Below are 71,857 nucleotides of genomic sequence, written 5' to 3'. Positions count from 1 at the left end.
CCAACAAATTTGTAACAATTCAAGTATATGCCAACCATTATTTCATAATTGTTAAAAGATAGTAGTACTATATAATATCCCAGTACTATATAGCAGCCCACAGTTTTCCTGTTGTATTTATTCTCTAACATCAAAATCTTATAACAGAAGTGCAAGATTCTTGGTTCCAAATGAATAATAAAGTTGGGGGGAGTTTTATACTCCTGCTGCATTCTTAGTTACCCATTTTTAGGAAGGGAAATATAATTAATGTTACCGTACCTAGTTGGCACTTAAAATCTTTAGATTTTGATTATGGGTATTATGCACAATTATTTTATATAGATTTGAAGTGATAGGAGAGATGAAGTATGCATAACAACGCTGGTTTTTGTATAATTATTGTCATGAAATTATATAGTTGTTGAATTCACATCTTAATAGTAATTTATAGTTTTAATATATCCGCTAACAAAAAATTATTATGTACTTTATGTTTTGAAATATCAAGATCCGTTATATTCTGATTGAAAAAGAGGAAAGTTAGACTAATATGCGAAAATTTTCATTATCTATATTGGTCATTGTTGAAGATAACATTCTTTTAAATATTTAATCATATAAATAAATTGTTGAGAAGTAATTTAATCAACAATCCGACAGGTTAAGGACTAATCCGTCGCAATACTAAGCTCCATTTAAGGGTTTGCCATTGGTCAATGGGTTGCTGCATGCATAAGGCGGAATTCGAACCCCTGACACTTACTAAAGCGGACTAGTGAGCTAACCACTAGACCAACCCAACTTGGTTGGTTGTATTGATAATTTAATTAGTGAATTTGTTACTTAAAATGTTGCAATTTATCAAGAAAAACATAGTGTTCCTTTTTGCAAATATATTTCTTTTTCTTTTTTTTTTTTCATGATTTCTTTTCCTCTTGAAATAATTACAATTCAAGCCTTGTAGGCCCAAATAGGCCAACCAAACACGTTTTTCTTCTAGTTTTCTTTTAATCCACATACCACGAAAGTTGGCTTAAATCCACCATCTCGAAAACTATTATAGCTGCCCCTACCTGGTTCTCAATCCAAAAGAAACAGGAGCCCAATAAAATTGGAATATAGCCCAAAAAAAGTCACATACTAATATCGAAAAATTTAGCCAAACATAAAAAATAACGGAAAATTTAGGCAAATACTCAATCAATAACTGGGTTGTAATTTGAAAATATAAGTAAATATAGATAGTATCAATTTGTATATAATTTAGAAGAATTTCTGTTGTTTAGTTTATAATTAATCTCAATATTTCAAAAAAGTTTTGCTGCTGTGTGAGAATATCAGTTGTATACTTGTATATATGTGTGGTTTATGAAATGAAAAAAGTAGATTAGACAGAACAATTTCTATTATGATATCAGAGTGCGTGCTCTGATATCCGAAAAAAAAAAAGAACAAAGGGCAGCGTAAAACCATGGCATCAATTGCAGAACCAGAGAAGAACATTGGAGAAAAATAAAAAATTCTCAGAAGGAGGGACCAAGAAGACTTACTCGTCATATGATCTCAGTGCGAGCGACAACCCCAGCCGAACTAGAGGATTGGTGGACAGTGCAGTCCATGATCGTATCTTGGATCTTGAATACAATCAAACCAAGCTTGCGATCGATTGTGGCATATGCAGAAACCGCACATGAGTTGTGGGAAGACATCAAGGAACGGTTTTCTGTGGTGAATGGCCTGTGGATCCAGCAACTAAAGGCTGATTTGTCAAGATGCAAGCAGGAGGGTATGAACATGACAATCTATTTTGGAAAATTAAAAGTTCTATGGGATGAACTAGTAAATTGTGAACAAATGTTCACTTGTACCTGTGACGGTTGCAAGTGCGGAATTAGGAGTGAACTTGAGAAACGAAAAGAGGAAGAGAAGGTTCATCATCTGCTGATGGGATTGGATGATACAAGCTATGACACGGTAAGGTAAAATATTTGGGCAGCAGATCCCTTGCCCTCATTGAGCCATGTCTACACGATGCTGATCCAGGAGGAGAGAGTGAGAACAATCACGAAGTCAACAGAAGAATGAGGGATGGTTGTGGGCCTTGTAATACAAATAGGAAGCAAGGCGAGATGACGTGGATACTATGGAAAAAAGACGGTGACTTGCTTGAAATGTGAAAGAATGACTATGATGTAAAAGAATGCTTTCAAATTGCGGGATATCCGGAATGGTGGAGCAACCGATCCAAATATGAAGGAAAGAGCAATGGCAAAAGTTCATGGCATCAAGGGGCTCAAAACTGTGGAGATCAAGCACGGGTAAATGTGATGCATGTTAATGGAAGTCAGGCCAATGATATAGACGCGAATAAACTTGAGAAAGTAGGTTTATTAATGAACAACGGAAAGTGATACTAGATATGATTGGCAAGCAAAAACCTGATGATTCTGAAAAAATGACCGGTAAGAGAATGTTTAATTTGTAGATCATTGATAGTGATGCATCCAACCACATGACTAGAACTTTGAAAAATTTATGGGAAAGAAAAATTATACGCGAGTGCCTAGTGGGGTTATCTGATGGTGAACATGTGGGTAGCATGCAAGCCAAGAACAGTGATCCTTGACGGAGGGCGTGGGTTGAAAAATGTTATTTATGTGCCCGAATTAAAATGCAATATGATCTCAATCTCTCAATTAATAGATGAAAAAAATTGTGTTGTGAATTTCACTGACAAAGTTTGTGTTATGCAAGACCGCACTTTCAGGATGCTGATTGGAGTAGGTGAACGAAAAGATGGGTTTTATTAATATCGTGACACATACAAGACTCAAGCTTGTCACATCAAAACAGAGAATCAATTCGATATTTGGCATAAGATATTAGGACATCCAACTTTTAAAATTGTGCAAATACTTCCTGTTTTAAATGAGAAATGTACCAGTAATGAGGTGAACAAAATTTGTGAAGTTTGTGAAAAATCCAAGCAAACAAGAAACAAATTTCCTTTGAGTAAGTATCATGCATCAAATATTTTTTATTTAATTCATTGTGACTTTTGGGGACTTTATAGAACCCCTTCTTCATGTAGAGTATCATATTTCTTAACTATTGTGGATGATTGTTCACGTACAGTCTAGATATATTTGTTAAAAGAAAAGACAGAAGTTTCAATTACTTTGAAAAAAAAATCTTAGTTGATCAACAGTACAACAAGCCTGTTTAAAACAATATTTTCTTCAACAAGGAATTGTTCACCAAATTTCTTGCATTGGCACCCACAACAAAATGGAAGAGTGGAACATAAATATCGGTATATCCTGAATATTGCCCAATCTTTACGTTTTTAAGCCCATCCTCCTACTCAATTTTGGGGAGAATGTGTGTTGATAGCCGGGTACTTAATTAATCGAACTCCATAAAAAATATTGCAGGGAAAAACTCCCTATAAAGTATTTCATGGAAAAGCTCCAAGCTATGTGATGCGGGAGCAAGTAGAGTTAGTAGGTTATTTATATTAGTTAATTATAATAAGGAAATACAAGTCTCATATTGTTTAGAATAGTGAACTTTGTGTTATGTATTAGTCCCACATCGTCCAAGTTATGAAGACTTTTCCTTCTCCCACTAGTATAAATAACTCATGTACCTTTTATTTATGAAAAAGAGTTGAAGTTAATTTGAATATGAAATAAGCTGTGTGCTTATTTTCCTATAGGCTCTTTGAGAGTAAGAGGTGCATCTTTGGCTTGGCCAACCAAGGTGGGTTTATGGCTATTTTCACCATAGTGGCGTTGCTAACCTCACCAAGATTGGTGAATCTAAACTATGTCACCATAGTGGGGTTGTTAACCTCGTCAAGATTGGTGACCCAAGCGACGTCTCGGCGAGTATTTGAAAATCTTTGGCTCCCTTTGCTATGTTCACAATCAAAACTGACAAAAGGAAAAATTTAAAGGTCAAAGTCGAAAAGGTATCCATTTGGACAAAAAGAATGGAAATTGTTTGACTTGGAAAATAAATTATTTTTCGTGTCATGTGATGTTTGTTTCGTTAAGCATATATTTCCTTCAAACAAGCCCAAACCAATGCTCTTGGAACAGCACTTACGCGGGCCCCTATGATTGAAGAAATATTTGAAGAAGAATTTTTCATAGGACACGGTCAATTTCAATACCTGCGCCCCAATCATCTAACCAAAATGAATGTATGGGGGAGTCTCACACAGTTGCAAACTCTACCAACAATAGGGGGGTCATGCACTCGAGGCTGAAACTGACGACCATGCTGCCACTGCCTTGGACCCAAGACTGGATAACTCAGATGACTCAGCGCCATTCACTGAACCACCATCTGTGGATGCGCCCGTCCACTGATTTGCCACCAACAATGGAAGCTTCACTCGGTTGCGGCCATCGTGTGAAGGCGTCCTCTATTCGTCTTTGCAATTTCGTCACCGCTACCACAATCCAAATGAGCCCATCCGTCCAGTCTTCCTCTCCATCAGAATCCTCAGGTGTGTCCTACTGTCCTATCCTGTACAAAATTTTGTCAATTGCAATTCTTTTTTACCACAACACCGTGTTTTCCTTGCTGCTCTCCAAACAGAATAGGAGCCTCTGTTTTTCTTTCAAGTAGTGAGAGATGAGGAATGGCGAAAAGCTATGTCTCGCAAAATTCATGCTCTTGAGATCAATAATACGTGGACGCTCACTACTCTCTCTCCAAGAAAGAAGACACTTGGCTGTAAGTGGATATACAAAATAAAATATAATGCTAATGGGACAATCGAACGGTTCAAAGCAAGACTAGTCATTTTGGGAAATAATTAGGTGGAAGAATTGGATTACAATGAAACTTTCTCTCGGTTGAGAAAATCGTCACCATTCGAACGACTCTTACAGTAGCAGCAACAGCTTAGAACTGAAAACTACACCAGATGGATGTCCACAATGCTTTTCTACATGGAGACCTTGATATTGTTGTTTATATGAAGCTTTCTCCTGGTTTATTTTTAAGTGTCTCAACAAGGTGTCGTCTGTAAGCTCCAAAAATATTAGTATGGGCTAAAGCAAGCTCCTCACTGTTAGTTTACGAAACTGTCTTCTACTCTTATTCGATATAGTTTTCATCAATCTCAAAAGGATTATTCCCTATTTAGTCTTTGTCGCTCTGGTGTACAACTGGTTGTGCTTGTGTATGTTGCATGAAATAAGGGTGCTGCAATTAATAATTTTAAACAATATTTGCACCAGTACTTTCACATGAAAAATCTCGACTGGGTAAAGTATTTCTTGGGGGTTGAGGTTACTCGGTCTCTCATTCATATTTTCTTGTGTCAGAGAAAATATGCTTTGGACATCATCACTGAAGCGGGGATGTTAGGTGCTAAGCCGGCCACTACACCGTGTGATGAAAATCATCAGTTGGCATCAGCTACTGGTCCTATCATTTATGATCCTAGTACCTATCACCGAATTGTTGGAAGGTTGATTTATTTATGTTTTACTAGACTTGATTTAGCTTACAGTGTGAATATTTTGTCTCAATTTATGCAAACTCCTCGCATATAACACTAGTAAGCTGCTTTGAGAGTTGTTCGTTATTCAAAGAGCCATCCTGGCCAAGGTATTCTGCTCCCACGGAACAATGATTTATACTTGTATGGATGGTTTGACTCCAATTGGGTGAGTTGTTTTCTAACTCGCAAGTCTCTCACAGGGTGGTTTGCTCAACTTGGCAACTCTCCCATTTCATGAAAAACTCAGAAACAACAGACAATCTATGCCTCCTCTGCTGAAGCCTGAAGCTGAGTATCGTTCAATGGCTATGATGACACGCGAACTGAAGTAAATTAAGGATCTTCTTTCTGATTTATTCGTACCTTATCCTGCCCCCATTTGCCTATACTGTGATAGTCAAGCAACCCTGTACATCGCTAAAAATTTGGTCTTTCACGAACGCACGAAGTACATTGAGGTCCACCTTATTCGGGATGAAATTGTGCAGTAGCGTCTTCTTCCATCATATGTCCCAACACAAATTTACAACAATCTTGGTCAAGTTGGACATTCATGACTTACATGCTCCAACTTGAGGTGAGGTAATAACGAAAAACTTAGCTAAATATAGAAAATAACATAAAGCTTACCAAATATAGAAAATATCAATCAATAGCTAAGTTGTAATTTGGAAATATAAGTAAATATAGATAGTATCAATTTGTATATAATTTAGGAAGATTTCTATTGTTTAGTTTATAATTAGTCTCCATATTTTAGAAAAATTTTGCTGTTGTATGAGAATATTAGATGTATATATGTGTGGTTTATGAAATGAAGAAAGTAGATTGGAAAAAACAATTTCTATTACATACACAATGTAAGTCTATGTCTAAAAAAATTATAAACACTTAACTATATGTCTAAAAAAATTATAAATACTTAACTAACTTTGATTGATCGAGTAATTAGCTCACTTGTTTACTTAAATAGGTATTTGGAGGTTCAAATTTTATTTTGTACATGTAGCAATACATTAACCAAACTCTCATATAGAGCTCATATCCTAGATGGGTATACACTCAAACTCACACATATTGACTCACTACACCAACTTTGTATCGACCTCAAATACAACATATTAAAAATTAGCAAAAATTTCACTCTCCTTTGTTGAGAAATGTTAAAATGACACTCTCCTCCTCTCTATTTATAAAATGTACACTCCCCTCCCTTATAACTTTTAAAAATATCCCCTCTTTAATCCATTTTAAATTTGTTGTACTAAGTAACGTTAAGTCGTTAACTTTATCCATTTTTTGAGAAAAAATAAATTATTTTTTACAAAAATACCTTTTAGTAAAAATTTTATTTTTTTGTGATGAAATTTTATTTACTAAAATACCCTTTAATAATTTTTTTTCTATTGATTAAATTGTATTTTTACCAGAATATTGTTTTAAATTTTTTTAATGATTAAATTATTTTTTTCCAAGATACTCTTCAATAATTTTTTAATAAAAATTATTAAATTGTGATTTTACCAAAATTTTTGTTAACAATTATTTTTATACTTTACTATTAATTTTTCGATATCAATATATATTATTTTAATATTAAATTAAAAAAATCTTACCTTTGTTATAACAATTAATATTAATAAATAATTTATTTCATAGAACTATTAAAAATTATTAACAACTTTATCAAAACTTAAAAATAAATTGAGATAGATAAATCCTAAATTTAAAATATTAACATCTCATTCCTTCACATCTTTACAAAATAAGTTCCTTAATAATTAAAAAATTATTGAAGGGTATCTTAGGTTATTAATTTTTTTAAAAAAAATATTTTAAAAAAAATACAATTTAATCAATAAAAAAATAATTTATTAAAGGTATTTTGATAAATAAAATTTAATCACAAAAAATAAATTTTTTACTAAAGATTATTTTTTCTTAAAAAATAGATAAAGTTAATGTTAGTTAACAGAAAAATTTAAAATAGATTAAAAAGAAAATTTTTTTTAAAATTATAAAGGAAAGAAGTATATATTTTACAAATAAAAAAATAGAATGTTATTTAACATTTTTCTAAAAAAAAAAGTGAAATTTTCTCTAAAAATTATTTTAATTTGTCACTTCAATTAAAGTCTCAAACTAAAAAGATATACTTTAAAAATTAAATTTTATAGCATGTTTGACAAGAAAGAGAGAGTTGGGGTGGTTTGTTTGGTTCAAAGTTGTTACGGCCTGGCCCAAACCCCCCGCTGACTTGGGTCGACCCGAGCTCCACCCGACCCGAATGGTCAGGAGTAGGGCGCTCCATCGCCGACCCGGACACGCGTCCGTGACAGCTCACCCATAACTGTGAAGGAAACGTCTCAGGAATAGTGGGCCTGCCTTCACAGGGCCCACCTCTGGCAATATATAAGGGGAAGATTTACTCTTTCCCTGAGGTACGTCAGATATCACATCACCCTTTCCGCAGGCACATTTACTGACAAGGGCGTCGGAGTGTCTTTGCAGGTGGTACCCCCCTTTCACACGAAGTACTCGGGACCTCGCACACCCTTGACCGGCAGTCCACGACCTGACGAGCCCCTACCATCTCCCAGGATCTTCACCCGAACCGACCGGTAACCGACTTACCGAACACTGGCACCGTCTGTGGGGACTCGTCCATGGACTTCGTGCTACTCGAAACGGAGACAGGCCGCGAGGCCGTACCCGGAGGCGACGCCGCCGGGACGGAAACCCGACAACATCCAAGGTCACCCCCGAGGGACGCAACCCAATCACATGAGAGACGCCCCTTTGGGGGGACCGGAGACAACCACGCCAGAATAATGCAAGAGCTATGCCACAGGATGCAAGACTTGGAGCGCCGGCTAGCAGATAGGGAATGCGATCAACACACCCCAGAGCAGAGTCACTCCCGCTCTCGCTCCAGGAGTCGCTCCAGACGCACGCCTAGCCCCCAAGCTGAATCCGAAAGCACCGGGGGGAGAGGGCGCGCGAGAAGACGTCGTGACCCCGTCATTTATGCCAGACGTGAGGGAAGGCGTACCAGGAACCGCGGAGACGAGGACACTCGTCGGGAAAGCGACGAGGGAAGAACGACGGAAACACGGGGACCCGTAATAATGGGAGCGACCCCATTCCACCGTTCCATACTCGAAGTCCGGCTGCCAAAACACTTTGACAAGCCAACGGACATGAGGTACGATGGAACGCAAGACCCGCTGGAACACCTCACGGCCTTTGAGGCCAGGATGAACCTAGAAGGAGTGGGAGACGAGGTAAGGTGCCGCGCTTTCCCGGTCACCCTAGTGGGACCTGCAATACGGTGATTCAATAACCTCCCGCAGGGCTCGGTGACCCAATTCTCCGACATCAGCCACGCCTTCCTGCCCCAGTTCACGACCAGGATCGCCAAAGCTAAGCATCCGATCAATTTGTTGGGAGTGACCCAGAGAGCCGGGAAGCCGACCAGGAAATACCTAGATCGTTTCAACGACGAATGCTTGGAAATTGACGGGCTGACGGACTCGGTGGCGAGTTTGTGCTTAACGAATGGGCTCCTGAATGAAGACTTCAGAAAGCACCTTACCACAAGGCCGGTATGGACCATGCAGGAGATCCAGTGCGTGGCTAAGGAGTACATTAACGACGAAGAAGTCAGCAGGGTCGTGGCTGCCAATAAACGGCAACCCCCCTACAACCAAGCCCGACACTACGAGGGTGGAGAAAAACAGAAGGAACACGCCAGGGACGGCGGTCCGAGCAAGACGCCAAAGCCATTTCCCCAAGTCGGGAAATTCACCAACTATACCCCGCTCACGGCACCGATCACGGAAGTTTACTAACAGATAGCCGAGAAAGGGATACTATCGAGACCCCGACCTCTGAAGGACAGGACGGGGGAAACAAAAGCCTTTACTGCGAATATCACAAGGGATACGGGCACAAAACCCAAGACTGCTTCGATCTAAAGGATGCCCTGGAGCAGGCAATCAGGGATGGAAAGCTTGCCGACTTCTCCCACCTCATAAGGGAACCGAGGAGACAGAATCGGGATCACGATGGCGAGGATAGGTCCCAGGCGACAAGATGACGTCAAGAGCCCGAGGGGGACGACCACGGTCTCACGGTGGTGAACGTAGTAACAGCGAGGAATTCCGCCCCGAGGTCAAAATTGGCGCAGAAAAAAGACGCCAAGGTCCTGGCGGTCTCCTCCTCATCCGCTAGAAGTTCCCGAGGACTCCCATCCATCTCTTTTGGCCCCGAGGACCAATGGTTCGACGACGTACCGGAAAGTCCCCCCATGGTTATCACGGCCAGAGTCGGAACCGGACTCGTCAAACGGATCCTAGTAGACACGGGAGCGGACTCGAACATCATGTTTCGTAACGTTTTTGATGCCTTGGGACTGCATGATGCCGATCTGGTGACCCAACAGCACGGCGTGGTAGGGCTGGGAGACCACTTCATCAAGCCAGATGGGATCATCTCACTCCCGACCTCCCTGGGACAAGGACAAAGGCGAAGGATGGTAATGGCCGATTTTGTTGTCTTACGAGACTCCACAGCTTACAATATCATCCTGGGGAGAAAAACCATCAACGACCTTGGGGCAGCGATTAGTACGAAACTGCTCGTAATGAAGTTTGTTACTGATGACGGATCCGTAAGATCCATCAGAGGAGACTTGGAAACGGCAGTCGCTTGCGACCACGCCAACCTCACTCTTAGGAAAAAGTCCAAAGAAGCATCTGGGGTTTTCCTTGCCGACCTGGATGCCAGAATAGATGACAAGCCCAGACCTGAGCCAGAAGGGGACTTGGAAAAATTTAGGGTCGGTGATGGGGAGGAGAAGTTCACGTTCATAAACAGAAACATCCCCCATGAATTAAAGGAACCCTTGATGGAGATGATCAGAGCCAATGCCGACCTCTTCGCATGGATGCCAGCCGACATGCCAGGGATAGATCCCCAACTCATGTCATACCATCTGGCCATCAAGCCGGAGGCTAAGCCAGTAGCCCAGAGAAGGCGGAAGATGTCACAGGAAAGGGCAGAGGAGGTGGCCAGGCAGACGGCCAGCTTCCTTGAGGCAGGGTTCATCCGAGAACTTGACTACTCGACTTGACTGTCGAACGTGGTCTTGGTAAAAAAGCACAATGGGAGGTGGAGAATGTGTGTAGACTATTCCGACCTCAACAAAGCATGTCCCAAGGACTGCTATCCCCTCCCCAACATTGACGCACTCGTCGACGCGGCGGCGGGGTACCGGTATCTGAGCTTCATGGACGCCTACTCTGGGTACAACCAGATACCGATGCACTGTCCCGACAAGGACAAAACAGCGTTCATAACGCCATGAGGGACCTATTGTTACAAGGTGATGCCATTTGGTCTGAAAAACGCTGGCGCCACGTACCAAAGACTGATGAACAAGATATTTGGTGAGCTCATAGGCAAGACAGTAGAAGTCTACGTGGACGACATCCTTGCGAAGACCACACGTCCCGACGACCTCCTAAGTGACCTGGGGGGCGTATTCGCATCCCTCCGACAACACGGCATGAGGCTCAACCCGCTCAAATGTGCCTTTGCCATGGAGGCTGGAAAGTTATTGGGATTCATGATCACCCAAAGAGGAGTAGAGGCCAACCCCGAGAAGTGTCAAGCGATTCTCCAGATGAAGAGCCCGGGTTGTATCAAAGACGTCCAACGGTTGGCAGGAAGGTTGACGGCATTATCCCGCTTTCTCGGCGCATCAGTAGCAAAAGCCCTGCCCTTCTTCTGTCTGATGAAGAAAGGGATAGCATTTGAATGGACCCCAGCGTGTGAGGAAGCATTCAACCACTTCAAGCAGATTCTAGCAAAGCCTCCGGTGCTCGGGAAGCCCAAGGCCGGAGAGCCACTCTACCTCTACCTAGCAGTAACAGAAGAAGCGCTCGCAACAGTGCTCGTAAGAGAAGAAGGGAAAGCTCAGCAACCGATTTACTTCGTAAGCAGGGCTCTATAAGGAGTAGAGCTGAGATACAGCAAACTGGAAAAACTGGCGCTGACACTCCTAACCTCCTCCCGAAGGTTGAGGCATTACTTCCAGGGTTACCGTGTAGTCGTCAGAACGGATCAAGCAATTCATCAAGTACTCCAAAAACCTGATTTGGCTGGAAGGATGATGACCTGGGCCATCGAACTTTCCCAATATGATTTGCAATATGAGCCCCGGCACGCGATCAAGGCACAGGCAATGGCAGATTTTTTGGTAGAGGTAACGGGGGATCCCCTGAGAAAACGGGCACACGGTGGAGGCTCCACGTAGACGGGGCCTCCAACCAAACATCCAGGGGAGCCGGGGTCATCTTGGAAAGCCCGGCAGGAGTCATTTACGAGCAATCAACCAAGTTCGAGTTCCCTGTGTCGAACAATCAAGCGGAATATGAAGCCCTCTTAGGGGGACTAACATTAGCCCGGGAAGTCGGGGCAATAAGACTGGAAGTATGTAGCGACTCAAAGTGGTCACCTCGCAAGTAAACGGAAGCTATCAAGCCAGAGACCCCCTCCTGCAAAAATATTTGGAAAAGGTTAGAGAATTAACAAGGCAGTTTCAAGAGGTCACGGTCCAACACGTTCCAAGAGAAAGGAACACACGGGCAGACCTCCTGTCTAAACTAGCGAGCACGAAGCCGGGAGCGGGTAACCGGTCTCTCATCCAGGGCATGGTGAAGGAACCAACAGTCGCCCTCCATTTGACGGAGTCAAGCCCCTCTTGGTTGGACCCCATCACAAACTTCTTGGAACTCGGCAGGTTACCTGACGACGAGAAGGCAGCTAAAACATTGAGAAGGGAGGTAGCCAGATACGCAATCATACAGGGACAACTGTTCAGAAAGGGGCTGAGCCAACCCCTATTGAAGTGCTTGCACCCCGACCAGACGGACTATGTACTTAGAGAAGTCCACGAGGGATGTTGCGGCCATCACATCGGGGGCAAGGCCCTAGCGAGGAAGCTCATTCGAGCTGGATATTACTGGCCATCAATGATGAAAGACTCCAGGGAGTTTGTCAGAAAGTGCGTAAAGTGTCAACAAAATGCCAACTTCCACAAAGCGCCGGCTTCCGAGCTGAGTCTGCTGACGTCTACACGACCTTTCGCTCAATAGGGAGTTGACCTTTTAGGACCTTTCCTGGTTGGCCCAGGACAAGTCAAACATCTCATAGTCGCCATCGACTACTACACCAAATGGATAGAGGCTGAGCCATTAGCCAGCATATCTTCCTCCAATTGCAGGAAGTTCATGTGGAGACAGGTGATAACCCGTTTCGGTATCCCGGAGGTCGTCATTTTGGACAATGGGACGCAATTCACTGACAAGAAGTTCACGGAGTTCCTCACCGGCCTAGGGATAAAATAGAAGTTTTCCTCGGTGGAACATCCCCAGACAAACGGGCAAGTGGAGTCCGCGAACAAAGTCATCCTACTCGGCCTCAAGAAGCGCTTAGACAACAAAAAAGGTGCATGGGCCGACGAACTCGCGTCGGTCCTCTGGTCCTACCGAACAACCAAACAAAGCTCTACGGGGGAAACCCCTTTTCGCCTAACATACGGGGTCGACGCAGTGATACCCGTCGAAATCGGCGAACCAAGCCCACGGCTACTACTTGCAGGTGTAGACGAAGCGGTGGAAAAGGACCTGGTGGAAGAGACTAGAGAGATGACCCACTTATCAGAAACAGCATTAAAACAAAGAATAGCTCTGCGCTACAACACTAAATTCCTCAAGAAGGATTTTGAGGAAAGAGACCTCGTCCTACGACGCAACGACGTCGGTTTACCGACCCCAGGAGAAGGAAAACTGGCGGCAAATTGGGAAGGCCCCTACAGAATCAAAGAAGTGCTCGGGAAAGGTGCCTACAAGCTGGAAAGACTCGATGGCAGGGAGATCCCGAGAACTTGGAACGCAGGTAACCTGAGGAGATTCTACTCGTAGCTTGGGCTTACCGGCCAAGCGGCCTGATAAGTTGGGTAGAGTTTTGCCTTTATCAAATGTTAATTCCCAATTATTCACTTTTATCAAATGCCTAATATGTTCACAAACTTTTCTAGCTAGCGACTAATTCTTACTTGTCCAAATTCTTCCATCTTTATCTTCCAATGCGTACCTCACAAAATCATACTCGTAAACGGCAACCCGGGACTGATCACCCCGGGAAGCCAATGGAACCATAGCCATACCAAGCGGCTTCATAAATAAAACCACAATGGTTCTAATCGGGCTACCAACGCAAACGGCAAAACGGGCACAAGCAATAAGCCCGCCCCAAAAGACGGTAACGAAAATAAAACGCCAAACAAGATAAACAACAATAACGACAAGTCAACCAAGCGACCAACTAAGTATAAAAGTAATAAGTTCACAACGAAATTTTCAACAAATCCACACCAACCCAAAGTTACAAGAAATCACTTTCTAGGCATATCGACAATCTTACCGTCCTGGATCATCTTGAAGATCCCAATAGCCGATGTGTCGAAGTCAGGAGCCACGATCTTCACCTGGGCCTTCAGAGCATCCTCAGTCATGGAGATCGCGTTCTTCCCTTGCTCCTTGGTCACTTTAAGCTTCTTCCTGAGCTCCTCAACCTCGGCTTTAGCGGCTCTAGCCGACGAAACGGCTTGGTCACGCTCCTTCTCCAAGGCTGCCACCCGACCCTGAGTGGCATTCAGCTGGCTCTCCAAGGTCATCTCCCGCTCGGCTAAACGGGCCACCGTCTCATTGGAAGCCTTCAATTTCTCCACGGCAGATGTCGTTTTCTCCTCAGAAGCCTTGAGCTTCTCTCCCATCTCGGACAGCTGACTCTGGAGCAGATCGACTTGCACCTTGAAATCATTGTTTGCCTTGCCTGAAGATTCGAGTTTCCTCCGGAGAGCCTGCATTCCCGACAACTCGAACTCAGCCTTTCGGGCTATCACGGCCCCCCGGAGCAGAGTCCGGTACATCCACCTCGCCTGTCCGGCCAGGTCGGTTCCAAGAAAATGCTCCTCCGTCCCAGGGATCAGTTGGGAGTCAATAAACTTTGTAGCATCAAAATTTCTTTCCATAATGGTGAGAGTCCCTTCCGGGCTGGCAGACGCCCTCCGCTTCTTAGGGGTATGGATAAGTTCCACATCATCATCTTTCTGATGGGCAGAGGGCGAATGCCCACCAACGACCACCTTGTCGGGAATGGGGGAAGCTTGCACCCCGGCCGAGTTCTTCTCCGACATAGCGGTGTCCTGGGGAGAGGGCACAGCCAGATCATCCTTCTCCCCGGAAGGGCCCCCCGACTTCCCGGCATCTTTCTCTTCAGTTTTCTCTTCATTACTGTCCTCGAAGAAGGTCTTCATCAAATTTTTAAGCCCCGTTACTGAGGCAGACATCTCCACTGCAGCAAACAAACAAACACATCAGTCGTTAGATCAAGTAAAACAAGCAATGATAAACAAAACAAAGACAAAACAAAACGACTCACGGATATAGCTCCTGGCGGCCTCCCGTTCACCCATAAGGAGATGGGGATTCACGGGGTTCTTCCCAAAGATAGCAAACAACACATCACTATTTTCTTATTTACAGGTGACATCCCTTTGTACGTCACCTTAATAAAAGAATTAGATCCTGCCCCAAAACTCCAGTAAGTTGGGATGAGGCGCTCCCCCTCTAACGATAACCAAAAGGGATGGCGACCTTTAACGGGGCGGACCTTGAAAAATTTGTCTTTGAATCCGTGATAGGAGTCCTCAAACAAACCAAACACCCTCCGACCTTGCGCAGATCGGAAGGACAGGAACCCTTTTCTCGCCTTCCCTTGCTTGGAGGGGTTGGTAAGGTTGAAGAAGAAGAGGAAGACGTTCACCGACACCGGCAGCTCGAGGTATTCGCAAACCATCTCGAAACAGCGGATAGAAGCCCAGCTGTTCGGATGGAGCTGTGACGGCGACACTGATATCCGATTAAGAAGCGCCATCTGGAAATCAGAAAACGGTATCCAGACGCCTACCTGGGTGAACATGGCTTTGTAGAACCAAACCCAATCGGCAACCCGGGGAGCGTGGAAGTTGATCTCATACAATCGCTCACTGGGGGCAGGAACGAAGGTCTCGTAATTGAGCTCCTCGTCTGTCCCACCACAGAGGTACCTGGCTTGCCGAAACTCCGTCAGTTCCTCCAGATCCATTTGATTCGGGGAATCTTTCACATCGGAGGTCACCCATGCATAAGGGTCGTAATTCGCCGCAGAAGTAGAAGTCCGAGCAACGACGCGAGGCATACCTACAGTGGGGTACCACTCCGTTAGACTATGAGATCGGGAGCCCAAAAAACGCCCAGAAACTATGTTCATCCTACTGAGCAGTTAAAATCAAGCATGACCGAAGTTACACCTATCAAGCAAGCCACCTAAAAACCTACCCTGGAATGGTATCCCTCCCCTAACACATCTACCTAAGCACTGGAAGGTCACCCAGTGACAAAAACTAAACGAGACAGCAGGGAACACGAAAGCAAATGCAAGCAACAAACATTCAACAACAAGGTAAAGAAGAGAGAGGCCCAAGGGTTACCTAAATTTGTTGCGAGAGATCAAGAAGGACGAAGGGAAGATGCACGAGGATATTGCGACAATGCTCTGAAATCTTCGAAAGGAGAAGGAGGAGATAGCAAGGAAATAGAAGAAGCAAGAGTGTAAAGAAGAGAGATAAAGCGAAAACAAACCATTTAAAACTGCCTCCCAAGAAGCGCGAAAGACTGGGGGCAGAATAGTCTTTGCGTACGGGATTTCCCAACTCATTATGAGCATTCAATGCTCAGCATGGAGAACGAAGCGATGAACGGTTACCTCAGTAACCAAAAGACACGCGCGCAGGGGGCACGTCCACCCCACGAGCGGCCGATCTGACGACGACGCGTGAAGAAAGAAAAAACGCACCACCAATAGTCCTCACGGCTACCACCGGCGCGTGGGGGCACTGTTACGGCCTGGCCCAAACCCCCCGCTGGCTTGGGCCGACCCGAGCTCCACCCGACCCAAACGGTCAGAAGTAGGGCGCTCCATCGCCGATCCGGACACGCGTCCGTGACAGCTCACCCATAGCTGTGAAGGAAACGTCTCGGGAATAGTGAGCCTGCCTTCATAGGGCCCACCTTTGGCAATATATAAGGGGAAGATTTACTCTTCCCCCGAGGTACGTCAGATATCACATCACCCTTTCTGCAGGCACATTTACTGATAAGGGCGTCGAAGTGTCTTTGCAAGTGGCACCCCCTTTCACACGAAGTACTCGAGACCTCGCACACCCCTGACCGGCAGTCCACGACCTGACGAGCCCCTACCATCTCCCAGGATCTTCACCCGAACCGACCGGTAACCGACTTACCGAACAAAAGTATTTTTCTATGATTTTTTAATTTCTACGTTAATTTATGAAAAATTATGTTTCATTTTGTCATTTTAACTCGTCAAATCTATACTATTGCATATCTTAGATAATTTTCTAAAATTATGTTAATTAATAGGCAAAGGCTCACGTGTGGTTGCATTTATGTAAAGTTAATAATTGAGAATCGTTAAATAATAATTTAGTCAAACTTATCAAATTATTTAACGATGTTCAAATATCAACTTTACATAAAAGTAATTGTATACAATATACACATTTTCTCCAAATTAATATATTTTTCTTCTCATATTTTAGTATAATATTCATTTGGTTTTTTTTCTCATTATACTAAAATAAAACATAAACATACCAACAAGAACACCAAAATTCTTAATAATATTTAAAAAATTATATAAATAGACCAAATTAACTTTATATAAAATGATAAATTTTAATGAGTATTAATATTATTAATAATTTAATTTTAATATAAAATATAAAAAAATTTGTACATACATTCAATTATATATTAATAATAATTATATTTTAAATATTTATATAAATAATTATCTAAAAAAACTGACGTAATTAAATAATTTGGTAAAAGATTTTATATTAACAATATATCAAAAATTAAACTCTTAAAACTATATTTATCTTATTTTCTTCTTAAAATTATATTATATTACAATTATTAAAGATCATGAAGACGACCAAAACATTACAAACGAGATAAAAATTTTAAGAAAATCAACAAAAAGGAAATACAAATAACTGAATAAGTTAGATGTCATGTAAAAAAAAAATCCAAAGGATAAATAAAAGCCGAATCTAGTACTAGGTTATTTATTGTCGTAGGAATCCAACAATGTTGTTAAACATAGCTTCATTACGCAACAGAGTTGTGTCCCTTCTAAACACACACCAAACCTTACAACAATCGAAGCAGATTCAATCCATCATCCTCACTTCTTCTCTCTCACAAGACACAATCTTCCTCTGCAACCTCTTTCATCTCCAATGTCAAAATTCCCATCTTGCCCTTCCCTTCAACACTATCCTCCATGCTCCCACCACTCGCCTCCTCAACAAAATGATCGCAACCTTCTCCCACCTCCCTCAAACCACCTTTCTCTGCTACTCCTCATTGCGATCAAACGGCGTCGTTCCGGACAAACACACCTTCCCTTTGCTCCTCAAGGTTTTCTCTAGCCCCAATATTTTTCGTCAAGACCCATCTATGCTTTTTGCTCAAGTTATCAAATTTGGCTTCAACCTTGATCAATTCGTTTGTAACGGTCTTGTTTCGGCGTTTGCGAATTCTGGGTTTCTTGAGAGTGCACGCAAGGTGTTTGATGAAAGTTCCAGTAGGGACGTTGTTGCTTGGACTGCGTTAATCAATGGGTATGTGAAGAATGAGTATCCTCGGGAGGCACTAGAGTGTTTTGTGAAGATGAGATCTTTGGGGATTGGAGTTGATGGGGTCACTGTTGTTGCCATTCTTCGCGCTGCGTCGTTTGCTGGTGATGCTTCGTTTGGAAAGTGGGTTCATGGATTCTATGTTGTAGCAGGGAGAGTGTGTTTAGATGCTCATGTTTGCAGCGCCCTTGTGGATATGTATTTCAAGTGCGGTCTTTGTGGTGATGCATGCAAAGTATTTGATGAATATCCTTATAGAAATGTAGTATCTTGGACTGTGCTTATAGCTGGTTATGTGCATTGTAAGAGGTTCAAAGACGCGATTCGAGTATTTTGGGACAAGGTTTGGGATGATATTGTGCCTAATGAATTCACGCTAACGAGTGTTCTTAGTGCTTGTGCTCACATAGGAGCATTGGATCACGGAAAGTTGGTTCATCAGTACATAGAGAGTAGTAATAAGGCAAATTTGAATTCAGCAATTGGGACGGCATTGGTGGATATGTATGCAAAATGTGGATGCATAGATGAGGCTTTGAGGATATTCGAAAACTTGCAAGTCAAGAATGTCTTCACTTGGACAGCAATGATTAATGGGATGGCTGTTAACGGGGAAGCCTCAAAAGCGTTGGAGCTCTTCTCGCGCATGTTGACGAGTGGCATTCATCCTAATGAAGTTACCTTCATTGGTGTCCTTGCTGCATGTTCTCATGGCGGTTTTGTAGAGGAAGGGAAAAAGTTATTTGAGTTGATGATCAAAGTGTATCATTTGAAGCCGAAAATGGACCACTATGGTTGCATGGTTGATCTGCTTGGTCGCGCAGGGTACTTAGAAGATGCAAAGCACATAATTGATAACATGCCAATGAAGCCTGGTCCTGGTGTTTTGGGAGCTTTATTTGGTGCCTGCATGATCCACAAGGATTATGAGATGGGTGAAATTATAGGTAAGTCTTTGATAAATTTGCAGCCGAACCATAGTGGAAGATATGCACTTCTGGCAAACTTGTATTCAATGTGTCAAAACTGGGAAGGAGCTGCACTTATGAGGAAGCTCATGAAAGGAACAAAGGTAGAGAAAACTCCAGGGTGCAGTTGGATAGAAGTGAATGGTTTGATTCATGAGTTTAAAGCGTTTGATCATTCACATAACGAATCATCTGATGTATATTCGATGTTGGATAACTTAGTGTTGCAACTGAAACTGGTTCGAGTGTGTGAAGATTTTAGCCTACTTGAATCTTAAAGACATGGTTGGTTAGAGCAACGGATTTTTTTTGGGCTGTGCTAAGTAAAAATGGGAGAAGTGGCTAGTGTTGGTTTAAATGTAAAGCAAAAACAAAGAAAAAGTGTTGACTGCGTAATATTTCTAATTGTTTTCTCATAATCTGTCAGTTGAAGTATAGTTATCAAATTCGAATCCCATTGATCGATTCGATCGAAATATCGGTGAGTTATATCTTAAATCGGTTCGGTCCAAGACCATAACTATTTCAAGTTAAGAACCAAAAAGAACCGGTCAAATTTAGTAAATATCGACCTAACCGAAGTATTCGGGTCGCATATGCGGGTGAACCTACGGCTCTCCAGTGCTTTGCAATAATAATAATTTTTTAATAAATATTTATAATATATAATAATATAATAAATATAAACTAATTAATAAATTATTAAAATTTAAAAATAATAAATATTTTTATAAAAAACAATAAAAATATTTATATAAATTTTTTTTATATAATTATTTAATTATACTGGGTTAACCAATTTAGTTAGTAATTTAACAAATAAATTAGTAATTCAATAATTTATATTTTGGTTGGGTTAATTATCGGTTCGGTTTTGATAATTATGGGTTGAAGAAAAGATATTACCATATTGGATTATATGATCTCCAATGCATATACTTGTTTTGACTTTTGAACAAAAATGATTTATGATTGAGTTAAATATTTGATTAAACTGATATATAATTTGATGATAGTTTCAACAAAAATCCTTAATGAAAGGTGGAATGAGAAGTTTTAACCAATGAAACACAGTTAATGGCCAAATTACAAACCATACTTAGTTAAATATAGTCAGTATCATAGACTTATATTTGATTTATTTTCAGAAGATAGGATTAGAAAACGGAAATATCACTATTACAAAGATAGCTGTGATATGAGGCAATCAATGTTGGTCCCGGATTTGGTTGGAAAAAAACAGATTATTCATTTGCTTTCATGCTTTTTCATAAATTAGTTAAATAATTCAAGTGCGCTGTCATTCTTGGCTTGTTAAATTAAGCGCTAAGCTTTTAGCTTTAATGTCATTATTATGTCACCTATCTCTACCCGTTATAAAATAGAGATTTTCTTATAGGGAGTGCGAGGTAAACAATGATCATTTTAAAGAATATAAATAACCACTAATTAAATAAAAATACATTACATCCTAATTTATTGTTATTAATTAAATTTAAAATTAATTTATTCTTTTAACTCTATTAATTCACATTATTCATACATTATTTAAAAATATTGTTGATTACCTATACTTTTCTTTTTCTTATTAGGCTCAGGCCAAGAGGAGATGCGTATCACATAACGTCATAACCAATGAAAATGACGGATTTAACTCATACTAAGTATATATGCTCATTGTATCAGAAAATGTAATCATACCTACAATGAGTAGTAGTGAAAGCTTAGTTCATGTATTCATGATACGGGTTGAAAAAGAAAAATGCAATCATATACCACGAGAAATGGTAGTTACACTTATATAATTAGCCATTATTATCTATTTAGAGAACATTTTTCTTTTTGTTGATTTATATACTAATATTATAGTATAGTATAATTAAAATTTATAACTATAACTATAACACACATTTTTTTCATAATAAAATCATTAAATATAAAAGTATAATTAAATTTATTACAGCTCTTGAGATAACTAACTATAAGAGAATTTTGTATATTTTCGGAACACATACAGATAAATAATCAACTAGATAAACAAATTCCAAGTGCTAACTATATAATAAGGAAAAGTTTTAGAAAAAAGGATTTTTTTTCTTACAAACATTTAGCTAACTTTATTTTTCTTTCTAAAAAAAAAATTATGTTTGAATTGTTTTATTTCTGTAATTAGTTTACACTTTACAGGGGTGTGGAAAAGGACCAAGTGGTAAGAACTAAGAAGCGAGGGTTTAAGTTTACGGCGGGACAAAATGGTCAATTGATAGAGAAGCATGTGATGTGATAATGAATCATGTTGGCATGATGGGGAAGAAAAAAAAAAAAAAAAAAAAACAGTGTGGCATAAGATGGTGTTATTATGTTATGTTAATGTTATGATGCGATCTAACTAAGCCACATACATCGAAACACAACGAACACGAACACCGCAAAACGCAACTCAGAAACGAACACCATCAATGATGGCTTCGGCGTTCGTCAAGCTCGATGATTCTCCAATGTTCCAGAAGCAGGTAAACTATTACTACCTTTACCTGCATCCAGCCTCCATTCTAGTCCTTTTTTCACTTTCTCGCAATCCAATTCGTTAGTTGCATCCAGCTTCATTTCAGATTTGTTTTCATTTTCACTGTTGTGAAAATCTTTTTATGCTATGATTTGAAGGCATGTTGTAGTGTTTCGATTTGTTCTCTGAGATACTGTTTCATAGTGAACCACAACGATATGAGCTGGAATCTTGAATGGTTAGTTAGTTTAGGATTGAATTAGGTGTTGTGGTTTGTGGAAGATTGTGGAATGAGGATTTCGTTTAGGTCCTTTGGGATGAGCATTAGGTTTGCTTGCTCTGCTAATTTTGAAAATTTCTTTTTTAATTTCTATAGTTTTTTCCTTGATTTGGAATGAGTAAGCAAATGAGGATTAATGGAAGTTAATTTATGTAAGGATGGATGACTCTTGTCTGCTCTATGGTGTCAGCTATGTCTTAGTAGGCAATGGGATTGATTGGCTTTTATTAGTAGAAATAAATAAAGATTCATTATTTATTTTTTTTTTTAAAGAAAAAGAACTTGCCTTCTCTTCAATTTATGTGAAGGTAAATTGTCTGTTTCTCCCCTAAAGAAGTATGTGCACTTGCACTTCTCATGTATCGATGTTGATCAAGATTCTTTGATTCATGGATGCTTTAGAAAGGTTAATAGTCATGTACCGAAAGTAGAAAGAATGAAAGATGATTCCTTGCCAATAATTTAGTTTTCTTCGTGGACAGGTATTGTCTCTTGAAGCAAATGCTGATGAGTTAAAGGATCGGTGCCAGAAGCTGTTCAAAGGATGTAAGAAGTTTATGTAAGTTCTTTATGGTATTCCTATATTGGATCTACTATTTTTTTAAATCAATCATTGCCATTGTTATGCAAAAACAGTCTGCCCGAGATTTCAAAGATATAACTTTATACATGAGTGTTTTTTTATTTTTTTATTTTTTTTTTCATATAAGAAGAAATAGGATCTTTTTCTCCTCTGCTCATGATTGTTTCAAGTGAATTTCTATCAATCATATGCAAAAAAATTAAATGTTTTGTTGCATTTGTGGGTGTATAATCTTGGTGTTTTATTTTAATAATTCTTTTTGAGAAAATTTCTTATCCTACTCTCAGGTATCCTTGCTCATCTCTTTGTGAATAAGTGTGCATATATGTAATATGGATTTTGTAATTGTAAATTTGGTTGATGATGTATCGACTCTGTTTATCTATAGTGACATCGATTTTAAGAAAATTTAACTTGGCTTTTGATTTTAAGTCTTTTATGTAGCTTAATTTAGTAAACTGCTAGATCGTTCAGAATAATGACTTGTTGTATGGTCTTCCAAGTGAAAGCTTACTACTGAATGATTATGGTATCTAAAATACGTGGTTTAGCCCATCAGACTATTTTGGAATTGCAAATTAGAAAGTAGTTGATTTTTTATCTGTATCTCCTCAGGACAGCTTTGGGGGAAGCATATAATGGAGAAATTGGCTTTGCTGATTCATTAGAAATATTTGGCGGTGGCCTGGATGACCCTGTTAGCGTGTCAATTGGAGGTTGTTAAAAGTCATGATTTTACATATATTCTGTTTTAAAGGTTCATGTTCTGTATTTTATGTGAGTGCTATATTTTTGTAGGTGTAAGTATTATAGAATCTATTTGCTTTCTCTGTTATCTCTTTTCCAGGACCGGTCATATCTAGATTTGTTACTACATTACGTGAGCTAGCTACTTTTAAAGAGCTTCTTCGTTCGCAGGTAAGCCATTGAACATAATGCTGCACCTTTTTCATGAGGTTTCATGTAGCGATCAAAACTTCCCTTGTGCTAGGTGTATTTTATCATGAATGCAACGGTCTCTGGTCTTTTATTTACTAGCTTAGATCTTTTTTTCCCGCCTCCCCGCGCCGGGGGGGGGGGTGTTAGTGTGTGTGTGTGTCTATATATATATATATATATATATCATCTTTTAAATATCAAAGCAAAAACTTGCCATACACATTTAATCATAGTGAGTGTGCCAGGATGATAAGTTGGTTTGTTGTAGTGAAGTACCCATTTACTGATGGTATGCAAAGATCTTTATGGAAATTGTGTGGATATATATATATATATATATATATATATATATTTTCCTGAATGTAGTAATAGTAAAATGGTTATGTTGCTTTGTTTTGTGTGAGATGCGTCATGCCAAAAGCAGGCCTCACTTGAAGATATAAAAAAATAAATGAAAATTCCTCTAAAAATTTGGAAAATAAATGAAACTTAAATGTTTACACAGAGACAAAATGTTTTGAAGGTTCAAGGAGTGTTTTGTTTGAAAAATAAATTAAAGTAGAGATTTGAGAATCCATTCTTTGTTTAAGTATACTTTTTCTTGAATATTGCGAGATCCAAAGCCGTTTTCCAATCTTCCCCTTTTTTGTTGACAATTGATATCGATTTTTTGTTTGGTAATTATTTGACAGATTTCTTGTATAGGTTGAACATGTGATGATTGACCGGCTCGCAGAGTTTATGAATGTTGATTTGCAAGAGGCAAAGGTTTTTTTTTTAATACCTTTTTGTCTCAAGCATGAATGTTTGCTTCTATGTTTTATTCTTTTTCTCCTTAATAATATGCATGCTGTATACTTTTGTTTAAATTATCCTTTGTTGGCTGTGTCAGGATTCTCGGAAACGTTTTGACAAAGCTATGCATTCTTATGATCAGGTATTTAGAAAATAAAATTATCTTTTATCAAATTGATGACTTTATTCGTCACATTGTTTATATATCAAAATATACAGTATGTTCTTGTCACCTTTTTCTAGCCAATTGTTTTCCTTTTTGTTTTAGAATTAAAAACATCATCATCTCTCTCTCTCTCTCTCTCTCTCTCTCTCTCTCTCTCTCTCTCTCTCTCTCTCTCTCTCTCTCTCTCTCTCTCTCTCTCTCTCTCTCTCGTGCGCGCCCCCCCCACACACAAACACACTTATAGAATTACAGTATATATATAACTAGAGCCTAAAAAAGAAATCTGTTTTCAGCTTTGTTGTGGAAACTGAAAAGAGCAGCTTTTTTAGCTCTATATAAATTGAAGTTATAAACCACTAATTTTAGAATCTGAGAAAAGGCCAGAGTTAGTAATTTCAGTGAATCATATCTATGTTGATAAGTCAATGTTTTGATTGTCCCTGCAATATATATATTCTTCCATTTCAGTGCTTGTGATCCACACTGTCAAGCTGATAATCATTTTCCGTTCTCGCTACCTGAATATTCTTCATGTGATGTCTACTTTATCCTTTTTATTTCACCCCTTTCTTCTTGTTTTAGTTGACTTCTTTTGGTTATATTTTAGCTTTTAGAATTCCTCGGAAGAGTGTTGCACATATGCTTGTAGTCCTTCCTATGGTTAAGCCTATTTGGACCATATTTGAAGTCATTTGTTCACAGTTGCTATTGATTGGTTTCTATTTCTAAAGGTACTCATGTATCTCTTCAATTTTCAGTCACGAGAAAAATTTGTATCTTTGAAGAAAAATACGCCGGAAGACGTTGTTGCTGAATTAGAAGAGGTTTGCCTTATCAATTTATAAATGATTAGATTGTGAAAAGTTGCTTTTTCTTCAAATTCCGTGCATGCATACTAAAGTTTCCGGCCAGAGTGTACATTGATAACTGGTGTAGAATGTATTTCATCACTTTCTGTATAAATCTAAAATTTATTATAGTCATCGTAATGAGTATATGTAAGTGGTTCTTATCTGATCGAAACTTTAGTTGTGTTTTGTGGCAAAATGTTGATAAAGTTATCACTTTTATTTTCTCATCTCTGCCCAAATTGTTTAAACTTATTCTTGGATAGTTCATTGTTCTTTCTTCAATAAGTGATTATTTCAGACGTGACAACCTAAAAAAGTGATGTTAGTTATATATTGTGTTAAACATATAGCTGGTGTACCATGAAAAGGGCAATATTAGTCTGTAATATCAGTCAGGTTGATACTGGCACACACTGAAAGGCAATATTAGTCTGTAATATCAGTCAGGTTGATACTGGCACACGCTGATATCTACATTCATCTGAATCTAAAAGGGTTGATCTGTTGTAATTTGAAGGAGGCCCGAACTTCATTTTTAAGTGTTGGTGTGTATTGCTTATATGACCATGTATCATTTGGAAATATGCATTGCTGCTAGATCTGAAATTTTGGCTTGATTCACAGATGACTCTACATATTTGCTCACATGGTTATCTAATTATACACTTTTATTGTTATATTTGGCATAGTCCTACTGACCGAGTGAAATTAGTTAATCAATTATCTCGCTGTTCTGGTTCATGACAGGATCTACAAAATTCGAAGTCAGCATTTGAAAAAAGTCGCTTCAATCTAGTATGTCTTGTACAATTATGTATCTTTTGTCTTTGTTATTTGTTGGCATCTCTACAATCTTTTTCATATTATGAACCTGGTTATTGGGTTTTAAGGAGTGCAGGTACACTCTCTCATGAATATCGAAGTGAAAAAGAAGTATGAGTTCTTGGAGTCCATTAGTGCGATAATGGATGCTCATCTAAGATACTTTAAGCTGGTCTGTTATTTGGTTTGCTAATTTTTCATTTGTAAACTTTCAGTTTCTTTTCCTTTTGTATTTGACAAGTTCTCTTATACTTTAGGGCTATGAGTTATTGAGCCAAATGGAACCGTATATTCACCAGGTACAAATGGGGTTTTGTTTCATTGTCCAAAAAGCCTTTCATTGAAAATGCGATTTACACTCCACATCTATTTGCAAAATTTGATTAACTTTGAAATAATCTCTTCAATATTTGCTTTTGTAATTTCAATGATTAAAACCCGATTGCACCATGAAATTTCACACAATCTTATATTTTGTCTTGAACATAGGTGTTAACATGTGCACAACAATCTAAAGAACTGGCTAATATTGAACAAGATAAGCTTGCAAAACGAATCCAAGAATACAGAACACAGGCTGAGTTGGAAAGCACACGAGCTTCTAACAACACGGAACCCTTGCCAGGTGCTGATGGCACACATGTTGTAGGTTTGAACACTTACAAAGGCTTTGAAGGAGGGATGCAGCCTGCGGCCAAAGGGGAGGCAAGTAAATGGCCTTTTTCTGGTTAAATATATGAAAGTTCTCCTGCACATGTTATATGCATTGTTACCTCTTCATTTATTTTGTTTATTATTTTTATTTTATGACTTGTAATTCTTTTATTCACCCTTGGTTTTAGGTTCAAACAGTTAAACAGGGCTATCTATTAAAACGCTCTTCAAGCTCACGAGGAGATTGGAAACGGAGGTTCTTTGTACTTGATAACCAGGGGAGTTTATTTTATTACAGCATGAAGGGACCCAAACCCAAGGTAGTTATTTATTTCAAAAACATATTTTGTACTATTAGTCTGGATACTTTGAATTTTGAAATCTATTTCATCCTTTCTTCATATCATTCCATTTGGTTTGTGTTTTCATTTTTTATTTTCAATTTCAATTTCAATTTCACTGTTTTCTATTTTTAAGATTTTGTAAAGAAAAAGTGAAAATAAGAAATAAAAATTGGAAACAAGATTTTATTGTTTTTATTTTTTTCTTCACAAAATCTTGAAAATAGAGAAAATTGGAAATAAAAACACAAACCAACCAAACCCAAGTCACTTATATTACTATTCATTCTAATTAGGGTGGGTCTGTGTATGTCTTCAAATTGTTTGGTGGAAATTGTCTCCTCTCATCAGTCAAAGAAGACAAACAAACAATATAGCTCAAAGCTAATAAGGCAATATATATAATCCTAACATTTTGAAGTTGACACCAGTTTAGCCTTAAAAGAAAATATGATATCTAGTCCGAATGCAGCTGAATTTTGACATCAATTTCATCTTACCATCAAATCATCAATAACTTCACTAACTTCTATTACTGTTTGTACTAATACATATTTGTTTCATATTTTTGTTTTTACCTCTTGATGAACTGTTAATTCTTTTCTTCCAATCTGTCCCCCAGGGTGCTCAGTCATATAATTATAATCGTCCTCCTGAACAAAATAGTGGCATGTTTGGTAGATTTCGATCAAGGCACAACAGGTCATCATCACAAAATGAGGATGCTTTGGGTTGTTGTTCAATTGATCTGTGCACATCCTCTATAAAGATGGATGCAGAGGATACAGATCTACGTCTTTGCTTCCGTATAATTTCTCCCTCAAAAACATATACTCTGCAGGTGACTGGTTGACTTATTTCTTATATTTGAAGTAACGAATCATTAGATATTCCTCTATAATAATGTGTGAGCTTATCATGGTGATAACAAAACATAAATTTCTCTTGCACTTACCTCTCATTCGTGTGAGATAAATTTTTTTCTTGTTTAGAACCTAACGTGGGGATTATGGACATTCTGTTTGTTAAAGTTGTACCATTGAATGTTTTAGGTTTAGTTTCTTCTCTATATCTTGCATCAAAGGCCGTGTGCTGGTTTATTGTAGTTCCATATTGGTTTTTGTTAGTTGACTCTGCATATTGTTTCTATCAGGCAGAAAATGAAGCTGATAGGATGGACTGGGTAAACAAAATTACTGGGGCTGTCACGTCGCTCTTTAATTCTCACTTTCTTCAACAGGTTATCTATTTGCACGTTTTGAAGCATAGCACTATGTATAATGTCCTTATAAGATTTTAACACTATTCCATTGTAATTTCTGCAGCCTCGTTATGATAGAGAAAATAGAAACTCAGCAACTGGTGCTTCGTCAACTAGTCAATCAGAGGATGGTGACAAATATTTGATGGATGACATATATCCAAAGGAAGTCCATAGTGTCTCTAAGATTTTAAGGGGAATTCCTGGGAATGATAAATGTGCTGAATGCAGTGCTGCTGATCCGGACTGGGCATCTTTAAACCTTGGCATATTACTCTGTATAGAATGCTCTGGAGTGCATCGAAATCTTGGAGTTCATATCTCGAAGGTGCATGCTTTAATATATAAAGGAAAACCATTTATTTTACTTCTACTTGGAAATGAGAAAAAATTTATAAACTGGGTGAAATTTGTTTTGAAGTTTACCTTTAATTTTCCTTAGTTTGTGATTTAAAGGTTTTACTTCTTGATCTTAGTTCTCTGGGATGGTCATATGGCAGTATTGCACTACAGTGCTAACATATTTTTGTAGAATCTCTTTCTTTCTGTCTGAAGGACACTTGTTTTCTTTTTTGGTATTAACAAACTGTTACCATTTTCTGAAGTTTATTATATTTTATCTGCCAACCACAGGTGAGATCTATAACATTAGATGTTAAGGTATGGGAGCCTACTATTTTGGAGTTATTTGATAAGTTGGGTAATGCTTATTGTAATTCGATATGGGAAGGCATGCTTCTACTTGGTAATGAAAGGTAAAATTTTGGCTCATTAACCAATGTACATTATGTGCTACATATCTGTTGATTTATTTAGTAGTTGAGCTTGTAATCCTTTCTTTTTGGGAACAATTATCTGCAGAGTAGGTGAATCAAATGGGCCAGCAAAACCATGTTTCATGGATGCCTTCCAAGATAAGGAAAAGTACATACAGGCAAAGGTAAGAATTTCAGTTCAATTTCACTTTTTATCTGCATGTGACTATGTATGTGGATTATGGTAGTAGGAGCAGCTTGATGTGTTAAAATGCAATTTTTATTTTCTCCGTGTAAGATAGGCACAATTTGTCTGTTTTATAAGGTTTTTTAATTTTATGCATTACCTGATTGGTTTTCTAGGCACAGGAAAAATTTTCAAAGAAATATTATTGTTGACTTTATTGAGGTATTTATAGATAATACATCCATAACCACTACCATTTTGGAATCTGTTATAATTGCTTTTGAATGATCCTAAGTCGTAGTTATGTCCAAACGTGTTAGGGAGTTATTATAGACGAAAGAGTGATACTGTTATCAGAACCCTTGCAGCTTGGCATTATGTTATGGATTGATGTACTAGATAAGGAACCCTATGCTTTCTTCAGTTTTTATTCTGATATAATTTTTTTTTTATTTTTTGTAATCAGTATGTACAGAAATCATTAATTATCAGAGAAGAGGATATTCCCGGGAATCCTTCAGTTTCTGTAAGACTCTGGCTAGCAGTTCAAGCTATGGATGTACGAGAAGTATATCGCCTTATTGTAATCTCAAACTCAAATGTAGTAAATACAAAATATGATGATGTGGTTTCCCATGCTGATGCTAAAGCCCTGGACTTAGAATGTATTATATTGGAAGGCCATGAGCAGGATTCTGAATCTTGCCTCAGCATTAAACAGACTAATGAGACACAGAAGTGTTTCCATGGTTGGTCATTATTACATCTAGCATGTCATTCTGAACATGCACTAATGGTTGAGTTGTTACTTCAATTTGCTGCTGATGTAAACATGCAAGACTATCATGGTAGAACTCCCTTGCACCATTGCATCACCGGTGGAAAAAATTCACTGGCGAAGTTTCTGTTGAGAAGGTAATAAACTAATACTTTTTGTTTAAGCCATTGTTTTACTGTGTTTCCATTATTCTCCTTTTATTCTGCCGAGCTTTTCATGTTTTATTTTGCATCAATTACATATACTTATGTGTGCGTGTGAGAGAGAGAGTTGTATTAAGCTTGCTAGTATCTTTATCCTACTTTCAAGACTTACATGCAAATTAATCAGGGGTGCTAGACCGTCAGTTAAAGATGCCGGCGGACTCACTGTACTTGAAAGAGCAATGGAGATGGGGGCAATAACCGACGAAGAACTATTCATCATGCTTGCTGAACACCAGTAAAGATGGAAACGGTATATAAATTGAGTTAACACTTAACGATGTTGAGGATAATCTTTTGTTTATCAAGCACAATGAGTTTATGTCTTATTTAAGTATGTGCCTATGTCTTAACTGAATTTCACCCGAGTCCCCATATTTCTTGCTATTATAGAGAATGCTTCTGATCATCCCATGAACACCTCTAATGAAAATCTTAATATATTCAAGTTACTTACAAAAAGTGTTGCTCTATTTTATGTTCACTTCTTATTTAGAAGAGTTCTGAACATAACATTGAAGGCCGTAGAACCAATAACTATATCTCGCTCTCAGGAAAAAAGATGAATATTGTAATTTATTGATCCCTGTTTATTAGCCTCAAAAAGTCATTTAATTGTGTTGAATTGACCCTTAACCTTTGGCTTCCCATCGGTTTTTCCAATATCTGGCAGGTGGCAGCTAAAACTTTGATATGGTGTGGAATTCGGAGACTAACAGCTCCTTCCTTTTATGAAACCGAACCTCTGCTGATTGCATTTTGAGACTCCAAAATCCAATTTACAAGACAAAAACTGCTTAATTGAGAAATGACAATTATTATAGTAATGTGCTATATCTTATTGTGTACTTTACATTCATTGATTTTTTGGTTTGAAGTTCAATCAGAAAAGCACGTGTACAGATGTGTAAACAAGGCACATTTTGATGCCTTCGTTGGATTAGATGTGAAAACCATTAATGTTTTGCCCTCACTTCAAATTCGAGGTGCTTGATGGAATTTATTAATGTGGAATTATATCGTGTGTGTATTATCTTGTACTTTCAAAAATGTGGAAGACATTTTATGTGGAAAATAAAAAATGCCTAAAAGTTAAAGCAACAAGCTATGCTACAAGCACATGCAAATATACTCCTAAAGTGAAAATTAGATGATCCAATGGTTGTGTTTTAATGTGTAAATGTAGTGAGTGTCTTGGCGCCTAATGGTTAACTTCTAACTTATCTTTCACGAGGGATGGGCTGATTGAGAATGCACATTAAATTCTAGTTAGGAGTTTTGATGGTCCAAGTTATATGTATATTGGTTTAATACTCTGGCCCAAAGTGCACTTCAGGTATTCTACGGTATACATCAGTTCTATTGTTCTGGAGAGCAATTTATTACTCTCATCCGAAAGAGCACTTTAATACACTGGTTTATTATTCGTCCGGCAGTGTAGGTATGTGCAATGGTTTGGTACCTTTAATAATCCTAAAGAGCATTGGGTTCTTTTTTTTTTTTTTTTTTTTAGTAAGGGATTAAATTTGTTTGGTACACTTGATTGTTACTCCTAAACGCTATTTAGGTAAATGGGGTGGTATACATTGGTTTTGTAGTTCAGGTGCAAACTGTTGGGGGTTTAATAGAACACTAATGAATTTACATTTATTCTCAGCGTTATCCTCATTTACAGAATAATGTACCTATATATATTCATCAGAAAATCCACCATTCATGTATCTCAGACACAACTTGAAACACAAGCTCTCAAGGCCACCAAGATGATGAGCTTGCTTGAGTTTGTTATTGTATTTGTAGCCATTCTCTTATTCTTTTTCATCCATCTTTGGAGGTGCAATAGAAATACCCCCCTCACATATTGGCCCTTAATTGGTATGCTACCAGGGATTTTGTGTAATTTGCCCAATATCCATGATCACCTTACCTCAGTCTTGAAACACCATGGAGGTACTTTTAAGTTTAGAGGACCTTGGCTCACAAACATTAACTTTGTCCTCACCAGTGATCCTATGAACGTGCACCACATTACAAGCAAGAACTTTGGCAACTATGGCAAAGGTTCTGAGTTCCACGAGATTTTTGAGATTTTGGGAGACGGAATATTCAATTCTGACTCCCATAAATGGAAGTACAATAGAGATATACTGCAATTATTGTTCAGACAAAACGTCTTTAAGAATGTTGTTCAAAAAGTTAGTCATAAGAAGCTGGAGAGTTGCTTGATTCCACTTCTCAATCATGCTTCAGAATCAGGAACTGTTGTGGACTTGCAAGACATGTTTCAGAGGTTAACCTTTGACAGCATATGCTCCATTGTGTTGGGATTCGATCCTAAATGCCTACCCAACAATCCCACTGAATTCCAAGAGGTTGCTTTTGAGAAAGCTTTCAACAAAATGGAAGATACAATCTTTTACAGACACATTGTCCCAAGGTGTTTGTGGAAGCTACAAAAACGACTCCGAATTGGACAAGAGAAGAACTCCAATGAATCCCAACAAATTGTTGACCAATTCTTGCACCAATGTATATCATCAAGAAATGAAGAGCAAAGCGGAGTCAATTGCGCGAAAGATGATGAATCAAACTTTGATATGCTAAAAGCTCTTGTGGAGGAACGAGGAATCGGACAAATAAACGACAAGTTTCTAAAAGACACGGCGATTAATCTCCTTGCAGCAGGCAGGGACACAATTAGTGCATGTCTTAGTTGGTTCTTTTGGCTTGTTTCAACTCATCCTTTTGTTGAAGCTAAGATCCTTGAAGAAATCAGAGAAAAGTTGAGAACCAATGATGAGAATTGGCTTGCTTCAGGGGTGGAAGATCTTAACAAGCTAGTTTACCTGCATGGAGCTCTATGTGAAACTCTGAGGCTCTTCCCTCCAGTGCCATTTGAGCACAAATGTGCCATCAAATCTGATATACTTCCTAGTGGAGATTCTGTTAGTCCAAATACTATGATATATTACTCTTTGTACTCAATGGGAAGAATGGAACAAACATGGGGAAAAGATTGCTTGGAATTCAAGCCAGAAAGGTGGGTTTCAGAAAAAGGAATCAATATACACATACCATCATACAAGTTCATAGCTTTTAATGCAGGCCCAAGAAGTTGTTTGGGAAAAAGTATAAGCTTCATTCAGATGAAGATCATTGCCATTGCTTTGCTGTGGAACTTTCAGTTTCAGGTGGTGGAAGGTCATAATGTTTGTCCAAGTGTTTCTGTTGTCCTTCACATGAAACATGGCTTGAAGGTCAATGTTACTAAAAGAAGCATTTGATGGATGGAAATGGAAGCATCAAGCATGCATGGGGCTTCATATGATTTATTTGTCTTATTGTTTTCATTTGTGATTGTTTTTAACTTCTTTGATAAATTATGCATTGTTTGATTTATTTATTTATTTATTTTTAAGTTTAACCGTGTGATTTCTTATCTTGAAATATAGTTAAAGACACAATAATAAATTCTATCTTTCTTTGTGAAGATGTTATTCTAATGTTTTCTTCTACTTTTTTTTAAATAATGAATAAATAAATATTTCTAACTATGAAAGATATAAATTTATTTTATACCCATCAAAGACTATAGTAGTTGCACAAAACTACAACAAATTACTCGTTTTAAATAGTTCGTTTTATATATCAAACCCATTCAATCTTCAAATTAATTTACAAATTTCATTATTAAATATGTCATCATTCAAATTTTTTCAGTTAAAAATAATAATTTATTTAAGGATTTAATTAACTTATACGCTAAGAATACATTTTAAAATATAATAATAAAAAAAATTTAATATAACTGCTAGAACTTCAGAAGGGATTGAATCAAGTTAGCTCAAAATAGAACTTATTATGTTTTGTTTTTGCGAAAGTTAAATATGCAGGAGATTTTTTTGTTTTGTCTCATACTCAAATAGAAACAAAGAAGAAAAGAAGAGATAGAGGCCAGCATGTATCCTGGTTCGATTTCCAAGTGTCATGAAACCTACGTCCAGTCTCCACCACAACTATAGTAGAATTTTCACTATAATCAACCAAATTACAATCACCGATACTAATGAATTATAATCTAATTTATCTAGTATCTACCACTAAGCTTTTTTCACCAAAGCTCAACTTTTCAAGTGCTGTCCCAACTTAGAAGGGGAACCCAAACAGATTCAACACACCACCAAGTGCTCTCCCAACTTGGCAAGGAGAACTAATCCTAGTTCACTAAAACCAAATTACATAGAAACAATTCATTTGACTTTTTTCATGCATCTCTCTAACCTTTTCTCTCATGACTTTTTTTTTTGTTTTACTCACATTATTAGCTTTTTTCTCAATTACGGAAAGATGACACTAGATAAACATAACAATGAAAATCAGAAATGAAGCACAAGTAGAAGAAAAAGAATTCAGCTCAAATATGTTGAGATGATGCTCTTGAATTTTGCTCTATTTTTCTTGTTCTCCAATGGTGAAGTGAGGCCAGATTTATAGATGCATATTGATCTACATATTCTTCTTCATTGCCTCTTCTAATTTCTTGTACCATCTGCTTGTTGAAGCTATCTCCATTGGCATGCAATATTTTTTTCATTCTACTCCACTAACTCAGCTTGTTGAGGAGCTGCTCCACCACCTCTGCTCTTTATGAAATTTTTTCACTACTCTGTTGTCATTGTATTGCTTTTTTGCTTTTGCCTGTTTCATTTTGCTCTTTCTTTTCTATGAATGTTGATCCTCTGATGTCTTTGTAGTAGTGACGTTGTCCTTGTGTTTTGTTTCTTTCCTAGAACTCCAACTGTCTTTGTTATGTTGTTAATGTCCTTTTGTTCCAGAAATGAAGACAAATGCTCCTTTATCACTTTGTTACTTTGCAAATGCAGAACCTTCTTCTTTTGCATTTTTGCTTAACGATGCTTGTGAAAGGTATTGGGCTTATACATTGAATTGAAGTATGAAAGGAATATTCAGGCAATATTATTAGACGAGAAATGAATAATAGGCCTCAATCACTAAAACACATATTAATCCATAATTGGACTTTTAATCCGATAAATATTTTTGACGAAAAAAAAATTCAATAAATATTTGTCATCATAATTTATTTATCAAAATTAATCTAACCTTTGATGTATTCAATACATTAAAAACATAAAAAAAAAAATTAATTTTTATAATAATTTTTATAAAATATTTTCTTTTATAATATGTTCAATTTATACCCTAGGGCACAAATTAGCAAAAGTGCAAAACCCTTTTAATACAAGTTTTCGACATTTAACATTTTAAAATTGTCAGTAAAACACTTATTGACTAAATAATAATAATAATAATAATAATTAGAGAAGCGAATGGCGAAATGATCGAGCTGAAAGGTTAACTACATTTAAGTTAAGTAGTAAAATATATGAGGCTATGACCCTTGCCTTTACTTATTAATTTCACTAATGAATCGGTGGTTCAAAAGCCTTTTTGACCCTCCAAGTAATGAAAGAGTCAAGGTCGTTGGTTATTAATAATTATATGGATTCATAGATATATGCGTACAAAAATTGAAAAATATCAACAACTTAGTATATTAGTTAACTATTAGAAGAAAATCATCTGCCCTCTAAAATTTCTACGGTTATATATATCTGAATTCAAATCACATAACCCAAAGAAAAAAAAAAAAAAGAAAAAGAATGAAAGGGGAGAGAATGGGAAGGTTGCCGATTTTGGCAGTGGTAACAAGTTTTGTAAACATACTTCCATTATGTTTGTTGGCTCAAAACTCTCCACAAGACTATCTTAAAGTTCACAATGCTGCACGTGCAATAGTTGGAGTTGAACCTTTATTATGGGACTCTGAGTTAGAATCATATGCTAACAAATTATTGAGTAGGCATACAGTAGACTGTTTGAGGGTGGAACAGATTCAGTATACTCTCTATGGCCGGAACTTTGCATCATATGATTCCTCATTTGAAAACTTTTCAGGTGCAGATGCCGTGGCATCATGGGTGGAACAGAGACAAAACTATGACTACAAATCCAACTCTTGCATTGATGGTACCCCTACATGTCTTACCTACATTCAGGTTGTTTCCAAGGCATCTACTCATTTAGGGTGTGCTAGAGTCAAGTGCATCAATGGAGACACTCTTGTTGGGTGTTACTATCATCCTGCTCCTATTGCAGGTCAACGCCCCTACTGATTAATTAGTATTTATCAAAGGAGCCACTCAGATAATGATGTCAACAAAAATATTTTTTTTTTAAAGATATTTTTTTAAAAATTAAAATTTAACACATATAATCAATTAAACTGTATTATTTTTATTAAAATTAGATAGGATAAATCAGTTTAACAAAAAAATTAATAAATTAAATTTTGAACCGATATAAATTAATATTTTTTATAAAAAATTACTACAATATCCCTATTATAAAAACACAACTAAAATATCCCTATTTTATATATATATTTTTTGAAAACTTTAAATTCTAACTCTATAACGATAGAGAAGAAAAGAGCTAGAATTTAGGATTCTCAAAATTAATATATATAATAAAAGTATTTTAGTCATTTATATAATAGAGGTATTGTAGTCATTTTTTATAAAAAATAATATTAATTTAGACGGATTCAAAATTTGATTCACTGTTTTTCGGTTAAATTAATTTGTCTGACCTAATTTTGACAAAAATAACATAATTTAAATGATTATATGTGTTAAATTTTAATTATTAAAAAGTATCTTTAAAAAAAGACGTTTTCTACATCTTTTATGGGAGCATCCCCTTTACCAAATAATCCAAATTAAACTCAAAGACTAATACTTCAAATTAATCTTTAACAAATTTTAATTACCAAATCAGACTTTACATTACATTTTTATTTCTTAAACAAATTAATTCTCATATCAAATTGCTCGTATGCGTAATGCGTGGATGGAATTATTTAAGAATTTTTAAAAAATATTATGAGAGTTGGTATTTTTATTAAATAACGATGAAGAATGATTTATATTTTATTTTTTATCCAAGATATGAAGTGTGATTATTTTTTTAATAAAATAAAAAAATTGATGATTGATTTGGTAATTTAAATTTATTATTAAGACTATGTGTCCAATTAAATTCTTTTAAAGACTAATTTGGAGTGTGAATCTAATGTAATCTGGATATGATATATATAAGTTTGTTGCACTTGTACTGCGGTTGTTGGTCTTGCAGTTTTTTTATGGTTATTTTGGTTTACAGTTATATGGTTGTGTATGTTTGTTAAGCCTTGTGTTCTATTTCTATATATGCTGGTATACTTTTTCATGTAATAATTAGAAGAGTTTAATTTTGATACACAGTCATGCAATAACGTTTTTTTTTTTTTTAGATAAATTATCACGTGGTCAATATAAAAAGTAATTATTTTTATTGATATAATATTATGTAATTAAATGTACATGTAAAATTATTTTATATTAATAATGTATTAAAATTAAATTCTAATAATAATAAAAAGTCTTGAATTAGTACTAATAATTTCATGGCGGGGACATATATATACGTTCCACAATCAATATATAATTATTGCGTCAATTTACGATGAAAAGTAGTTTTGACGACCACACAAAACATATATATACATGCGTCAAGTTCATAAACTAGTAAAAACGGTAAGAAGATGGCAAAAGAAACCACTTAAGATTTAAGAATGTTTGGTAATTGGTATACATGGGGTTTGGTGATAGGTGATGATTGTTGAAATGGTTTTGGTGTGACTTATAAAAGTTAGTTTAAGTTATATAAATAGTTATATTTTTAATATATTTTTTTTGTTTGTGTAAATTTTGTATCAATATTATTTTTATTTGTCTTATGATATTTTTATTTTTTGAAATTTAATAAGGATTGAAGAACTAGACTTTTTTGTCATAGAAGATTTGATATTATATTTTAATATTAATTTTTTAAAGTTTAAATTAATAAAAAAAGACACAGAAAGTAGTAATTGTGGTTAAAATGTTGATGGTTATTATGTCATAGTTTTGAAATACCATACAAGTATTATTCGAAATTAATATCTGCTTATTTGTTCTCAGATTTGGTATTTTATAAATATGGAATAATTTATGTTCTGAATAATTTTGGGAGGTTCTCAATATAAGAAAAACGTTGAGTATCGTTAAATTTATTGTCAGAAAAATAAATTGTTACTATCAGATTTACCGTAAAAAAGAATCGTACGGTATAAATTTCGCCGGTAAATAACGGATTATCTGCACGAAAAACTATTCGATGAATTTTTTCGACGATAATATTGGCGCCACAATTAATTGTTTCCTGCACTATTATCATCGAATTATTCCATTAGTAAATCCGACGGTAATGTCAATTTTTTAAAAAAAAAATTGTGAACTAATGGTCAATTTTAATTTTTTATTTAAATTTATTTTTCACACAACTAATGGTCAATTTATAAATAATAGAAACCTATTATTTACAAATAAATTAAAAGTCAAGTAAATTAAATAAATATAATGAAACAATAAAATAAAGCACTAAATAAGTAAATACTAAAGATCCAAGTAGTCGTCCTCGTCGTCGTTTCTGTGGCCCTGATGAGGCGGCGCATAAGGCAGTGATGTTTGTGGGCCATCAATAGCGGTGCTGCCACCAACGAGAATGATGCCACCAGCGGCGCACATCTGATTCTAGTATATTTTTATCTGAGTCTCCATTTGCTGAAATCGCTCTAGCTGTTCCCTCCATTCCAGCCTGAGGTGATATGTGTCTATCACACATATAAAAGACATAATAATAAATTCTATTTTTGTTTGTGAAGATGTTATTCTAATATTTTCTTCCACTTTTTTTTTAAATAATGAATAAATAATAAATAAATATTTTTAACTATAAAAGATATAAATTTATTTTATATCCATGAAAGGCTATAATAGTTATACAAAGCTACATAATAAACTACTCGTTTTAAGTAGTTCGTTCTATATATCAAACCAATTCAATCTTCAAATTAATTTACAAATTTCATTCTTAAAAATGTCATCATTCAAATTTTTAAGTTAGAAATAATAATTTATTTAAAAATTTAACTAACTTGTACGCTAAAAACACATTTTAAAATATAACAATAGAAAATTTCTAATACTTTTGATGTATGCTGCCTTCTTGATCCTTTGGTTAACTAATACACTTACTCAAGTAAGCTGAATACCAACTATGGTATAATTGAACGAATAAAAATCTTGCTAACGAGAATCTTAAAAATATTTAATATTAAGGATATTTAAAATAAAAAATTTAATAGATAATATGATATATTAACAATATAAATCATTTTATATTATTGTCTAATTATGTTCATTCTTTTAATTTAAATGACTATTCATACATGTGTTAATTGTAAAATATAATTATTTTTACTGATATGACGATACGTAATTCATATTGATTATTTTTATATAACTACTTTACACATATTAAAATTAAATTCTATGAATAACTAAATTAAAACATTGCAATATTTTTTCTTTAATGAATGCCTTTACAACATTTTTTTACTAATCTAGAAATAAATATTGTGTATTATTATTATTAGAGTGATAGACGACTAACAAATTTTGTGATTTATAATTATTAATTAGCTATTATTAATATTTTTAATAATGTGAAATTTTATATATTGATATAAAATTACTCATTTTTCTTTTACTGGTTAAGTACTGATAAGATTTTAATAAAAATATTAAAATACTGCTCGTTAAACTTTTTCTTGTTATTATTATTATTATTATTATTATTATTATTATTATTATTATTATTTGAACTCGGCTAAGTAGATAGTAGTTTCGTAATTAACATAATAGCCCGTCCCTATAGGCTATAGAAGTGTTATAAAATATTAATAATTTATGTATGCACTCTTTATTAATCTGGTGTACTGATTATTCCGATTCATATATACATGTATGATGTATGTATGTAAAAATTGATAAAATATCAACAACTTAATATATTAACTATTAAAAAGAAATCATTTGTCCACTAAAATTTCTCTTACTATACACACACACACACACATATATATATATATATATATATATATATATAAGAATTCGAACACTCTTTTGCAATTATCACATAACCCAAAAAAAAAAAAAAGGAGAGAGAATGAGAAAGTTGCCGATTCTGGCAGTGCTAACAACAAGTTTTGTAAGCATACTTCCATTATGTTTGTTGGGTCAAAACTCTCCACAAGACTATCTTAAAGTTCACAATGTTGAACGTACAAGAGTTGGGGTTAAACCTCTAGTGTGGGATTCTGAGTTAGAATCACATGCTAACAAGTTTTTGAGTAACCACATTGAAGATTGTATGCGGGTCAAATATATCGAATCTAGTCCCTTTGCGCGGAACATGCTTACAAGTGGTCCGACAAAAACCCTTACAGGAGTAGATGCTGTGGCATGGTGGGTGGCACAGAAAAGAAATTATGACTACGAATCCAACTCTTGCATTGATGGTACCCTTCAATGTCTTACCTACACTCAGGTGGTTTCTAAGGCATCTACTTATTTAGGGTGTGCTAGAGTCGAGTGTAACAATAATGGAGGCACCATTGTTATGTGTTACTATGACCCTCCGGGTAACCATGGTCACCCCTACTGATGATTAATTAGTATTTACCAAATAATAATCCAAGTTAAACGCAGCTACATACATATCCCTTAATTACTAAATAAGTTTGTTACACTATGCAATATGGTTCTTGGTATTGCAGTTTTTTATGGTTATTTTGTTTTGCAACTATATGGTTGTGTATGTTTAATTTGTCAAACGCTTTTTGCCCTCTGTTCTATGATCTATATATGTGGGTATACTTTTTCATTTAATAATTAAAAATGTTCTCAATTAGTACTAATAATATCATGGTTCTAAGTTCTAACTTATATTTTCCACAATCAATTTATAATTATTGCGTCATTTTATGATGAAAAGTAGTTTTGACGACCACACAACATAAAGTTGTTTCGGGGTGGTCATTATGGACGGCGGGAAGTAGTAGCTGGTAGTGAATAGATAAAATTGTGATGTTAAAAGGATAGAGAAAAAGTAAAAAAATTAAAAACAATTTTAAAAAACAAGACGATAATGAATTATGTGTGTGTGTGTTTTTTTTAAGAATAGAGAGTTTTTTTTAAGTGATTTTGTAGTATTATGTGTTTTTTTATTTTTTATTTTTATTTTTGTTAAGAGAATAAATTAAAAAGGATTATGAGAAGGTAAAATAACAAAGAGAAGATGAACAAGAAAAAAAAAGAAGAAAAAGAACATAATAATAATGATGAAGAAGAGGAGGAGTTTTGAGTTATGCAAAATTTATCAGAAAATAATACTAAAATTTTGTAAGTGTGATACACAAAATTTTCAATTTTTTTACATCGAAACTTTTTAACCGTAACACAAATTTTCGTTAAGATGGTGAAACAAGAATTATGAAAATGTGAAACAAGAAAAAAAAAAGAAAAAGGAGGATGAAAGAATTATGCTGAATTTATTGAAAAATAACATCAAAATTTTTAATCGTGACACAAAAATTCTTAATTTTAACATAAAAAATTTGCTTGAGAAATTTATCGAAAAATAAAATCAAAATTTTTTAAACATAACACGGAAATTTTTTAATTTTGATATCGAAATTTTACTTAAAAAACACAAAAATATCTTTTTTTAATGCTGCATTTTTTTTTCTGCTTCTTATTATTCTTCTTTCTTTCTTTTTTTTTTCTGTTGCTCTTACTTCTTTTTTTAAGAGCATTGCTTCTTATATTAGACTTAAATGAATATGTTTGCACTATATTACAATCTTATTTAGTTGAATGAATGTATATTCACACTTATTGGATTGAATTCTTGTCAGAAATAAAAATAGTACCGAAATTTATTTAAATTGACATCGAAATTTAAATATAATGATACAGAATGTAAAAAGTAAATCCCATCCTAAAAGATTACTAGACTTTATAAAATAAAATAAGATAGTACTAAAATTATTTAAAATTGACACCAGAAGTTCAGTAATACGACACAAAAAATATTAAATATTTCCAAAACTATTACACATTCAATTAATTGAATGCTTATCTCTAGGGGTGTTCATGGATCGTATTCGATCCGCATATCCGAAGTGTTTATTCGAATCCGATCCGAAAATTGCGGATATGGATCCAATGCGCACACTAATAGGATCGTATTGCGGATTTTGTATAAGTATCCGCATATCTGCGTATTCGCAAAAATAAAGAAATAAATAAGTAAATATTCTTTTTATGTTTTATTTCAACTAATAATTATTATATATGTTGTATTATTTTCATTCATTATTAAGAAAAGTATGTTTAATATTATTTTAAGAGTAAACATATTTAAAAGAATATAAAAAATGAATTTTATTGATATTTTTTAATAAAAATAAACTTTTAAAAATATTTTTGTATTTTGCATATATATATATATATATATATATATATATATATATATATATATATATATATATCCGATATCCGATCCGATCCGCAAATGTGCGGATCTGCAAATGTGTGGATCAGATCAGATCAGATCCAAACATAAAAAATACGGATATTAGATACGATTCTATGATTTTAGTGCGGATCGGATCGAAATTTTGGTCATATCTGAACTGATCCGCGTTCACCACTACTTATCTCATATATAAAACAACACATAAAAATTTAAAATATAATACCGAAATATCTTATTTAGTTGAATGAATGTAGATTCACACTTATTGGATTAAATTCTTGCAAAAACAAAAATAACATCGAAATGTGTTTACTCTAACACCGAAATACTTTCACTCTAATACCGAAATTTCTAACTAAATGAGGTGGTGGAACTAACAATTTATCTCATAAAGACTTGAGTTACAGATTTACAAATTTTGATTAAAAAAAATAAGTGAAAAAATATGTTGATAACGTAGCGAAATTAACTAGAACAAAGTGAAAAAATGCGACTATAACAATAGCGATAACGATAACGATAATGATAACAATATGTAAGGTTAATGTTCAAATTCGTCCCTGAAAGATCACGCGATCTTCATTTTCGTCCCCAAATGATTTTTTTAATCAAATTAGTCCCTGAAAGATAAACTATTAGTCAAATTAGTCCTTCCGTCAATTAGATGATGACGTGTTACGTTAAATGCCACGTGGCATGATGACGTGACATGCCACGTGTCACTTGATATATAAAAAAGTTTTTTATTAGTCAAAATAGTCCTTAAAAGTCTAGACGTAAGTCATTTTTATCCCTCAAATTTTAAAAATTAGTCAAACTAGTCCTTATATAATTTTTTTATAATATTAAATTTATAATATTTTTTTATACTACTAATTTTAATATTATTTTTTAAATCTTAATAAATAAAATTCTCTTTACATAAAATAATAAAAATAATTAAATTTTTATAAAGTTATTTTGTCATTTGTATTTTAAAATTTTACATTTTCAAATTATAATTTTTTATGTGAATTTTTTTAATTAAATGAGTTTATCAAATTATTGTTGATTATATATTTAAAAATTTTAAATTTTAAATTTTACTAAATAATATAGTAATTATTTTAAATTTTAAATCTTTTAATTTTTTTAAAATTATAACTTTTATTATTATTTAATTTATATAGTAAAACTCAATAATTGAAAAACTGGTTTATGAAATCACTTTTTGAATCTTAATATTCTAATATAATTTTTTAAATATTTCATTTAAAATAAAAGAAATTTTATTTTAATACAAAGCATATCTATTTATATAATGTACTAGTGTGGAGTAGCCTGTGTTATGCATAGGTATAATATTTCCTATTTCATTTTATCTCATTGATTTGTGAAATTAAAAGAAAAATTATATAATCTATCTCAAACATATGAAACACACAAAAATTTAGGGTTAAGTACTGAAATCGTCCCTAAGGTAAGTGGCGAAAATCAAATTCGTCCCCGACGTTTTTTTGCTATTAAAATTATCCCGAACGTTCAGAAACACTTTAAAATCATCCTCAAGCGCATTAAAAAAATTTTAATTCCAATTTTGCTCTTGGCCCAATTGACGCTTGGGGTTATATTCCCGCGAAAGATGTTCCTTCTCTGAGTAACGTTAACCCCAGGAAAACCGATCCTTCACCTTCAATGATGCCCTAACAGAGTGATAGCTCCCTTGAAGTAGAATCGTCACTGCATTTGCATTGCGTGGGAAAGAGTGGGAAAGGAGCTCATTCTCGTGTCAGCCATCTCGAATCAGCTATGTGTGCCGCATTTGTTTCGGTTTTTTTGAGCTTGGACTACATAATCACTCATGGGTATTCGTTAGTTTACAAATGGAATTTGGGTGCGATTTTTGTTTGCAGGGTTTAGGTGATGGGAACCTTTAACCTGAGTGTCTACCATGGTGGTAAATTTGGATATGACAATGGTACATTGGAGTATATAGGTGGAGAAAGGACAGTGATCAAAGATATCGATATGGATTGCTGGTCTCTTTTTGAGGCATATGCTGAGGTAGGACAGTTTGGGTATACAAAGGAAAAGATTTCAATAGTTTTTGGTATAAGGACCCAAATTCTGAATGGTTAGAGAAGGATCTGAAGTTATTTGAGGGAGACAGAAATGCCATTGAGATGTGTAAAATAGCGGGGAATAGTGGTCACGTTGAGCTCTATGTGGTCCATAAGGTTGATGATGCTGAAGATTTTTCTGAGGTAGGGTTTCTTGATGTTGGAGGCCAGAGTGAACATAATCAGGAGGTGGAGAAGGGCAATGATGAAGAGGTACATAATGAGAAGCAGTTGGTGATATTTCAGGGTGAACTGGGTCAGGAGGGGGAAATGGACAATGTGGAGAAGGTTGATGAGGGAGATAAGTATGTTGAGGAGCAGGGCAAATCGAATAGTGACGAGGATAGCGATGATGAGGATTTCATTCCATCTGCTGATGAGGTTGACAATGCAGATGATGTTGTGTTTACTGACAGTGAAGAGGAGTACGATGATGAGAGTGGATTTGATGAAGTAGGAGGTGGGACTGATGGTAATCGGGTTGATAAAGGAAAAGGGGTAGCAGGAGGTGATTTCAGTGATGAGGAAGGGTTCAATAGTGATGAAGTTGATTTGGAATATGAAGTTGGTGGTGGTTCAAAGAAAGAGGACAGTGAGGATGATGATAACCATGAAGCTAGTCGGTATCCAATACATAGGGATGTGAAAGACATGACAACTTACAAATTGGAAGTTGGAAATGTATATGCTTCAAGGGAGGAATTCAAGGACACTGTGACAGCTTATGCAGTGCAAACAAGAAGGGGACTTAGGTATGCGAAGCTGGACTTGGTGAGAGTAAGGGCTATTTGTCAAGAGGGGTGTCTGTTTTGGTTGTACGCAGCAAAAATGAGTGAGGAAGAGACTTGGCAGCTCAGGTCAATGAATCTTAAGCATACCTGTGGCCAGTCACACAGGGTAGGGATACTCCATACTGGTTGGCTGAGTAGGGTTTTTAGGAAGAAAGTGCAAGGTAACCCTAAGGTAAAGATAAAGGATCTGGTCAACAAGGCACAAAGGAAATGGAATTTGACAGTGACAACTTCGATGGCAGCTAGGTCTAGACAAGCTGCATTGGAAGAGATTCAGGGAGCTTACCGAAAGCAGTATAAAAGGATTGCTGACTACTGCTCGGAGCTGCTACGGGCTAATCCAGGGTCATCAGTCACACTCAAGGTCCAGCGGTCCCCTGATTTTGAGGTTGATGACCAGCACCAGAGGTTAAACAATTATTGCATCTTTCAAAGGGTATATGTGTGTCTAGCTGCTTGTAAGAAGAGCTTCCTGTAGTGTAGAAAGTTTCTGGGATTGGATGGCTGTTTTCTAAAGACACCTCAAGGAGGGCAGTTGTTGACAGCCGTTGGGTGAGATCCTAATGATCAAATGCTTCCTATAGCGTACGCTGTTGTGGAGGCAGAGACCAAAGACACCTGGAAGTGGTTTCTCAGGTTGCTAATTGATGATTTTAAAGTAGACATCATTGGGAAAACAATCTTCATGTCTGATCAGCAGAAGGTAAATTGCTTGATAAATATGTTGCTTGCTGAATATATTGATTGATAAATAAATTGTTTGATATGTAAATTGATTGACTGATTAGTTTGGTTACTAAATACATTGAAGATTGATTACATTGTTTGATAAATAATGGGATTTACCTGTTATCTTAGGGACTTTTGCCTGCATTCGATGAAGCCATCCTTGGAGTAGACCATAGGTTCTGTGTCCGCCATCTTTACAGCAACTTCAGGAAGAAATTTCTTGGCCTACAGTTGAAATAGCTGATGTGGAGGTTTGCAAAGGCTACACATTGGAAGGAATGGGAGAAAGAGATGCAAATCATCAGGACCATCAATGTGGATGCACACAAACATCTGAATGCTATTCCTCCAAGATTTTGGAGCAGATCCAGGTTTAATTTTCATTCTAAATGTGACACTCTTGTCAACAACATGTGTGAGAGCTTTAATGGTGCAATAGTAGAGTCTAGGGAGAAACCTATAGTGACAATGTTGGAGGACATCAGGGTTTATTTGATGATTAGATGGGCTGTTAACAGAGAAAGAATTAAAAACTTTAATGGTACACTTCTACCTCGCATTAGGATGAAACTAGAGAGGAGAGGCAGATCTGCTGGTGAGTGGAGGCCTTACTGGTCTGCTGCACAAACGTATGAGGTTGTTAATGGACTGAATAAATTTGCTGTTGATTTTTCTGCTCATGAGTGCTCTTGTAGGAAGTGGCAGCTTAGTGGTATACCATGCACACATGCTATAAGCTGCATCAATTTTAAGGGCCTTGACATAGATGCATTTGTTGATGACTGCTACAAGAAGGCTGCATATGTCAAGTGCTATGATTCAGTCATCAATCCTCTAAATGGACAAGATTTATGGGAGATAACCAAATTTGATGATGTCATGCCCCTCCCTACCGAAAGCCTAGCCACAGACCAGTTAAGAAGAGGAAGAGAGGACCAGATGAAGCCCGGGACAGCAGCCAGTCCCACTTGTCTAGGAGAGGACAAATCCAGCGATGTTTAAACTGTGGTGAATCTGGACACAAGAGGGGAGGATGCAAGAAGCTGTCCCTAGATGTAAGTGTGTGCATTTCATGTATGTTAGGGTTACATTATCATTTATTCATCAACTGCATTCTTTAATGTGTTTCAGGACCAAAATCTTAGTCAACCTGCTAGGAAGAGAACCAGAGGTGGGAGGAAGGCTTCATCCAGCAGACCCATGACCAGTTCTAAGGCTTCATCACAGCCTGTTATGCAATCTGAAAGTGGGGGTCTGTGGAGGTCCACCAGGTCTAGATCATCATCTTAGCCCCAACCAGCCACCACAACATCCAAGCCCAACTCAACCCAATCTGGGTCTAGGCCCACATCATCCTCAACTAGGCCCAAGACAAAGTCCACCAGAAGCAAGACACAGCAACCACCAGCACTAAAGGAGATGGGTGCAGCCAGCTCCAGCCAAGCAGATAGGACTGTCTCCTTCAGCCACAAATTTCCACTTCATGTTTCTCCAAGAAAGCTGAGTCTCATGGCAAAATTTCCTCCAAGACTTTGGGAAAAACTTTAGACTATTATGAAGATTTGTGTTCTGTGCTATTATTAATGTACTTTTGATTGAGTAGACTCAATGTGTGTGACACTTGTTTTGGTTTGTTTGAAACTTATATTTAATGGTTTGTGATACTTTCTTAGTGAGCAACAGTCTTGCTCTATGTTTCTAGATATCCTAGGAATCCAGCTTTTGTTGTTGTTTCCTTAGCTTACAGACTATATTTTGTTCTGTGTCCATGTAATGGAAATCATGGTGACTGAAGTTTCCACCTTTTGGTGTTATATTGCTATGCTTATTAATCAATTACCCATGATTGTGTTCTGGCTAGAATTATTCTGCTTCTGTTTAATCAATTTTCACCTTTAGGTTCATATGCTGTAAAGTTCATTAACACAACTCATCAATGAAAAATTGCAGGCTAACATGAAAAAATTATTCTCCAATTAATTGTCAAATTACAAGGACATCATTTCACTCACATAGTTAATCACCTAAACCCTCAACCAAACCCACATGTTCATTCAACATCCAGTAACACTCAATTTACATTACTCAGACCCAATCAGACAAATCCAAACTGCATCATAAATTCTCCCCTAATTTTATTAACCATACTTCAATGGCATCACACATGCTACCCCCTGTCTCTGACTAAACCAAATCTGCCACAAGAAGCAAAATAGGACTGCCCACCCAAAAATCCCTAACACTGCAGCAACCTTGAACTTCCACTCAACGTCCCTCACTTTTGCTTTCATGGCCGCAACTTTCCTCTTCATCCTTGCAACATGAGGATCGTCACTGTCTGTTTTTGGGTCTGTCCATCGGAAGAAATCACACTCCTCTTGGATTTGCAGCAACCCACTAGAGTCAGTGCCCAGAACGAACAACACATTGCCATCACCCACCTACAGAAACTTAAATCACTGACCTCATAGTAGACACACCCCCAAAATCGTTGCCCAGGGTTGTTCCTCGTTCCAGAAACTCTAAGCACGGGTCTCTCCCCATGCCGACACACAAGCTCCCTTTTCGGCGCAGATGATCTACTCTGACACGACCGTGAGCTCTCGGCAGCCATGGCTTCACTAACCTCCGCAAGCCCTATCTCCTGCACTGCTTCTTTGGTTAGGGATTACAGCTCTGATTTAATCCCAACCCAACCCTCCCCAAACCACCATTTAATATAAATATATAAATAAACAAATAAATTTATTTTATTCATTAAAAGCTGCAACAGACACTTAACGGCTACAAGGGCAAAACTGTCCAAAATATTTGTTTTAAGCAGCGAAGGATGATTTTAAAGTGTTTCTGAACGTTCGGGATGATTTTAATAGCAAAAAAACGTCGGGGACGAATTTGATTTTCGCCACTTACCTTAGAGACGATTTCAGTACTTAACCCCAAAAATTTATTATGATGTTTGCACGTATTACGCTTAAGAAACAATTCATTTATAATAATAATAATAATAATAATAATAATAATAATAATAATAATAATAATTAACCAACAAATTTTCAATATTTTGTAAAGTTTGGAATTGAAGCAAAATTTGTGGATCTTCTTGAATTTTGACTCTAAGTATCACTACTATTACATCCTATATATAAGTAATATCGTAATGGGGAAAAAAAGATGTAATAGAAAAAAAATAATGGTATAACTTTGTTTAGATTAAAGGATAAGAAAAAGGGTTTAGACTAGAAAAGAATAAGAGAGATTTTGAGAAGAATTAAAGGAGAGAGATAATTTTATGAAGAAAAAATAAAAAAAAAATTATATAAGGACTAGTTTGACTAATTTTTAAAATTTGAGGGATGAAAATGACTTACGTCTGGACTTTCAAGGACTATTTTGACTAATAAAAAACTTTTTTATATGTCAAGTGACACGTGTCACTGACCTGTCACGTGGCGTGTCACGTTATCATGCCGTGTGTCACGTCATCATCTAATTGACGGAAGGACTAATTTAACTAATAGTTTATCTTTCAGGACTAATTTAATTAAAAAAATCATTCGGGGACGAAAATGAAGATCGTGTGATCTTTCAGGGACGAATTTGAACATTACCCCACAATATATATAAGAAAAAGACAACAATGAGAAAAAAGAAGGAAGAAAATATATTTAAATTAGAAAAGAAGACAAAAGAGATGGTAGTGGTGGTGGGTACGACGAAAATAATAATAAAAAAAAAGTGAAGAAAAAAGAGAAGAAGAAGGGAGAATCGCAGCAACAGAGATGAATAATAATAATAATAATAATAATAATAATAATAATAATAATAATAATAATTTTGGTAATAACTTAATTGGGTTTAGTTAGGTGATATTTTATTTAGTTGTAGAAGTTTATTCTAAGATTATAGAAATTCACTCGTTCAATTATTAATTTTCATTAATACACAAATGAGACTGATCATAATGACGATGAGGAAGAGGCATTCACAAGCCTTTTTGATCCTTCAAGTTATGAAAAGTCAAGGTTCATTGGTTATATATACTTCATCATTCCGTTGCTCTAATAATTAACATACATTAAATTACTTTCATTTCTTACTGCCTTCTCAATTCTTTGATATATTAATACACAAATAGTTTTGCCAGCAAATGTTTTGAAAATATTAATTGAAGATATTAAAAATAAAAAACTGTTTTAATATTGTCAATTATATATATCCAAAATCTATTGCAATATTATCTAACTCTAAACACACTTGCAACAATTATCACACACATAACGAAAAAAACAAAGAATGGGGAGGTTGCATATTGTGGCCGTAGTAACAAGTTTTATAACGGTAATCCCATTATGCTTATTGGCACAAAACTCTCCAAAAGACTATCTTGAAGCTCACAATATTGCACGTGCATTTTAGAAGCATTACTTCTTATTATTAATTTTTTTTTCTGTTGCTCTTACTTCTTCTTTTAGAAACATTACTTTTCATATTAGACTTAAATGAATATGTCTATACTATATTACAATCTTATTTAGCTAAATGAATGTATATTTACACTTATTGGATTGAATTCTTGTCAGAAACAAAAAATAGCACCGAAATTTATTTAAATTGACATCAAAATTTAAATATAATAATACAGAATGTAAAAAGTAAATTCCATACTAAAAGATTACTAGACTTTATAAAATAAAACAAGATAGTACTAAAATGATTTAAAATTGACACCAGAAGTTCAGTAATACGACACAAAAAATATTAAATATTTCCAAAATTACTACACCTTCAATTAATTGAATGCTTATCTCTAGGGATGTTCATGGATCGGATCTGATCCGCATATCCGAAGTGTTTATCCGATTCCGATCCGAAAATTGCGGATATGGATCCAATGCGCACACTAATAGGATCGTATTGCGGATTTTGTGTAAGTATCCGCATATCTGCGTATCCGCAAAAATAAATAAAATAAGTAAATATTCTTTTTATATTTTATTTCAACTAATAATTATTATATATGTTGTATTATTTTTATTCATTATTAAGAAAAGTATGTTTAATATTATTTTAAGAGTAAACATATTTAAAAGAATATAAAAAATGAATTTTATTGATATCTTTTAATAAAATAAACTTTCAAAAATATTTTTGTGTTTTGCGTATATATATCCGATATCTTATTGCGGATCGGATCGGATCAGATCCAAACATAAAAAATGCGGATATTGGATCTGATCCTATGATTTTATTGCGGATCGGATCGAAATTTTGGTCATATCCGAACTGATCCGCGTTCACCCCTACTTATCTCATATATATAATAACACATAAAAGTTTAAAATATAACACCGAAATATCTTATTTAGTTGAAGGAATGTAGATTCACGCTTATTAGATTAAATTCTTGTAGAAACAAAAATAACATCGAAATGTGTATATTCTAACACCGAAATTTCTAACCAAATGAGGTGGTGGAACTAACATATCTCATAAAGACTTGAGTTACAAATTTACAAATTTTGATAGAAAAAATAAAGTGAAAAAATCTTTTGATAACGTAGCGAAATTAACCAGAAACAAAGTGAAAAAATTCGACTATAACAATAGCGATAACGATAATGATAACAATAATATGTATAAGAAAAAGATAACAATGAGAAAAAAGAAGGAAAAAAATAAATTTAAATTAGAAAAGAAGACAAAAGAGATGGTAGTGGTGGTTACGACGAGAATAAAAAAAATGAGAAAAAAAGAGAAGAAGAGAGAGCCGCAGCAACAAGAGAGATGAATAATAATAATATAATAATAATAATAATAATAATAATTTTTGGTAATAACTTAGTTAGATTTAATTTGGTGATATTTTATTTAGTTGTAGAAGTTTATTCTAAGATTATAGAAATTCACTCGTTCAATTATTAATTTTCATTAATACACAAATGAGACTGATCATAATGACGATGAGGAAGAGGCATTCACAAGCCTTTTTGATCCTTCAATTTATGAAAAGTCAAGGTTCATTGGTTATACTTCATCATTCCGTTGCTCTAATAATTAACATACATTATTAAATTACCTTCATTTGTTACTGCCTTCTCAATTCATTGATATATCAACGCATAAATATTTTTTCCAGCACATGTTTTAAAAATATTAATTGAAGATATTAAAAATAAAAAACTATTTTAATATTGTCAATTATATATATATATATCCAAAATCTATCGCAATATTATCTAACTCTAAACACACTTGCAACCATTATCACACACATAACGAAAAAAAACAAAGAGAATGGGGAGGTTGCATATTGTGGCGGTAGTAACAAGTTTTATAACGGTAATCCCATTATGCTTATTGGCACAAAACTCTCCACAAGACTATCTTGAAGCTCACAATATTGCACGTGCAGAAGTTGGGGTTAATCCTCTGTTGTGGGATAATGAGTTAGAATCACAGGCCAACACGTTTTTGAGTAAACACGTTGTGGATTGCCTTGATAGGGTATCTAAATCCCCTCATCCTATGTACGGTCAAAACATTTGGATTAGTCGTCCATCCAAAAGCTTTACAGTTACAGGAGCATTTGCTGTGGCATATTGGGTGGCACAAAAACAAAATTACGACTACATATCCAACACTTGCATTGGTGGTAACCCTGCTAATTGTTTTGCCTACACTCAAGTTGTTTCCAAGTCATCTACTTATGTAGGATGTGCTAGAGCCATTTGTTATAATGGTGGAACTCTTGTTATTTGTTACTATCACCCTCCAGGCAACATCTTAGGTACTCGCCCCTACTAATTAATTACTAATTAGTAGTTGCCAAATTTAAATTAAACTCACCATCCTCCTTTATTATTACGAAATAAATAAAAATGTTATTCGTATATTAAAATCAGTCACTAAAATTAGTTATTAATGTATTTATGTATAAATACATGTGTGATTTAATTTATTTTTTAATGTGTATTTATATTGCAACATATATATATATTATATACTTGTAGCTTACTTTGATGGTTGATTTTAGTGTATACGTAACATAATCGTAAAATAAATCAAAACGTTAGTTGTGTTATCAATTTTCGGTACAATATATGATAGAATATATTACGAAATTAATATTTTAATGATTAAAAACAGAGAATTAGTTATTGTTTATTTAAATATAAAACAAAAAATTTAAAAAATATTGGTTAGCTAACATTTTTATATATTAAGTATAAACTGTATTTTGTACTATGGTTGTTGGCAGCGTCTTGTAGTTTTTTTTTATGGTTATATTGGTTTACACAACTATGGTATTGTATGTTTGTCAAAGGCTTTTTGCCTTGTGTTCGAGACTTCTATGTGGGTATTTTTTCATAAAAAACTTTCAAGTGTATCCGTACACTAATATTTCAGTAATTTTTCTATGTAATACTTGTCAACAATTTTAGTTTGCCTGCTTGAGACGAGGGAGGAGGTGACAAGATTGGGTAGTGGTGTCTAACATCTTAATGGGGGCGGGGGTTTGTTTTTGGTGACGGTGGCTTATTGCTGCTGTGGTTCACAGAAGAAAAAATAATTAGTATTAGTATATAAAAATATTTGAAAGATAATAAAAAATAATATAAAATAATCTGAAATGATTTTATTTTATATTTTTATAAGTGTATAATTATAAATATTAAATTAAATAAAATAAATTTAAATTATTATCTTCTTGAGAATTACTAGCATCATTACTGTATACTATGGTGGGCTGATCATATTTCATATAAAAACCTCCGATTATATGGATTGATGAAGTGAACTAACCACTTGATTGATTATTATGGTTTGAGAGAAGTGAGTTTTCATTTGTAATTGCTATTAACTTCTTTGATAAATTATGCATTGTTTGATTTATTTATTTATTTATTTTTAAGTTTAACCGTGTGATTTCTTATCTTGAAATATAGTTAAAGACATAATAATAAAGTCTATCTTTATTTGTGAAGATGTTATTCTAATGTTTTAATAAATAAATAAATATTTATAACTATGAAAGATATAAATTTATTTTATATCCATCAAAGACTATAGTAGTTATACAAAACTACTCGTTTTAAGTAGTTCGTTCTATATATCAAACCAATTCAATCTTCAAATTAATTTACAAATTTCATTATTAGATATGTAATCATTCAAATTTTTTAATTAGAAATAATAATTTATTTAAAGATTTAACTAACTTGTATGCTAAAAACACATTTTAAAATATAATAATAAAATTTTTTTAATACTTTTGATGTATACTGCCTTCTTGATCCTTTGGTTAACTAATACACTTACTCAAGTAAGCTGAATACCAAATATGGTATAATTGAACGAATAAAAATCTTGCTAACGAGAATCTTAAAAATATTTAATATTAAAGATATTTAAAATAAAAAATTTAATAGATAATACAAATATGATACATTAATAATATAAATTATTTTATACTGTTGGTCAATTATGTTTATTTTTTTAATTTAGATGACTATCCAGGTATGCTTTGATTGTAAAATATGATTATTTTTACTGATATGACGATACCTAATTCATATTGATTATTTTTGTATAACTACTTTACACTCTTAGTATATTAAAATTAAATTCTATGAATAACTAAATTAAAACTTTTCAATATTTTTTCCTTAATGAATGCCTTTACGACATTTTTTGCTAATCTAGAAATAAATAGTGTATTATTATTATTATTTGAACTCTGCTAAGTAGATAGTAGTTTTGTAATTAACATAATAGCCAGTCCTTATAGAAGTGTTATAAAAAATATAATAATTTATGTATGCACTCTTTATTAATCTGTGTCTATTGTACTAATTATTCCGATTCATATATCCATGTACGTTGTATATATATAAAAAGGTGGAAATTTAGGTGTAGTCGACTTCACGTGAAATTGATAATTGAGAGCTGTTAGATGATTTGACTGATTTGACTAATTTTTCTAACGACTTAATATATATATCAACTTCAACATGTATGTATGTAAAAATTGATAAAATATCAACAACTTAATATATTAACTGTTAAAAAGAAATCATTGTCCTCTAAAATTTCTTACTACACACATATATATAAGAATTCGAACACTCTTTTGCAATGATCACATAACCAAAAAAAAGAAAAAAAGGAGAGAGAATGAGAAAGTTGCCGATTCTGGCAGTGCTAACAACAAGTGTTGTAAGCATACTTCCATTATGTTTGTTGGCTCAAAACTCTCCACAAGACTATCTTAAAGTTCACAATATTGCACGTACAAGAGTTGGGGTTAAACCTCTAGTGTGGGATTCTGAGTTAGAATCACATGCTAACAAGTTTTTGAGTAACCACATTGAAGATTGTATGCGGGTGGATTATATCGACCCTAGTCCGTTTGCGCGGAACATGCTTATTAGTGGTTCGACAGAAAACCTTACAGGAGTAGATGCTGTGGCATGGTGGGTGGCACAGAAACAAAATTATGACTACGAATCCAACTCTTGCATAGATGGTACTCTTCAATGTCTTACCTATACTCAGGTGGTTTCTAAGGCATCTATTTATTTAGGGTGTGCTAGAGACGAGTGTAACAATAATGGAGGCACCATTGTTATTTGTTACTATGACCCCCCGGGTAACGATGATGGTCAACGCCCCTATTGATGATTAATTAGTATTTACCAAATAATAATCCAAGTTAAACGCAGCTACATACATATCCCTTAATTACTAAATAAGTTTGTTGCACTATGTAATATGGTTCTTGGTATTGCAGTTTTTTATGGTTTTTTTTTTTGTTTTGCAACTATATATGGTTGTGTATGTTTAATTTGTCAAACGTTTTTTGCCCTCTGTTCTATAATCTATATATGTGGGTATACTTTTTCATTTAATAATTAAAAATGTCCTCAATTGGTACTCATAATATCATGGTTCTGAGTTCTAATAACGTATATTTTCCATAATCAATTTATAATTATTGCGTCATTTTATGATGAAAAGTAGTTTTGACGACCACACAACATAAAGTTGTTTTGGGGTGGTCATTATGGACGGCGAGAAGTAGTAGTTAAAAGGATAGAGAAGAAGCAAAAAAATTAAAAATAATTTAAAAAAAATACTATAACTATAATGATAACATCAATACTTATAAAAAGAAAGACAATGATGAGAAAAAAGAAGGAAGAGAATAAATTTAAATTAAAAAAAGAAACACAAAGGAGGTGGTGGTGGTGGTTACTACAACGATAATAAAAGAGAAAGATGAAGAAAAATGAGGAGAAGAAGAAGAAACGTCAGCAACAACACAGGTGAATAATAATAATAATAAGAGAAAATTTCACTCCATTTTCATGTGAGATGCTAAAATGATATTTTTCTTTCCTCTATTTATAAAATATACATTTTACTCCCTTATAATTTTTAAAAAACATTCTCTTTAATCTATTTTAAATTTTTTGTGTTAACTAATGTTAATTTTATCCAACTTTCAAGAAAAAAATAAATTATTTTTTACAAAAATACCCTTTAACAAAAATTTTATTTTTTGTCATTAAATTTTACTTACCAAAATACTCTTTAATAAATTATTTTTTTATTGATTAAATTATATTTTTATCAAAATATTTTTTAAAAAAATTTAATAATTAAATTATTTTTTCTAAGATACCCTTCAATATCTTTTTAATTATTAAATTATGATTTTACCAAAATTTTTATTAATATTTTTTTATATTTTACTATTAATTTTTCGATATCAATATATATTATTTTTATATTAAAAAATCTTAATAAAATTATTTTTCAATATTAATATCAATATATATTAATTGTTATACATATTAATAATAGTAAATTTTTTTTATTTAATGTTAAAATAATATACATTGATATAAAAAAATTAATAATAAAATATAAAGAATGTTAACGAAAATTTTGGTAAAATCATAATTTAATAATTAAAAAATTATTGAAGGATATCTTAGAAAAAAATAATTTAATTATTAAATTTTTTAAAAAATTTTTGATAAAAATACAATTTAATCAATAAAAAATAATTTATTAAAGGGTATTTTGGTAAGCAAAATTTAATGACAAAAAAATAAAATTTTTGTTAAAGGGTATTTTTGTAAAAAATAATTTATTTTTCTTGAAAAATGGATAAAGTTAACCTTAGTTAACACAAAAAATTTAAAATAGATTAAAGATGAGGTTTTCTAAAAGTTATAAAGGAGGAGAATGTATATTTTATAAATAGAGAAAAGGGGAGTGTCATCTTAACATCTCGCAGGAGAGAGGAGTAGAATTTTCTCTAATAATAATAATAATAATAATTTAAAATATTTGATAATAACTTAGTTAAATTTAATTAGGTGGTATTTTATTTAGTTATAGAACTTTATTCTAAGATTATAGAATTTACCCATTCAATTATTAATTTTCATTAATACACAAATGAGACTGATCATACTGACGATGAGGAAGAGGCGTTCACAAGCCTTTTCGATCCTTCAAGTTATGAAAAGTCAAGGTTCATTGGTTATACTTCATCATTCCGTTTCTCTAATAATTAACATACATTAAATTACTTTCATTTCTTACTGTCTTCTCAATTCATTGATATATCAACACAAATATTTTTGCCAGCAGATGTTATAAAAATATTAATTGAAGATATTAAAAATAAAAAACTATATTTTAATATTGTCAATTATATATATCCAAAATCTATTGCAATATTATCTAACTCTAAACACATTTCCTTGCAATAATTATCAGACACATAACAACGAAAAAAACAAAGAGAATGGGGAGGTCGCATATTGTGGCGGTAATGACAAGTTTTATAACGCTAATCCCATTATGCTTATTGGCACAAAACTCTCCACAAGACTATCTTGAAGGTCACAATATTGCACGTGCAGAAGTTGGGATTAATCCTCTGTTGTGGGATAATGAGTTAGAATCACATGCCAACACGTTTTTGAGTAAACACATTGTGGATTGCCTTGATAGGGTATCTATATCCCCTCATCCTATGTACGGTCAAAACATTTTGAGTGGTCCATCCAAAAGCCTTACAGGAGCATTTGCTGTGGCAAAGTGGGTGGCACAAAAACAAAATTACGACTACAGATCCAACACTTGCATTGGTGGTAACCCTGCTAATTGTGTTGCCTACACTCAAGTTGTTTCCAAGGCATCTACTTATGTAGGATGTGCTAGAGCCAATTGTCTTAATGGAAGAACTCTTGTTACTTGTTACTATCACCCTCCAGGCAACATCTTAGGTCATCGCCCCTACTAATTAATTACTAATTAGTACTTGCCAAATTTAAATTAAACTCACCATCCTCCTTTAATTACTAATTAGTACTTGCCCCTACATACTCTTGTTGGCAGCGTCTTGTAGTTTTTTTTTTTTATGTTTATTTTGGTTTACACAACTATGGTATTATTGTAGGTTTGTCAAAGGCCTTTTGCCTTGTGTTCTATACTTCTATGTGGATATTTTTTCATGTATATGTAAATAATCTTAAGAATTATGCTACGTGTTAGCCATTAAAATCAGCTATCAGTATTGGTTCGTCTGAACACTAGGGAGGCCGAGCTTGAGCGCTTCCGAGTGAGTTGACATCAAAGAGGAAGAGCTTCACGTCGGCCGGAAGTCAAACACCGCGGCGGGAATACCTGCATAAGATACTCCGACGCTCAAGTCAGTAATGATTCTCAGTGAGTGAGTTAAGAGTAAAGAGTAGAAAAATGAGAGTGATAGAACCTGAGACCTAGCCGAGCATATTAGCTAGGTTTTATAGGAGTTGTTTTTTACCCGTTAGTGGATAAGTCCTAGTTTGTAGGTTGGTTATGATATTCTGTTTTGGTGCTATAAACCAGCTGAGCACATTTCTTATTTTCAGTTGGGTGATGCTGCTTCGGTCCTGATCACGTGCTGAGATTTTCGGACGGCTGATACGGGACCGAGCTTTATGATGCACGTGTCTTTTTATTCGAATGGGTGAGGCCGAGCTTATCTGCTCTTGTTCCGAGCTTGTTTAATGTGACGCCAGCCTCAGATATTTACGTGCCGAGTATTCCGGGTGACCGAGGATACAGGTAACGTATCATAGCCCCCAAGCTTGCCTTGGTGTGGACAGGACTAAGGCGAGCTTTCGGACCAAGAGTACTGGATCCTCGGTTGCCGATTTTGTTTGTCGCATATGGTCCTTGTAGCCCCCAAGCTCGGCTTGGTTTTGTTTGGACTACGAAACGGTTTTTTATGTGTTTAATACTTGCTTCGTTCTTCGCGCCATTTGACATGATTGACGTGAAACGTGCCCCGCATCCCCAGGCACCCCTGTCCGTTGGATTTCGTGGTCATTAAATGCCTCTCTTTTTTGACGACGAGGATTTAATGCGGGGTTTTGTGTAACCGTTTAGGTTACTGGGCTTACTCCTTTATTACCTTTGCTTTTTGTAATTCCTATTTGCTGCTGTTTTTTGGAAAAAAAAGGAGTTTTGGTTTGGTTTCCTGTCTGAGAATGTCTAGCAAAGGTCAGTGCTGAATTCACATTTTCTTCTACCTTTTTGAGCTTTATTTTTCTTTCTTTGTCTGCAATGGAGAACTGTGATGTGGTTGATCCGTGTGGGTGGGTTGATTCCAGGGTGAGGGAATATGCATCTCAGTTTGATGATGAGGAGTCAGTAAAGTTAATGGGGTCGGATTTGTGGGTTAGAAAAGGTAGTAACATTAGGATAGAGTTGTTGCCGTGTGGTAAAGAGGACCGAGTCTGTGACCAGTTGAGGGATTGGTCTTTCTTTTATATGTATAGCTGTTTGTTTACTGAATTGGGGGTCAAACTGCCTTTTACCGAATTTGAATGTGGGGTCTTATACTGGTTGAACTGCGCCCCTACCCAGCTGCACCCGAATTCTTGGGGTTTTGTACGGGCTTTCGAGGTATTGATGGAGTTATTAGATTACCCCCTTCTCTGAGGCTTTTCTTCTCGTTGTTTCAGGCTAAGGGGGTGGGACGTGGGTTGTGGGTAAATCTTAGCAGTTATCCGCGTCGGGCTATCTTTGGTCTGTATAAATCTTCGTTTAAGGATTTTAAGTCGATGTTTGTTAAGGTGAGGAGTGTACCCGAGGAGTTTCCCTTCTATTTGAATGAGCACTTGGTCGAAAAATTTCCCTTGTCTTGGTGTCCCGAACCTTATCAGGTATTAGACGTAGATGATAGGCATCCAGATGATGATATTATGATGAGCTTCTTATTTAAATCATTGGGTCCGAAGGGGTTGTTATCGATTGCCGAGATGTTGAAATGGGATACTAATAGACAGGCTGTTTATGATCACATAGGTAACTTAATTTGTCATGCTTCTGTCTTTCCTTTATAAGGTGCTCTTTCTGGTTTTTATTCGCTTGTCTTTGTTCTGCAGCCGAGAGGGCTCCTGCGATTACAACTGCGGGCCTGAAATCTTTCTTCAACCAGCGCAAGAAAGGTGAAAAGGAGGTGTCTTCGAATGCTGGGAAAGGTTTAGCTGCCTTGATTCATCATGGGCCGAAACATAAGAGGAAGAGGGGACAAGCCCAGGGCAGCCTTGCCGAGGTTTTGGAGGGTAAGGGGGAGTCTTCTATGATTTTGGAGAAGGTTGAGTCTGCATATGAGTCGCAGAAAAGGCTTCACGGTTATGACGAGAATGAGCACGCTAGGTCTCTGTGGGCAAAGTTGTATCCTTTCAGTACTATGGCTGACGAACTGTGTTGCTTTCCGGACGATATGAAAATGATTGAGGAAGTTGGCCGAGCTGGTGTTAGTCGGTTTCTACAGGTATAGGTTATTTTGTTTGAGGTTGTGGCCTTTTGTTGATGTCTCTTATTTCGTTATTTTATTTTCGTAGGTGATTGGTGCTCGGATTGTTGCCATTGGCCGAGCACAGGAGCTTGCCCTGGATCGGGAGCAGACTGAAGTTTCCCGTGTAGAAGAGCTGTCTGGGATCATTCAGGAAAAAGATCAGAAAATTGCTGAGCTTGCTGCTTCTATGGAGAAAAAGGAGTTGGAGTTGGCCGATGAGAAAAAACTTCAAAAGTCCTCGTCTGAAAAATTGAAGGTTGTGGAATCTGAGAATGATCAGCTCTCTGCCCGGGTCAAAGAGTTGGAAGGCAGAGTTTATGAGGCCTTTGCCCAAGGGTTTGACCGTGCTGTCTCCCAGGTCAAGGTGGTGTATCCGGAAGCTGATCCTTCGAAACTTGATGTCATGAAAGTGGTTGTTAATGGTGAACTTGTCGAAGATGAAGGTGCTGCTGAGAGTGAGGGATCTAGCATAGGTGATAAGGCAGACTAGGCTTTTAGTATTTGATCTTGTTTATTTTGTATATTTGTAGCATGCTTGAAACTTGTGGCTGATTTATCTTGAACTCTGTTTTCGAATATTTGGCGATAACGTTTTGGGTACCGAGTATGTAATTCGGTTGCGATACTTTTGTTTTCCGAGCATATAGCTCGGCTTAGTTATGACTTTGTAAAAACTGATATTTTGGATGAATTCATGATTATGTGTTGGTGACAGTTGCAACTGTTTCTTGATTGTTGGTAAAGAGAGCAGTAGCTCTAATACAAGGGTTATGGCTGGTTGATCTCTTGGGACTTGTTTAAATATTTTGATGTTTGTTGTATTTTTTCCGAGTATTATGCTCGGTATGTGCATTTAGAATTCCGAGTATGAAGCTCGGACTAGTTTGTTCATTGGGAAAAACTTTGACTCGTTCTTATGATCGAGGTTTTCCGAGGAATAAGCTCGGCTCGTGATGTTAGGGTTCCGAGGATTATGCTCGGATAATTTGAAGTGTTTATGAACTGAAGTGTATGTTAACTGTCAGAATGAGAACTGTTTTGATTGCACATTGAGTTGTGTGGGTACAATGATTTGTTGCGTCTGGCCTCGTTAAAACCCTTCCCGAGTAAAACCCATATGTTTTGGGAAAAAACCTTCGGAGTGAAAAAAGAGTACCATCATTCGCTATTTTGCATACTATGTTATGACTGATATTTCTTTAGAGAGGAGAAATTCCATGTTCCCGGTAGCTGGTCTCCTTTGAGGGTTTCTAGTTTGTAAGCCCCCTTTCCGAGATTGTGAAGAACTCGGAAAGGACCTTCCCAATTTGCTGCTAATTTGCCATGTGCTGGTGGTTTCCGAGCATCTTCTATTCGTCTGAGTACAAGGTCTCCATTGTTGAAAGACCTGTGAATTACTCTTTTGTTGTGTCTTCGCTCTAGGTATCGTTTTCTGGCTCGTTGCTTTATGGCGGAAATGTCTCTGTCTTCTTCTACAAGATCCAATTCGGCTGTCCGAGCTTGCAAATTATTGGATTGATCGTAGAGGTCGGTCCTTAATGTTGGGACGCTGACTTCTACTGGAATGAGTGCTTCTGCGCCATATACCAGTTTGAAAGAAGTTTCTCCCGTGGCGGACTGAATGCTGGTATTATAGCTCCATAGGATTTCTGGGATGAGATCGGCCCACTCTCCTTTAGCATCGCCGAGCTTTTTCTTTAATCCCTGCAAGATAATTCTGTTAGCCGATTCAACCTGTCCGTTAGTTTGCGGGTGCTCTACTGAGCTGAAATGATGTTTGATGTTAAAGTTTGTTAGAAAGGTAGCGAGCTTATGATCTGTAAATTGTCTCCCGTTATCCGAGATTATCTCTCTTGGGATACCAAATCTGCATATGATATTTTTCCATAGAAAAGATCGCACTTTCTCTGCTGTTATGTGCGCTAGTGGTTGTGCTTCTATCAACTTAGAGAAATAGTCAATTGACACTAAAAGAAACTTTACCTGGCCTGGCGCTTTCGGAAAGGGTCCGAGGATATCCAGTCCCCACCTATCGAAAGGCCAGCTTACCTCTATGGTATGGAGCTCCTCGGCCGGGGTCTCTGAGAGGGTGGCGTGCTTTTGACAATTATCACATGCTTTGACTTTTGTGATGTAGTCTTGTTTTATCGTCGGCCAATAGTATCCTGTTCGCAAGATCTTTGCTGCTAATGCTCGGCCGCCGATGTGGTTTCCACAGACTCCTTCATGCGTTTCAGCCATAACCTCCTCGGCTTCCTCTCTGCTGATGCACTTGAGCAGTGGTTGTGAATGTCCTCGCCTGTATAGGGTGTTTCCGAGCACTGTATAGAAGCTTGCTCTTCTTCGGAAGAGCGGCAAGTTCGGTTCGTCATTTGGTATAGTGCCTGTGTTTATGTAATTGAGAAAAGGTGTTCGCCAATCTGGGACCTGTGTTATACTCAAAATTGTACCCTGCTCAAAACTCGGTTTGTCAAGTGTTAGCTGGGACAGTGTCGATGTGTTTTTGGCTTGCCGAGTCGTGGCCAACTTAGATAACACATCGGCCCTGGTGTTTTGTTCTCGGTTTACATGAATAATATCGAATTCTTTAAATTTTGAAATTAGATCCTTTGTTATGAGCCAATATTTCTCTAACAAAGGATCTTTTACCTGGAATTCGCCCTTTATTTGATGTACCACTAACGAAGAGTCGCAGTAGGCTGTTATTCGAGGTATCTGTAGTTGTAGGGCGAGCTTTAGTCCAGCAAGTAGGGCCTCATATTCTACCTGATTGTTGCTTGTGTTGAAGCGGAACTGTAGTGACTGTTCGGCCACCACTTTGTCTCCTTCTTTTAGTAGTATCCTTGCCCCACTGCCTTCTGTGTTTGACGCTCCATCCACATGTATGCTCCAACTGGCCTCTGTATTATGTGTGTCATTAGTCATCTCCGATATAAAGTCGGCTAGCACCTGTGACTTCAGTGTTTTCCTTGATTCGTACTGGATGTCGAACTCGGAGAGCTCGACCGACCATTTTATCAATCTGCCGGCGAGCTCGGGTCTGGTTAATATCTGCCTTAGCGGTTGGTCTGTTCGTACTATGATTGTGTGGCTCTGAAAATAGTGCCGCAGTCTTCTTACTGTGGTAATTAGTGCTAGCGCCAGTTGTTCTATCTTCGGGTACCTTGTTTCTGTTGGCTGTAGCACCCTACTGATGAAGTATACTGGGCTTTGCTTTCTTCCTGTTTCTGTTACTAAAACCGAGCTTATAGCATGGTTAGATACTGATAGGTATAAGTACAGTGGGTTACCTGTCTCTGGTCTTTGGAGGATTGGTGGTGATGTCAAGTGTTGTTTTAAGTTCGGTAAAAGCATTTTCGCATTCGTCTGTCCAGTTGAACTTCCTGCCTTTAGAGAATGTCTGGAAAAAGTGATAAGATCGGTTTGCCACTGCAGGTAGGAAACGTGACAGGGCAGCTATTCGTCCTGCAAGTTGCTGGACTTCCTTTACTGTTTTTGGGCTTGTCATGTTCAGTACGGCCTTGCACTTTTCTGGGTTGGCCTCGATGCCTCGAGATGTTAACATGAATCCCAGGAACTTCCCTCCTTGTACTCCGAACGCACATTTGTCTTGATTGAGTCTCATGTTATATGTTCGGAGTTGTCTGAAGATTTCTGCTAAGTCGTCGCAGTGTGACCTCTGCATAGGTGTTTTTGCTACCATGTCATCTACATAGACCTCCATATGGCGTCCTATCTGTTGTTGGAATACCTTGTCCATTAGCCTTTGATATGTCGCACCTGCATTCTTTAGGCCGAAGGGCATTACCTTGTAACAAAAATTCCCATGTTCTGTTATAAAAGCTGTTTTGCTTTGGTCTTCTGGGTGCATTAGAATCTGGTTATAGCCAGAGTATGCATCCATAAAACTCAAAGCTTTGAAACCAGAGGCGTTATCAACTAATTTATCAATGCAAGGCAGTGGATATGCATCTTTAGGGCAAGCTTTATTTAAGTTTGTAAAGTCGACGCACATGCGCCATTTACCTGAGCTCTTCCTTACCATTACCACGTTGGACAACCATGTGGTGAAGCGAATTTCTCTGATGAAGCCTGCATTGAGGAGCTTCTGGGTTTCTTCGAGTGCTGCTTGTTTTTTCTCTTCTCCGAGGTTCCTTTTCTTCTGTGCAACTGGTCGGATTGTTTTGTCGATTGCTAGCTTGTGGCAGATGACTTCTGGGTTGATTCCGGGCATGTCATCTGGTGTCCATGCAAAAAGGTCGGCGTTCTGACGCAGTATGTGAATGAGTTTTGCTCGGTCTGCCCCTTCTAATGCTTCTCCAACATATGTGCATTGTTTGTCGTCTGATGTCAGTGTTACTTGTTGAAGATTGTCCATTGGCCGAGGTTTTTCGCCGAGGTCTTCCCTTGGGTCGAGATCGGCTAGTGTCGTTGTGTTGGCAGACGTGTGGATTGCTTGAACCTGGGGCCGAGCTTCCTGTTTTGTTTGTACTGATTTTAGACCAGCGTTATAGCATTGCCGAGCTTCTTGATGGTCGGCATACACCGTAGCTATCTTGTTTTCCTGCACTGGAAACTTGACACACAGATGTAATGTGGAAACCACTGCCCTGAATATATTCAGGGCGGGTCTCCCAAGTATAATATTGTAAGGGCTGTAACAGTTTACTATTAGGTATTGAATATCAATCGACTTTGACATAGGAATTTCTCCCATTGTGGTCTTTAGCCATATGTGTCCCATGATGGGGACTCTCTCTCCGGAGAACCCAATTAGCTCTCCGGAGGAGGGTTGTATCAATTTTTCTGATAATTTCATTTTTGTAAAAGTAGAGTAAAATAAAACATCAGCACTACTACCTGGATCTAACAATGTTTTTCTTACCAACAGTTCTCTGACCTGGATTGAAATTACCACGGGATCGTCGAGGTTAGGGCTTGCCGATTTGAAGTCTGCTTGGTTGAAGGATATTGTGACATCTGGTTCTTTGTCCTTCTTTGGTTGTATAGTTCCTTCGATTGCCAGCATCGCTCTATAGCTTCGTTTCCTGGCCGAGCTTGTTTCTCCTCCGCCTGCGAATCCCCTGATATGTGGTTGATGACTCCTCTTGGTGGATCAGGAGTCGTCCTCTCTTTTTTGTCGTCGGCGATTGTTTGCTTATGTTCTACCCTGTCCAAGTTTCCTCCTCTGCCTTTCCGGGTCTCGATGTATTTGTCCAGGAGCCCTTGGCGTGCCAACCTTTCCAGGAGGTCCTTCGCAACGATGCAGTCATCCGTAGTATGACTGAACTTCCGGTGGAAGGCACAATGCTTCGTCTTGTCCACGAACCGTTGATCATGGTAGTTCCCTGCTCGGGCTGGTGGCTTTATGATTTTGGCGTTGAGGATTTCTCTGATGATGTTCTCTCTTCTGGTGTTGAATCTGGTGTATGTGTTGTACTTTGACGCGGGCTTAGAAGGTTTCTTAGTGTCCATGTTGCTTGGCGATCTGAAAGTCCTTTCTTCGTCTCTCCGATGTGGTTGTTTGTCCGACTTTTGGGCTTCTCGGAGCTCTTTGATCTCCATTTGACCTGCCGCCCTTTCTCGGAATTCCTCTAGCGTCTTCGGCTTTGTTATGGCAATGGTCTCCCGAAATTTTCCAAGCCTAAGGCCGGCCTTGAGAGCGTGCAGGTGAACGGCTGGGTCCAAGTCTTGGATCTCCATAGTGGCGTCAGCGAATCTGGTCATGTAGTCTTTCAGGCTCTCGTGCTGACCTTGTTTGATGGTGCCGAGATAGTCCGAGCCATGTACGTAGATTCTTGATGCAGCAAAATAATCAATGAATGATTTGGCGAGGTCTTCAAAGGAGGAAATCGAACCTGCAGAAAGTTTAGAAAACCAGAGTAACGCAGCACCATCTAGGTACGTGGGGAATGCTCGGCAGAGGACGGGCTCATTGTTAGGGCCGTTGAAAAACATCATTGATTGGAACTTCTTCGCATGGGCCCGAGGGTCGCCGAACCCCTTGTATGGTTCTAGCGCGGTGGGCAGCGTAAAGTTTTTCGGCATCTGGTAGTTTGTGATCTCCTCGGAGAAAGGGTTGTCAAGGGTGAGCTTCTCCTTTAGCGGGACGATGTTTAAAGGGTTCGCCGCACTTTGAGCCGAGCCTTTGGAGTTCTCTCCATTGTTCTGTGTTGAGAGCTCGGCTATTCTTCGTACCTCCGCTTGAAGCTCGGCGATTTGAGCCAGGAGGTCGTCCTATGAGAGTTGTGGATTTTCCTTGTCAGCCATGTCCGAGGATCGGGAATCCTACAAAATAAAGTAGAAGACTAAACGAAGGGAAAATGGGGTTAGATGTACTCCGGGCCCCACGGTGGGCGCCAAGTGGTTCGTCCGAACACTAGGGAGGCCGAGCTTGAGTGCTTCCGAGTGAGTTGACACCAAAGAGGAAGAGCTTCACGTCGGCCGGAAGTCAAACACCGCGGCGGGAATACCTGCACAAGATACTCCGACGCTCAAGTCAGTAATGATTCTCAGTGAGTGAGTTAAGAGTAAAGAGTAGAAAAATGAGAGTGATAGAACCTGAGACCTAGCCGAGCATATTAGCTAGGTTTTATAGGAGTTGGTTTTTACCCGTTAGTGGATAAGTCCTAGTTTGTAGGTTGGTTATGATATTCTGTTTTGGTGCTATAAACCAGCTGAGCACGTTTCTTATTTTCAGTTGGGTGATGCTGCTTCGGTCCTGATCACGTGCCGAGATTTTCGGACGGCTGATACGGGACCGAGCTTTATGATGCACGTGTCTTTTTATTCGAATGGGTGAGGCCGAGCTTATCTGCTCTTGTTCCGAGCTTGTTTAATGTGACGCCAGCCTCAGATATTTACGTGCCGAGTATTTCGGGCGACCGAGGATACAGGTAACGTATCAAGTATAAAATACATGTTGAAATATAAATACACATTAAAAATAAATTAAATTATATATGTATTTATATATAAATATATTGATGACTGATTTTAGTAGTTGATTTTGATGTATAAATAGTATTTCTGTAATCTTTTTATTTTCTTAAAAAGTCTACTACTGTAGTTAGTACTTGTGGCCTATATGTATATAGGTCATGGATCGATTACATAATCAAATTAAAATAATTAGTGCGGATTCTCTCGGAAATAGTTAATTTTTCACAACATAAAACATCAAATTTACAAAATAATAAAAACTATTAAAAAGCGATAATAAAAAGTCAACCACTAAATTAAAAAATGTTTGGCACAATGCTTCTTAACAATTTTAATTTGCCTGCTTGAGACGACGGAGGAGGTGACAAGATTGGGTAGTGGTGTCTAACAGCCTAATGGGGGCCGGGGTTTGTTTTTGGTGACGGTGGCTTACTACTGCTGTGGTCACAGAAGAAAAAATAATTAGTATTATTATACAAAAATATTTGAAAGATAATAAAAAATAATATAAAATATTCTAAAATTATTTTTTTCTATTTTTATAAATGTATAATTATAAATATTAAATTAAATACAATAATTTTAAATTATTATCTTCCTGAGAATTACCGGCGGTTACTATATACTATGGTTGGCTGATCATATTTCATATAAAAACCTCTGATTATATGGGTTGATCAAGTTAACTAACCACTTGATTGATTATATGGTTTGAGAGAAGTGAGTTTCAACTTACATTTATACTGACTACCATAAATAAATGATCCTCATCGATTTAAGATCTTCATTTGCAGAGTAGGTGCCTATAATAATGGAGCAGACAAAAGCTAAAGGTTAATTTTATGGTATTTTTGTTTGGTGTCTAATTTTTGTTTAAATTATTTTTTATAATAATTTTAAAATATTTAAAATTTTTTAATTTTTAAATTTAAAATTAATTATTTAACCTATTTTAGCCATTAAACAATATTTTTTACACACCATAATATAAATATCAAAGCTGAAATGTGTCCCTATTTATATTATATTTTTTTAATATAGGCAATTTGGCATGTGTCATTATTAGTTCTAGCATTACATAACTTTTTAATTGGTAGTTAGTATGATATTATCCAAGATACACAGGTGCTAAAAGTTATTCATTATTGAAAGTGATGAACAATCTAGTGAGTGGTTACTATTAATATAAGTAACTAATTAAATAAACTAATTATGGCTTATTGAATAGCTTTAATATAATACATTATTCTTTATTTTTTTAGAGCTGACCACTCAACTATAAATAACACATTTTTATAATAACAACTCATCTAGAATTTTTCATGACTCGCTTTGAGCATAGCTAACTTAGCTTTAACTTGAAAAAGGATATAGATTATATGAATACTTGGAAACAAACATCAATTTTGGACCGCCACAATTCCTCTCCAAATCTTTAATTTCTTATAATTCATAGCAGCTTTTCTTTTTCTCTCCTTTATATATATATATATATATATATATATATATATATATATATATATTTGGTGTCCAATCCTAAAGTAATAATGGATTGATAACCTAGAGACTTTAAAGTGGCTGGTACCCTACGTATAAACTCATTTATTGCTTCTCTGTATGCCATAGATAGATGAAACATATGTTCGATCGAATGCTAGAATAATTGATGTTTTTACTATATTATTAGACATTTGATTTATTACAATTACTATTTTTTATTTTTTTTTAATCCTACATTCAATTCAATAAATGTCTCAAATAAAAATTTATATCATGTGAGCAAATACATTACCAAAGTTAGAAATAAATAATTCGAATATAATTAGTTTCTGCTGTTTTTTTAATTCATAAAATTAAAAAATTCGGAAAATAAAATAGAAACACTTTACATGCAGTTCTAAGGGTGAATTCGTGCATACATGCAAGTGGATTTAATTATTATTGGATGTGCATAAGGAAATTTTTTATGAAAAGCGAATTAAGTAAAAAATGAAAATTTTTAATAAATTTATTAATTTATAAAAAATATATAACATTACACACATGACTTTTTGTGATTGTTTTTAATAAAAAAATAATATGTACTCTTTATTAAAAGATACAATAATACACCATACCATAATCGTCCTAAATTACGGTACTTTTCAATAATATTTGTGCATATGCATATCAAACATATCAAAATTTAAGAGATGATAATTGCATCTTTTACATTTTTTTAAATATTTTGTATAGTATAAAAAATAACCGCAACCAGTAATACAAGAATTCTCATTGAGTCTATTTATTTAAAGAGAAATACTAGATAATTATTAAAATTTATTATTTTTTGGTTATTGATTTTAGTTATTAATTCAATTTTTTTAGTTTAATAATCTAATAAAATACTTTAATTCATACGTTCAAATATTGATGTGTAACTACGGACCAAAAAAAAAAATAAATTTTAATAGTCTTTTAGTATTTTTTTTATTTAAACAAATATTAACATTGTTTTAGTTGATAATTAATAATTCATGAGCTAGTTATTACTATGTATATAACTTTATTATCTACAAGCTTAATTATATTATACATAGAAAGCTTAATTAGAATTATATAAGCTTATAATTATATTATACCAAATGTCAAAATGGTTTAGTTTTTGTCTTGAATGTGAAAAAAAAAATTAAAAATTTAAAGCAATGATCCTACTTATCAAAATATCTATAAATCAATGAGAGATTAATTAGTCTAATAGTCCCAATCACAATAAACAAAAAAGCATGTAATGAAGATTCAACCATATCACTGATTACTTTCATTAAAGATAAGTAATAATTGGCAAATTTTATGGATATACGGAAAGAGGGCTTGTTTTGGCATGTAAACCGTCACTATCATGTGGTGTGACTTTAAAGCTCTTCTGGATATTTTTCTTTAGATAATTTACATTATTAAACCAACATTCATTTAATTTTACGCAAAATAGATTGTTTTGAATGACTATGGCCTCATCTGCATGACTAAATCAAAACACTATCTTTAGATTTATTAGGATATCATGTATACATATATAAATTAAAGTATAAATTAAAATAAGTTGATTAGATTTATTAAGATATTATATAAAAATGTATATATTAAATTTGACTATTTTAATTTATGTAAAGACTTAATTAAATTTAATCTTTCTGTTTTGATTTGCATAAAGATGTGATTAAAGTGATTCACATTACGTTTTTTATTTTAAATGATTCGCATAAAATTAAATAAATGTTAGTTTAATAACCTAAATTACCCTTCCTCTTAGATAATATTTTCTGTCTCTTTTGTCTTTTTCTAGTATATAATATTAGAGAAATGTTATTTCAAAATTTATTGATTTTATTACTTACTCAACAACTCAATTATTTTAGAATAATTTTTTAATTTAATAATTAAGAATGAAAATAAGTCAGATAACTTAATA

The 71,857-nt window shown here is 35.6% G+C and overlaps 9 protein-coding genes across 14 annotated transcripts; 8 read left to right on the top strand and 1 right to left on the bottom strand.

Moving 5' to 3' along the window:
- The first annotated feature begins 17,769 nt into the window (after positions 1 to 17,769).
- Positions 17,770 to 19,720, top strand: LOC112737058 (pentatricopeptide repeat-containing protein At1g50270-like). Its single transcript, XM_025786793.3, has one exon. It carries the CDS (start codon positions 17,788 to 17,790, stop codon positions 19,582 to 19,584), a length of 1,797 nt encoding a protein of 598 aa, XP_025642578.1. The 5' UTR covers positions 17,770 to 17,787; the 3' UTR covers positions 19,585 to 19,720.
- Positions 19,721 to 21,568: 1,848 nt separating this feature from the next.
- LOC112737057 (ADP-ribosylation factor GTPase-activating protein AGD2) lies at positions 21,569 to 31,444 on the top strand. 6 transcript variants are annotated; one of them, XR_003168867.3, is made up of 20 exons: positions 21,569 to 21,819; positions 22,575 to 22,651; positions 23,291 to 23,391; positions 23,523 to 23,593; positions 24,320 to 24,382; positions 24,507 to 24,551; positions 25,334 to 25,399; positions 26,174 to 26,221; positions 26,325 to 26,420; positions 26,506 to 26,547; positions 26,738 to 26,953; positions 27,091 to 27,222; positions 27,866 to 28,084; positions 28,397 to 28,483; positions 28,569 to 28,832; positions 29,138 to 29,259; positions 29,371 to 29,444; positions 29,913 to 30,361; positions 30,555 to 30,680; positions 31,101 to 31,444. XR_003168867.3 is itself a non-coding variant. In XM_025786790.3 (20 exons), the coding sequence occupies exons 1-19, from the start codon at positions 21,766 to 21,768 to the stop codon at positions 30,667 to 30,669; spliced, it is 2,346 nt and encodes a 781-aa protein (XP_025642575.1). In that variant the 5' UTR covers positions 21,569 to 21,765; the 3' UTR covers positions 30,670 to 30,680; positions 31,101 to 31,444. The 6 variants fall into 6 exon arrangements, 5 of the variants coding, with proteins under 5 accessions (XP_025642575.1, XP_072067250.1, XP_025642576.1 ...); XM_025786790.3 differs by having other exon boundaries at positions 29,366 to 29,444; XM_025786791.3 differs by having other exon boundaries at positions 21,682 to 21,819; positions 23,296 to 23,391; positions 29,366 to 29,444.
- A 478-nt stretch (positions 31,445 to 31,922) lies between these two features.
- Positions 31,923 to 33,917, top strand: LOC112735744 (alkane hydroxylase MAH1). The gene has a single exon (XM_025785256.2). It carries the CDS (start codon positions 32,107 to 32,109, stop codon positions 33,709 to 33,711), a length of 1,605 nt encoding a protein of 534 aa, XP_025641041.1. The 5' UTR covers positions 31,923 to 32,106; the 3' UTR covers positions 33,712 to 33,917.
- A 2,209-nt stretch (positions 33,918 to 36,126) lies between these two features.
- Positions 36,127 to 36,624, top strand: LOC112732582 (pathogenesis-related protein 1B-like). Its single transcript, XM_025781333.1, has one exon. It carries the CDS (start codon positions 36,127 to 36,129, stop codon positions 36,622 to 36,624), a length of 498 nt encoding a protein of 165 aa, XP_025637118.1.
- A 3,976-nt stretch (positions 36,625 to 40,600) lies between these two features.
- Positions 40,601 to 41,098, top strand: LOC112732579 (pathogenesis-related protein 1-like). Its single transcript, XM_025781331.1, has one exon. It carries the CDS (start codon positions 40,601 to 40,603, stop codon positions 41,096 to 41,098), a length of 498 nt encoding a protein of 165 aa, XP_025637116.1.
- An 11,719-nt stretch (positions 41,099 to 52,817) lies between these two features.
- Positions 52,818 to 53,493, top strand: LOC112732578 (pathogenesis-related protein 1B-like). Its single transcript, XM_025781330.3, has one exon. It carries the CDS (start codon positions 52,890 to 52,892, stop codon positions 53,397 to 53,399), a length of 510 nt encoding a protein of 169 aa, XP_025637115.1. The 5' UTR covers positions 52,818 to 52,889; the 3' UTR covers positions 53,400 to 53,493.
- A 2,276-nt stretch (positions 53,494 to 55,769) lies between these two features.
- On the top strand, positions 55,770 to 56,273 carry LOC112732577 (pathogenesis-related protein 1-like). The gene has a single exon (XM_025781329.1). The coding sequence runs from the start codon at positions 55,770 to 55,772 to the stop codon at positions 56,271 to 56,273; it is 504 nt and encodes a 167-aa protein (XP_025637114.1).
- A 2,170-nt stretch (positions 56,274 to 58,443) lies between these two features.
- Positions 58,444 to 58,917, top strand: LOC112732576 (pathogenesis-related protein 1B-like). The gene has a single exon (XM_025781328.1). It carries the CDS (start codon positions 58,444 to 58,446, stop codon positions 58,915 to 58,917), a length of 474 nt encoding a protein of 157 aa, XP_025637113.1.
- Positions 58,918 to 66,375: 7,458 nt separating this feature from the next.
- Positions 66,376 to 67,512, bottom strand: LOC112732575 (uncharacterized). The gene has a single exon (XM_025781327.1). The coding sequence runs from the start codon at positions 67,510 to 67,512 to the stop codon at positions 66,376 to 66,378; it is 1,137 nt and encodes a 378-aa protein (XP_025637112.1).
- Between the last annotated feature and the right edge of the window lie 4,345 nt (positions 67,513 to 71,857).

The sequence above is a fragment of the Arachis hypogaea genome, chromosome 13 (assembly GCF_003086295.3).
Source record: "Arachis hypogaea cultivar Tifrunner chromosome 13, arahy.Tifrunner.gnm2.J5K5, whole genome shotgun sequence".
In the NCBI taxonomy this organism is placed as follows: Eukaryota; Viridiplantae; Streptophyta; class Magnoliopsida; order Fabales; family Fabaceae; genus Arachis; species Arachis hypogaea.
Note: the sequence above shows the minus strand (reverse complement) of the source record. Positions and strands in the feature narration are given on the sequence as shown.

Coding starts and splice junctions, on each gene's coding strand:
- LOC112732576 (XM_025781328.1), top strand. CDS start 58,444: ATGACAAGTTTTATAACGCTAATCCCATTATGCTTATTGGCACAAAAC.
- LOC112732575 (XM_025781327.1), bottom strand. CDS start 67,512: ATGCCGAAAAACTTTACGCTGCCCACCGCGCTAGAACCATACAAGGGG.
- LOC112732579 (XM_025781331.1), top strand. CDS start 40,601: ATGAGAAAGTTGCCGATTCTGGCAGTGCTAACAACAAGTTTTGTAAGC.
- LOC112737058 (XM_025786793.3), top strand. CDS start 17,788: ATGTTGTTAAACATAGCTTCATTACGCAACAGAGTTGTGTCCCTTCTA.
- LOC112735744 (XM_025785256.2), top strand. CDS start 32,107: ATGTACCTATATATATTCATCAGAAAATCCACCATTCATGTATCTCAG.
- LOC112732578 (XM_025781330.3), top strand. CDS start 52,890: ATGGGGAGGTTGCATATTGTGGCGGTAGTAACAAGTTTTATAACGGTA.
- LOC112737057 (XM_025786790.3), top strand. CDS start 21,766: ATGATGGCTTCGGCGTTCGTCAAGCTCGATGATTCTCCAATGTTCCAG. Junction 26,954..27,090: donor AGCCTGCGGCCAAAGGGGAG/GCAAGTAAATGG, acceptor CCTTGGTTTTAG/GTTCAAACAGTTAAACAGGG. Junction 28,833..29,137: donor TTGGAGTTCATATCTCGAAG/GTGCATGCTTTA, acceptor TGCCAACCACAG/GTGAGATCTATAACATTAGA.
- LOC112732577 (XM_025781329.1), top strand. CDS start 55,770: ATGAGAAAGTTGCCGATTCTGGCAGTGCTAACAACAAGTGTTGTAAGC.
- LOC112732582 (XM_025781333.1), top strand. CDS start 36,127: ATGGGAAGGTTGCCGATTTTGGCAGTGGTAACAAGTTTTGTAAACATA.